The sequence below is a fragment of the Nelumbo nucifera genome, chromosome 2 (genome assembly GCF_055504915.1).
Source record: "Nelumbo nucifera cultivar China Antique chromosome 2, China Antique-T2T, whole genome shotgun sequence".
Taxonomy (NCBI): domain Eukaryota; kingdom Viridiplantae; phylum Streptophyta; class Magnoliopsida; order Proteales; family Nelumbonaceae; genus Nelumbo; species Nelumbo nucifera.
Genome location: NC_142650.1, coordinates 5,998,634 through 6,062,994, shown reverse-complemented (window position 1 = coordinate 6,062,994; position 64,361 = coordinate 5,998,634). Strand labels below are relative to the sequence as shown.

Genomic DNA, 64,361 nt, shown 5'->3' with positions numbered 1-64,361 from the left:
CAAACCTCTCTCCACTCCTATGTTTGCCTCTGCTCGTCTCACCAAGTCAGAAGGTGAACCGCTTACTGATCCCACTTTCTTTCGTAGCATTGTTGGTGTTCTTTAGTACGTTACTATTACTCATCCAGAAATTGCCTTTGCTGTAAATAAGGTATGCCAGTTCATGCAATCTCCTACTATGGTCCACTAGGCAAGCTGCAAAAGGATTCTTCGCTATCTGAAAGGTATAATCACTTATGGCTTACTTCTTCAACCATGTCGTACCTTCTCTCTTGTTGCTTACTTTGATGCTGATTAGGGAAGCTGTCTTATGGATCGACACTCTCAGAGTGGATATTGTGTATTTCTTGGTCCTAACTTAATTTCCTGGAGTTCTAAAAAGCAACCTATAATGGCACGATCCAGCACTGAATCAGAATATTGCAGCTTAGCTTTATGGCTTCACATGCTCCTCCAAGAATTAGGTGTCTCCCTCTCTACGACTCCTTTGATATGGTGTGACAACATGGGAGCTAAATTTCTTTCTAACAACCTTGCACTTCATTCTCGCTTCAAACATATCGAGTTGGATATTCACTTCATTTGGGAGAAAGTTGCGGTTAAACTCCTTGATGTACGATACATACCCTCGGCGGATGAGATCGCAAATATTCTCACTAAACCTCTTGGTCTTCCACAATTTGAGATCCTCCGTCACAAGTTCACTGTGGCTCCCCCAACTGTACTTGAGGGGGGGGGGTGTAAACGATAATGCGCATATGCGCATGCACGTATGGTGTCTACGAGTGGAACTCCTTCTCCCCTATCATATTGTAGACTCCCTCTCCAACTCACATTGTAATTACCTCTTCTATTGTACTTCTCCCTTATAGATAATCCTCATCTCTGTAGATTACCTTTGTAAAGGATAAACTTATCATAGTGAGATAAGCTCTATCCTAGTTAGGTTTCATCTAACCCATCCTAAGCAAGGACTTGCTTATCTTTGTAACTCTATAAATATCATTAATCAAAGTCGAATAGATCAATTCGACCATTATTCTCATACAACTGTTGAAAGACAATTCTCCAAATGACTTCTTAATTTAGTGATGAATGTATATACAGTGGAGATCATCTCTAGGAAACTAAGACAAATGTTAAAAGTTGACAAGTGCGTTTAGACGTTTAACCAAAAGACCATTTAACACTATTGAACACGATTATTCTGTAACCAAAAAATAAGATTGAAATACTTCAGCTATTATTCTTGTGTCTTGAAAGTGTTGTTTTTCTGCCCTTCTAATTTGTTAGGAAAACGAAGTCCTCATCATATATAAACCAAACGTTTCATCATAATAAAATGTTTCTGTTCATTTTACATTGAAACAATAGTAAAGTAGAAAGAAATGGGGACTGTCATTTATTAACTCTTTAGAAGTTCAAAAAGAGAAAAGGGCTTTCTAAATGTAGGTTAAGAAGGCAAAGGACACAAAGAAACCTATAATAGTATGGATTAAGATTCTTAAAAAATATTTGGGCTGATCCCGAAAGAAGAGAAAAAGATGAACATAATATAGTAATGGGGTGATGAAGCAATGGCCATTGGATGACAAGGCAGAAGGCTTTCGTTTGTCCGAGAAGTAGCAGAAAAACAACACGAATTCATAATTTTGATATGAATCTCTTCCGTTCTTTTATTTTTTTGAATTTTGCTTTTATGGTGAAAAATCTGATGAATTCATTCAAATCACGAATTCATAATTTTACATAATACAGACAAGGTTTAAAATATCGGTATCACAAAAAGTATGTATACACATGTAGATATGGTAAAAAAGATTTGGATGTATATTAGGAAAAATTTTATAAATGCCACAAACCTAAGGCTACAATTGGGGTTGGGTTAATCCCAAGCCAACCCGAAAAAGCCAAATTGGGTTGGGTCGAATTGAAGTTCGGTTTAGGATGAGGGTTGAAAAATATGAACTTAACATTAGATTGGTTTAGGGTTGAGGCCTTGGCCAACCCAACCCCGACTGCTTCGTATTTGTATGTATAAAAATTCTGTAAGCATTTAGTAAAGTAATTATGTAATATTTGTATGTATGCATGTCACATACATGTATATATTTATGTATTATTGTATGTATACCAACAATTTTAAGTTTTAAAGGCAAAACTTTTCAAAAGGTTCAACCATGATACCAAACAGACATGATACCGGAAAAGCTTACAGCCAATCACCCGGTATCATAAAAGAGGTAATGAATCATGTGATCTTCATCAAAATTCATAGGAGTGCTTTGATTGGTCAAAGGTCTTTTGGTATCACGTCTTCTTGGTATCATAGATTTTCCCCTTTTCAATTGCTATGCCATTTTACATATAATAATAATAAAATTGAATTGACCTCAATCCATGAGTACATGAAATAAGAACATTTAGAATAAGAAAGAAGTTGGGCCAACCCGGCCCGTTGACCTGATTGTCAGGTCTAATTGTGACTATTTATGTATTGTTACTTTGTTAGAAGTTTCCACTCTTTGATCTTTACAATTTAGTCTTTATTGTTTACTCTTTTATTTGTTAAATTTTCAAGTTTTTTATTTTATTTTTGGAATTTTAAGGTTAATTCTTTTAGTTTTAGCATTTTTTATGTATTTTTCTTTATTTTTTAAAATGTCATTTTTTTGGGGGGGATGGCCTGAATTGACTCATGGGTCAACCCTAACCCAAACATTTAGGGTTAAGGTCTAGTATTTGTCAACCCAACCCAAAGTGTCTTGACCCAACTCAAACCCAACCCACCAACCCAAGTCTACTTAATACCCCTCCATAAAAAAAAAGGTAAAAGATTTAAACATATCCTAAATTTTCATAAATTGACTCAAACATACTCATTTTTTCTCCTCTTTTAAAAATCCAATTTTACCCTTTGAAAATAAAAGACTTTTAAACAATATACTCTATTTTGGCAACTACTAGTCTTCACAATACATAGCATAGAGGAAAGAAGGTATACATCTTAAATCTTTGTCATGTAGATGTGGGCAATTGGTTCAAGATGTAGAAACTAGAGCTTTCTATTAAGCTTGCGTGGATCAACTTCGGTGTTGTAGAATAACAATCATATACAACTGGATCAAGTGGGGCCAGCGGTTGATATGGTGTAGCAGAAAGAAGAAAAAACATTGGATGGATTTGAATTAAAATTGAGGGCCGGTGGATGAATAGCATAGTAGAGAGGGAGAGGCAGTTTAAGATAAGGGACAGGTGGTTGAGGGTAATAGCAGAATGCAGTTGGGTGATGATGGCAAATTGTAGGTTGAAGGAACAAACAGAAAAGAAGACAGATGGGCGAAGAGGAAGGAGAGGTGGAGAGAGAGAGAGGTGATCAGCTGTTTTCATTGCTGAAGGAGATGATATTTTGGACAAATTAATCTGTTCACCGTGTGAATTAACTAGTATTCAAATGGTGATGTTTTGGACATGATGAATGATGTTTTTGTTAGTTTTAAAAATTTAAAGAATGATGAAGGGTAAAAATAAAATAGGTCTTTTATGAGCATAAGGTATTGTTAAGTCTATTTGAAAAACTCGGTATATTCATGTCTATTTATGAAAACTGAGGGCATATTTTAAGTCTTTTACCCAAAATATAAGAAGAGTAATATGGATTAACCGTAAGAGTTAAATAGGAAATAACTGAAGACAACGATGAGCATTAAATAGGGATTCAATATCGTATTGTATACAAATATACAATGCATGCATTGGCCGATACATGGGGTACAGGTGAAATGGCACTACATTGGGCGCGTACCAAAAACTTTTACAACTTGAATGATGACTGAATAGTAACATCCTTAACAAACTTGCATATACATGTATATACACGAAAGATAATACAAAAAGTCTCCTTAGAGTCGGTGTGGGTTAGAAGAATCATACACACTAACCCCCCCCATTCAAATTTCACTCACTGAAACTGTCAAAGAACTTCCTCTGCTAGTACAAAAGCCCTCACCCAAAGAAAAAGGAAAAATACTACCATCATCATGTAGGGTGAAAAACACAAATCTACTGAGGGTGGGGGGTTTCTTCCAAATGGCAAATATCAAATTTGACCTTACCAATTTGGTAAACCTCAAGTAGTTCACTTTCTTCTGCCATAATATAGGCCTCCACCTCCTGAATGGTAATGCTGCCGCTGCCGCACTCCAGCTGACCTTCCACCAGTTCCATCAGATGTGCCGCCACGGGTGGAAGTCCTGCTTCCCCCTGTCTGCATCCAATTCATCGTCTGGGACCCCACACCATTAAGCTCCTCCTCTTCCCTGTCATTATACTCTAATATCAACCTCTTGATGTCCTGTTTCTCTTCAAGCTCTGCCGCCTCCTTCTGTTTCGTACTCTGCACCAGTGAGCAACCCTTGGGAATGAACATCTGCTTTGTTTGTTGCTTGTTCCCTCGTTTCACAAGCACTTTTACAAGTATATCCTTATTGTTCCCTCCACCACCCTCTTCATCCATTGTCTCATCCCCACTCTCCCCCTCGACACTTCTTCCATGATGATCCCTAGTAGACCCCTCAAACACATTCATGGGTATCATCATATTCAAGGTTGGCCTGGCACGTATCTCCAGTTTGCGTGACTCCAAGCTCTCCTGCATTATAGACCTAAGTTCCCGATCAAAGTCAGCTTCTTCCTGTGGATCAACTGCAACCATTTTCTGTCTGACTTGGACTTCATCATCTTCATCAGAAGCACCTGGTGCACCACCATCATCATCATCCTCATCACTATCACATCCATCATCCTGAACCTCTGATTTATCCTCATAAAGCTCTTCTTCGTCATCATGACCCTCTCGGTCAATGCTGTCACTTCCTGAGTCACTCTCACTGTCTCCTGCATCTACATGACCTCTACCATTTTCTTCAATTTCATTTGTAGGGCTTTGCCCATTTTCTGAGATGGTATTGGAGCCTGTGTGACCCGGTGCCTTCCGATTCTCAGTGTCCGAGTGCTTCTCACTGTTGGCCTTGTCAGTCGGGACTGCACGCTCATGCTCCTCAAGTTCTACAAGAGCTGCATTAACTTCTTCAATAGATGAATATCGGGTCATGTTTGGGCGTAAATCTGCAAAAAGATCCTGCAAATTTCCAATGTGTCCGTTAGATCCATGTTATAAATAGGATTTCCATAAATGGAACTTCAGAGATGGACCCCTAACAGTTACAAGAGAAAATGAGAAGCTAATACCCAAATGATAAAATTGAAGCTACTAACAACAAGCAATAATAAAAGCATTTGAAACACATCTCCAAGAGTGGCCTACTATGTGCATAAATTTTAAATGCTGCTGTTTTCCTAAATTGGGTGCACCAGTTAGCCTAGCTCAGCTCTCCCAAAATGTAGTCTAGCTGCAAGAGAACACGATTCTATAAAAGGAACATATAGAAGAACTAGTAATAACAAAGTAGCACCTCTAACCTGAAGGTCAAACTCAATATCAAGAGGTATTGAACCTTTGCTGAGAATGTATCTTTGGAAATATATCAAGAATTTGTCAAGTTTCCTTTTGGAAGAACCTCTGTCAAAGTAGTGCCCACATGTCTGCAGAAGCGTAATGACCATCCTGATGCGGAAACAATCTTCTGGTGGATCGAGCACATCTTGCTTTAGAATAGGAAAAAAGGAAAAATAGCAATTATCCATCAGATCACACATAATAGGCAAATTATTAGTTGAGTAAACAACATGATGGGAGAAGACTTAGAAAGCTATTAGGGAAGCAGTACCCAGGGGAAAAAAAACAAGTTTGAATGCTCAGACTTTACCATAAATTGCACTTTTGTACACCAAATGATGAGACACAAACACTTGCACTGACATCAATCATTCCTAAATGAAGCAGACAATACATGTACTACTTACAAAGCATGGTATTTTGCCAATGCATTGACCCATAGGCATAATATCTACATGAATGGTTTTTTAAATGTGTCAAACATCAAATTCTCCACCTTGTCCTACATCTAACATCTAAATGTGCAAGAGTATATCCGCATATGCATGCATTCAGATAGAATCCCATCAAATTCTCCACCTTGTCCTAAGTTGTGGGATCCGATCGAAGTGCAAGCATCTTATGCAAATCAAGACTATTGCTTAATCCAATCATGCATTTCTAATAAATTTGAAGATATCAAACGTTGAACCGGAAGATGATATAACAATCTTTAAATTAATACTGATTTTTAATGTGTTTAGTGGTTCCAAAAATCTTACTTGGGCTTTAATCACCAAAAAATTTCTCTTATGCATGTTGGAAGTGATTTGGTGAGGGTCATTGCTTGGTGCAATTGTAAAATCTCTAACAATTGTGAAAATACAGGTTCAAGTCTGAGAGTGGCCACTTTGTGTAAAAAATGCCAAAGATCAGGTTCATATCTAGTCCACCCCTCCCAAGACCCTTGTTATCAGGAAACAACATTGGGTGATACCCTCTACATTGAAGGATTTGGGAGCTATTTGCCTGCAATGTAATCAGTATTGACGACTCCACTTATTTGTGACCATATGCTGCACTGCAAGTAATTTGGGCACATCCCATTTTTTACAAACAGAGCACATCCCTAATCATTATATTTTTTCTATCATAACCAATTGTAGTTTCTTTTTCTTTTTACTAGGGATGTGCCTCATTTATCAAAAATTGGATATGCTCAAATTACTCCCCTTTAATTACTTCTTGATACAATCAATCATTCAATACCTCGCCTCTTTTTTCAGTATGAAAGTGGGCCAGAAAGCAAATATTAACTGGCATTTTCGTGTATACAGATTCAAGTTCCCATCATTTTGTAGTTCTGTTTTGCTTGTTTTTCTGGTTACGAAGACATCATACTTGCATTGCATTTAGGCTTTAGCACAGCTGTTTTTGTAGTAAATTAATAGTAGATAAATGGATTTGATTAATTCAAAAAAGTGAATGAACATGAAGCATAAGCATTATACATCTTTTAAAACATATTTTTGGTAATAAAAATTTTTCATTAAAAGTAAAAAGAAGGTACAAGAAAGGTTGACCAGAAATCACCAGAGGGAAGAAAATAAAGACCTTACACCAAACCCTCAATTTTACCATCAAAGAAGCATTCCAAAACACCTCTCCTACCCATAAAAAAAAGACCACTGATTACATCCAAACAACCACTGACACCCATCCATCCTACAGCAACTTCAACCTCCAGATAAACCTCTTGACCCAATCCTCATAATTCTTGACCCCATCACAGCACAAGATAAAACTACTTAATTACTTAGCTTCTCCTCCAGCTTGAACCGAAATTTCTTTGCTTTTCTTGGAAATCTTGTTTTTTCACCCTCTTGAAGGCCCAATCCCAAACAAACTCCCCTTTGGTCTGGCAAAAACTTTTGAGACCTGAACAGTTTAATGATTCTTCGGACCTCTAAAACGTCTTACTGCAGTAGGAGTCTTCTAACGCTCCTTTGGCTCCTTAGAAGTTCCATTAAGCCTCTCTAACTTGAAGACTGCATTCTTCTCAACTATCTGATTTGCAACCACCTTTGCACCCTCTTTGTCATCATCCTCAACTCTAGAAAATTTCAGTCTTTCTTGTAACTCCTTGAAAGTCAAACCCTAAATAGAACCCAGCCACTTCATTATTCAATCCATCTTTTTTCCAATCTTTCACCTCCAATTCTTTAAATACCTTTCTTGACTCTTTTTTTGAGCAAAGTTAACTTTTATTAAGAAGAGACTAAAAAAGGGTACATGAGATGATGTACAGCAGCCTGAAGATGCTGAGGTAGAATTACAAAGGCAAATAACTGTCAGTAAACAAATTTTCTCTAAAAGCCCCTCACTTTGCTAGGCTATCAGTAACAGTGTTTAGCTCCCTTGGGTCTGAATTGGGCCTTTTGGCTTTCATAGAGGATTAAGGGAGGAAGAGTGTGCTGCTGTGACCGAGCTCTTGCTTTCTCTTCATAATATCTGTTTGGATCCCCTTTCTCCAGACGTGTGGTCTCCTAACCCTAAGGGATTCTTGTCGTGTGCTTCCTTCTTCAAGTTTCTTTGTCAATCCCCTGACCCTCAAGCGTTTCCCATCAAGGAAGTTTGGTGTAGGTCTTTTTTTTTTTGAGAAAAGGTTAACTTTATTCGAAATAAGAAAGGTACATGAGGACATGTACACAGAAATCAGACACTCAAAGAGTTAGTTTGGTGTAGGTCTATTCCCCTAAAGTTAATGCTCTTTGTTGGGAAGTTTTCTATGGGAAGGTAAACACCTTGGATAATCTGCAAAACCGAAGACCCAATCAATGCTTATCCCCTTGTTGGTGCACTCTCTGCAAATCTAATGGAGAAGATTGCTTTCACCTATCTATTTCCTGCTCTTTTGTTGCTGAATTGTGGGATTAGTTGCTCTCTTTGTTTGCGTGCAGGTGGAATCTCCCTTCAGAGTTACGTTTGTTATTTGAACCATTTACCTTTGTGTGGGCCAGAAAAGGAGGAAGGATAATGTGGAGGCTTACAAGAGCAGCTTTGATTTGGTCTCTTTGGGAAGAGAGAAATGCAAGAATTTTTCAGGAAAAGGAAAGAAGCGTACAAGAATTCAAGGTGTGTGAAGTGCAGGGTGATACATTGGTAAAAAATTGTGGACTGTTTTCATCAGTTTTCCTTTGTCAATCTTTGAAGAAACTGGAAGGAGATAGCAAATAGCAGTTCTCAGAAGGTTAGGTGTAGGTGGGGTTGTGAGAAACAAGGTTGGGAACATCTTGACACTTTACTCGGGACCGGTGGGGGAAGGAGATTCTACTAGGGCGGAACTGCTTGCTGCATTACAAGTAATTCAGATTGCTCACCAGCTTAGCCTAGTAAATTTGATAATAGGAGATTCCAAGGTGGTGGTGGGATGACTACAAATTCTGTTCCCTGATTTTACAGGAACGAAATCAAGAAAATTAAATGGTATACAAGGGACATGAATGTAAGAGTACACTGGGACAATAGGGATACTTTACTGGGCTCAGCTGTAATTTGCTTTAATCTGTTTCTTTTGTTCTAAATTTGGGGGAGGTTGCAACTCACACCTCTTAAAGGGATGCTTAATCATTTATCAAAAAAAAAAAAGTGCTTAGCTCCCCATAGGAATTCAAACCAGCTTCACATTCATTGAGTCCAAGACATCTCTGGCTTCAGCCAGCAAGTGTGCTAGCCTCCAAGGCCCTCTTTCCTTCTTCCTTAAACCATGCTATAGTATTTGTAGAATCACCTTCAATGGTTAGAGAGGACAAGTCTAACCATTTGGCAAACCAAATTCCTGTCAGCGCAGCCAAGACCTCTGCCTTTGTAGAGTCTGCCCTCCCAATCGAACCACTGAAAGCCCAACAGATATTCGCCCTTTCCCCTTGGATTACACCCCCAATACCTGCTCGACCTATAGATCCTTGGGCACTACCATCAAAGTTTAGTGACATCACTCCTTCCTCTCTAGTATAACATCTATTGGTTGTATCAGTCCTTGGGGAGGAGTATAGGACTCCTATATTTCTTTGAAGATCATTTAAGGAAAAGCCTTTGATAACTCCTGAATTAACCACCCTAAGGTTACATAAAAAATAATGTAGGAAATTAGGATTAGATCTTTTTCCTAATCCTTTGCCTTTCCATTGCCACAAGAGGTCCACCACCTACTCCAGAAACACCCAGCTGTATCCCACTAAGTTGAGGAAATAACACCCCACCTTCCTCATGACAGGTAGGGGTGGCCACAAGCCGAGCCTTCTACGAGCTATATAATTTTTATTTTAAAAAAAAAGCTTGGCTTATAGTCGAGCTGAACTCAAACTTGTGAGCTATGAACTGAGCCGAGCTCAAGCTCAAGCTCAAGCTTGATACTAATCCGGCGAGTTGAGCTCAAATAGCCCAAGTATTCGGCTCGGCTTGGCTGGGCTGGGCTGGGCTCGAATCCACCCCTAGTGACAGGACAATGAAGGAGAAGGTGTTCAGCTGTCTCTCTGTTACTGAGGCAAAGAGGGCAAACATAGTGGAAAAGGTGAGCCCTGATCTTCCGACACTAGAGCCTTGAAGTAGTTGTTAGTGGAGAACTTGCTAGCATGATTAAGTTTCCAAATCCTTTGGTCAGGGATAGCAAGAGAGATGTAGATCTCACCAAGAGAGTAGCAAGTTTGTTATTTCAGCAATCTCTACCCCTCTTAAGGCCTTCTGAGGTTTAGGTTCCAATTGGTTCCCGAGGGTGAGGAGCGAAGGCTCAAGGCCATCATGGCTTGTTGGGTTTGGGAGAGATTAAAAATTCTAGGGTAAAACTCCCCCCCCCCCCCCCCAAAAGAACAAACCCATTATTTTATTCACTTCCACTTCTCTATTCACAATTTCCTCTAACTAAAATGCCTTTGAATTGTATTTTTTTTCACTCTCTTCTCCAACTCTTAAAGGTCTAGTTTATATTTACTTTTTCTTCTATATACTTTTACATGTACCTCATCTCTTCCTTCAGGCTTATACAACATGAACTTCAGTGATGCATTGCCCATATTATCCATCAGACATGCAGAATGAAGTTCTAAAAGACAAAGCTACACTAGTGAAGTCTTCTATGAATGAACATTGTTAAATTTTGGAGGTTTAGTTTTAGGAGGCATTCTAAATGAACTTCAAGTTGTGATTACAAACAAGGATATAAGCCCATACCTCTGGTGTCCCATGGCCAAAGACAAGAATCAAATAAAGAGTTTCAAAAATAACAGATGAATCTATGTGTTCATAGTTGTATAGCTCTCCTAAGAAACGCATGTGAGCTATGCGCTTTTGCTGCATCCCGTAGTCATTTAATTCCAACCCCAACCTGATCTCCTCCAGAACCTAAAATAGTCAAGGCAGGTGATTGTAACAATGTCAGTAAAAAATATTGACTATTTTAACCCAAAAACAAAACACATCATCATCACATTTTGAGCCTTATTGCAATATTTTGCTTAAGCTGCATGAATCCTTAAGTGTTAAAAATAAACACATGCACACATATATCCCCAAAACAAAGCATACTATCATATTATGATTTATGAGAAACAAAGGCAAGCCAACTTACATATAAAAATTAGTATACCTGGTAGAAATATAACTTAGATAAAAGTGACAAAGAGGAAATAGTGAATGTCATGCTCTAGGTACAAGAATTCAAAGCATTTTCATCTTGGGCTACTGATGTAGGTCCAATAGCTTTGACACCAATTGATGTTGGACTCATATGATACAAGGCTGGAGTGGTAATAAATTTAATGGAAACTGAAAAGAATTGATGTTACTAAGATTTCAAATCTAGGGTTTAGGTCTGTAGAGCTAGAGGCAGATTATCTAGGGTTATAGGGCTGTATGGTTTGATTAAGAAGATAATTTGGGATTGAAATTGCAGCAATATGCAGAAATTTTTTGAGGCAAAAACAAAATAAATAAATAAATATTTGGTACCGAATCTATTCAAACTGTTTTAAAGGAGTATGTACTGTGGTAACTAAAGAATGGGATTGAATTAAGAAGAGTTCTCAGATTGGTTTGGCACAAAAGGATGCGAGTTCTTGAAATGATATAATTTGAAAACTAAGAGTTTCAAAGGGATGAAAACAGACCTAAAATACAGTGGATGGCTGAACCAAAATTGCTTTGCTCCAAGGTTTGATAAAGATGATTTAGAGAGAGAAGTTTGTGTCCAGAGGAACTGTGTAAGAGTTGACAATTTAAGGAAATTGAGAAAACACTTATCTTGGGAGGGAGGGGGTCTATGAAAATCCTCAAATTTCTAGAATCACTCTAGGTCTTTGGGGATCACTTATTAAATGTCACACAAGTAGAAAATAATCTCCAATTCACTAGCTTACATCTAGGGTCATCAAATCTCCTTTTTTTTGTTGGTAATGTTTACATTTTTAATGGAGAAATGAATAGAATTTGCAATGATTTATGTAGAAGTGTCTTCTTCCTTTTCAGGACTGATAATCGCCTGCTTCCTTCTATCACGGTTTACATCTATTACAACCAATTTCCATTTGTAACCCCCCAATACATCCCCCCCCCTCTTGCCCCTTGTATTGCAAGTGAATCAACCATGCAGTTTGTTGATCTAGGTGTCCAGCCAATTGAGGCTGTAACTTGTCATGCTTTGCTCTTGATTTCTCTCAAGGTCTGCCAGTATTGCCAAGTTCCTTCACCTACATTTCTAAGCCAGCCCACTAATTGTACAAGAGTCACCTTGCACCATATAGGACTGCTAACAGCTTTACTCTTGGAGAGTCCCCAAACCTAATAGGTCCTGTGAAAAATGCTACCACCCCATGGCTATCACCAAAGACCTCACCAATCCCAGAAATAGATGGATTACCCAAGATGCACCCATTCAATTTTAACTTGAGTTGATTTGGAGGTGGCAGACTCCAAACCCTTGATTATCTCTTACTTGACAGTGCCAACTGAGACACAACCTGCAAACCTATAATGGGGCAAGACATCCAATACACCACTCAAAAGGGTCAGATAAACTACTTAAAAAATCTAAGAAAACTTGAAATTACAATTCTGAAAATTCCAAACTACTTAACCAGTGGAACTGTTTAAATATAAGCAAACTATAAGTAGACAAAACAAAAAAATAGGTTGGACCCCCACATACAATATAAAAAAGGGGTAAAATGCCCCCCTATTGTCTACAAATACATAAAACAAAAATCTGATTTTGACCCCCCCTCCAACAGCTATATTCTTGAAATCATTTTTAATATATGGTAAATTTGCACCAACAAACTATTAGATTGCTGCAACCAGAAGAAACGACTTAGGTGTTAAACAGTTTGCATGGAGCATGGAAAAGAATCACTTGATAAGCACAAAAATAATTCATTTCTCCTAATAAGAATCATGTTCATAGAGGGCATGCTATGATGTCAATACAATTCAAGGAGGAAAAGAGTGAACCTCATCAACAACTGCCACTGCAAATTCATCATGATAGCGACTCAGACCAGCAGTAAGTGAAGCAATCAGGTGAACTTGACTATACTTTCCCTTGTGGACCTTCATAAAGCATTTCAGAAGATAGTCTTCACATTCACTCCAGGGAAGCTTGCGCAACTGCCTCAGCACATGCTCAATAGTGGACTTATCAAGGTCTGTGAAAAGTAGTTTTCTGATATACTGCAGGATACAACATAAATGGGAATGAATAATCTAATTCAAAATATAATATATGCATAGGTCCATTATACCACAGGATACAATATACTCGAAGAAATGAATAATCAAACATAAACACATTACTTGAAAGTGATATATACCTGATGCAAAGGTGGACGAACTTTAGAAACTCGAGCTGATCGTTCAGGTGGTTTGCACAGATAATAAGCATTTTCTACGAGGGTGCTATGGCGAGGATCTAAATTTTTTACATTTTTCAAGCGCATCAGTATCTCCAACATATTTGCCATGCGCACTGTTGTCTCAGGAGATCGATACAGAAAACGTCCACATGTCTCAAGAAGATTGCAAGCAACATCAATGTTGTGATGAGTGAAATCATCTAAACATGCCTGATAAAAAAAGTTACCCTCCTGTAAGCAAATGCTATCTGCACTCTTAAAGTTTAAACTAAATATTGAATTCTTTCTTATTAAATGACACATCACAAAGACATTGCATTCCCGTAAGCAAGTGTTGCGTAGTAGGGGTGCAACTTTGGCTGGGCCAGCCCAACCTAAAGAAAACAGGGTTAGGTTGGATTGGGCAATCCAAACGTGATGTATTATGCTTATAATTATTTATTAGTGTACATTATGTATGATACATATATTGATTTATACACATAAGTATGTTTATTTGAGCGGCAAGGAGAGAGGATGATAATAAAGGGCGGTTTAGTGTAAAATATTACTATAATATGATGTCTACATATCATTTTTATATGTAATCTGTTGGTGTATGAATATGATAGTGGGTATTTATGCATGTCTTTGTAAATTCAGTAGGTAAGCTTCCAATCCAACCAGTGATTTATAGGCAGGGAAAAGAAAACGGAGTTTGAGCAGCAGTCAACATGGAGGAAGTTTTTGAAGGCTGAAGCAAAGAATCTGATTTTTGAAAAGACTAGAGTGGCAATGAGGGTTTGGAGATAATTTTAAGACTATATGTAGAGAACGAATAGGTTAAAGGGTCTCAGGACATAATTGCAACAATTGCATATTTGTCCCGAAATTGTAGAAGGTTTTGATTTGAGGAAATAGGAGTAGGAATTTTGCAATGAAATCTAGCTTGTGAATCTGTCCTAGATGGACGTAAAGTACAACCAAGTTTGGTGTGTTTCAGAGTATGTCTAGCACAAAAGAATGAATATTTTGGTGTTTAAAGAAAACTTGAAAATTATGAAATTTAGCATTCCAGATGGAGTTTTAAGATGAGATTTGGTGGACCAAAATGTTATGAATATCTATAGGGGCGTCCAAAAATTGGAGCAATTGGAGATAGTTTGGAACAAAACAACAAAAATAGCAAAAAAAAATCAAGTTTTGGTTTAAATTGAAGAATAAATTTACTTAAATCAATTTTTAGTCCATAATGATGCTGTTTGAACCCATTTGATGAAGAACTTATGGCCTGTTGATGGCTGTTTACAGATTAAAGAGAAGATAGAGAAACAAGGTAGAACCTGGAACCAATCAATAGGCGCCTAGAATCACTTTAGGGTTCAAGGGAATCACTCACCATAAGCACAACATGTAGAAAAGTCAGTGAAATATCATTACAAATATCAGTCTCTTGTTTTTTACTCTAAAGTAGCATATATAGAGACTACAGGGGTGTAAATCCTACTAGAACTAGGAAAAATAAAAATTATAGAATTGCCACTAATCATAAGAAAACAACATAACTCATAATTGACTTGACCAGTGACACCAAAACTTTAAACACAAACTATAACTAAAAATCGAACTACTAGGCCAGACCACAGACAAGTAAAATGACCAAAATATCTTGCTTCCTAGAATTAGAAGAATACAAAAAAAAAATCCAATTGTAACTCTTTGGTTCATGCATTGTTCTCCCTCGGTTCACAATTGAGTTTGAAAGAATTTGAGCATTAAGTCTTGCTCAATCTAATGGTAGAATGAACCATAATCATGAAAATTCCTAAAGCAGCTTCAACAAGCTTGGATTCTAGTGTGGATCTCCTGTATATGACTCAAAGAACCTTCAGAGCAATGCATGTCTGAAATGATATCACCCATAGATTTCTTCACTAAATCATTAGAAAAGAACCTTTTGATTCTTCCATTTGTTCCTTTACATAATCCTTTGAATGTGAAATTTCAATTGCAACATATGAAACTTTGCCTTTAATATTCAGCATAGGAATCACCATCTCACTGTACAAAATTGGCACTGGCTCTGGCTGAACTTATGTAGTAAAATTTGATGCGCTTCCTTAAGTTTTTTTTTTTTGATAAGTCACTTCCATAATAATCTCTTCTGCCATATCCAACACATTTGTACCTTGTGCTTTAACTTCTTCACCTTGTTCAACTACCATAACCTTCTCATAGTCCTGGACTTCCCTTTCCTGCTAAAGAAGTGTGGGGGAAACCGATTCCACCTAGGGTTGGGGCACTTTGCTGGGAAATAGCTTTGAAAAGAATTAACACTTGCAATCAAATTCAAAGAAAGAAGCCTTTTTGGTGCTTGTCTCCTAACTGGTGTACTCTGCAAAGTCAATGGTGAATCTTGTTACCACTTATTAATCTCCTGCCCCATTGTTTATTCTATTTGGGTTGGTTTCTCTGTTCGGTTGCAGGTGGACTCACCCATCAAGCATACAACACCTCTTCAACTATTTTGTCGGTAGCTGGACTAAGAAGAGGGGAAGATTCCTGAGGGGGTGTACTAGAGCAGTGGCTTGTTGGACAATTTGGGAAGATAGGTAACAAAGAATATTTGCTGAAAAGGAGAAAAGTTGAGAGGAAATCATAGAAGTGATTACTTTTAGGGTGGCCCATTGGATAAAAACAGTGAAGATGTTTGTTGACATTCCCACAGAGACCATTTTGAATAATTGGCAGGAAGTAGCAGCTTCAGCTCCAAGCAGAAGCATTGCTCAAACTTCTTGGTCTCCACCTTGCACAGGCTTTATCGAACTCAATTTTGATGGCAGCAGTGAAGGTAATCCAGGGCCTTGAGGGGCTGTTGGTTGTTACAGACTGTATAATTAAAATAGGAAGATGTTACAGACTGTATAATTAAAATAGGAAGTAAATACTAGGGAGATATGATGTTACAGACTGTATAACTAAAATAGGAAGTAAATACTAGGGAGATATGATTTACCTTGATTGTAGGACAGATTTGTAGGAATTTGATTAGTCTTCTTTCCTAATATATTCTTTCCTAACATAGAATTTGTAACTTGTATATATACATACGAGATTGATGAATAATATAACAAATTCTTCTTCTTCCTCTGTTTACTCTTATTTTACATGGTATCAGAGCATCTAGTCTCTGCCTGCCCTTTTGTTATAAGTAAACAGTAGGTAGAGGAAAATTTCTGGGTGTTTCGGTTCACCTCCTTGGAGCAGTCAGAGCATCTAGTCTCTGCAAAGTCCGCAGTCAGCAGCCTTGCGCGTGTGTCTCACGCACTGCCTGAAGATTCTGCCACAGTCACGCGCGCCGGCACGTGGAGGCACATCTGTCACCGGAAAATTTTTTTCGGTCGTTGTCTTTTGGCTCGCCTCGTCTTGTATAGCACATATTTGTCCTTTGTTACGTGCATATCCATTCCGGTGTTTTCAACAGGTGTGCTCCGTTGATTTTCGGTGTTCAAAATATTCTGTTTATTTGAATTTTGAGATTATGGCAAACAAGAAATCAATAGTTATGTCGGATGTTATTCCAGTGAAGTAAAAAATAACTGAGCATAAGCTTAATGGCTCTAATTATCAGGATTGGAGTAAAATTGTTCAACTATATTTGCTGAGTATTGCTATGGATAACCATTTGACTGATGACCCTCCTAATGATGACTTGAGAAAGTCTTGGTTGAGGGAGGATGCCCATTTGTTCTTGCAGATACGCAACTCCATTGAAAGTGAGGTGGTTGGTTTAGTCACTCACTGTGGATTTGTTAAGGAATTAATGAACTATCTAGAGTTCTTGTACTCCAGAAAGGGGAATATTTTCCGCAATTATGATGTGTGCAAAGCCTTTTACAGGGCAGACAAAGGCGATAGATTTCTTACAAGCTATTTCATGGATTTCAAGAAAACATATGAAGAACTTAATATGTTGCTTCCGTTAAGTACTGATGTGACTGTTCAACAAGCTCAGCGAGAAAAGATGGCTGTTATGAGTTTTTTAGCTGGCCTACCTTCTGAATTTGAGACTGCTAAATCTCAGATTCTTTCCAGTTCAGAGATCTCTTCTCTACAAGATACTTTCAGTAGGGTCCTTCGTACAGAATGTTCACATGTTCAGCCTAGTAGTGCCCTTGTCAGCCGCAATAATACATCTGAATCAGGGAGACAACAAAACAGGAGTGGTAGTGGTAGGTCAAGTAACTATGACAGGAATACTAATACTCGTGGACAGGAGTTAGGAGAGATAGTGTGTCATTACTGTCATAAGCCAGGACATATGAAGCGGGATTGCAGGAAGTTGCAGAATAAGAAAACTCAGTCAGCCCATATTGCATCCACCACGGATACTTCTGAGAAGTCTGTTATGATATCTGCAAATGAATATGTCAAATTTGCTCAGTACCAAGAATCATTGAAACCTCAATCTACTCCTGTTACTGCCATCGTCGAGTCAGGTAAACCCAATACATGTCTTGTTTCCTCCTCTTCAAAATGGGTCATTGATTCTGGAGCTACAAATCATATGACAGGTAATTCAAGTCTGTTTTCTACCTTTCAGTCACATAAATCTACCTCTCCTGTTACTTTAGCAGATGGGTCAACATCTTGTGTTATTGGGTCTGGCACAATTAGTCCAACACCATCACTTCCTTTGTCATATGTTCTTAGTTTACCTCAATTATCATTTAATTTAATTTCTGTTAGCAAACTCACTCATACCCTTAATTGTTGTGTCTCATTTTTTCCTGACTATTGTTTATTTCAGGATCTTACGACGAAGAAGATTATTGGTAAGGGACATGAGTCTGGAGGTCTCTACATCCTTGATACACAAGTTCCAAGATCCATAGCCTGTTCTGGAGTTGTAACCCCTTTTGAAGCACATTGTCGGTTGGGTCACCCCTCTCTCCATGTGTTAAAGCAAATTTGTCCTCAATTTCAGAATTTGTCGTCATTAAATTGTGAATCTTGTCAGTTTGCTAAACACCATCGTCTTAGTTCGAGTCCTAGAGTCAATAAACGAGCTAATGCTCCTTTTGAATTAGTCCATTCAAATGTTTGGGGTCCGTGTCCAGTTGAGTCCAAAACTGGGTTTAAGTATTTTGTTACTTTTGTTGATGATTACTCTCGTATGACATGGTTATATTTAATGAAAAATCGTTCTGAGGTGTTTTCTCATTTTTCTGCTTTCTGTGCTGAAGTTAAAACTCAATTTAATGTTTATGTACAAATATTGAGAAGTGATAATGCTAAGAAGTACTTGTCAGAATCCTTTCAAACTTACATGCTTCAGCATGGCATTCTTCATCAAACTTCTTGTGTAGATACACCATCTCAAAATGGGGTTGCTGAACGGAAAAATAGACACCTTCTTGAAACTGCAAGAGCTTTGTTATTTCAAATGAAGGTTCCTAAACCTTTCTGGGCTGATGCAGTTTCCACAACATGTTTTTTGATTAACCATATGTCTTCATCTGTCCTTCAGGGTAAGACTCCTTATCATGTTCTATTTCCAAATAAAACACTGTTTCCTATTGAGCCTAGGGTATTTGGGTGTACATGCTTTGTTCGGGATGTTCGTCCTTAGGTTACCAAACTAGAACCAAAATCTTTGAAGTGTGTTTTTCTTGGGTATTCTCATGTTCAAAAAGGGTATAGATGTTATTGTCCTACTCTTCACAGATATCTTGTGTCAGGTGATGTTAATTTCCTAGAAGATACACCTTTCTTTCCATCTACTCCTCATTCAAGTCAAGGGGAGGATGATGATTTGTTAATCTATACTGTCACATCATCTGGTTCACATCCTATTGAATCTGCTCCTGCCAAGCCTAAGCCACCTACAGTACAGGTTTATTCTCGGCGACCAACCCCTCTAGATCCATGTCCTGCACCAGCTCCTTCGTTGGCAGATCCAGTCTCAATTGATCTTGTTCCTTCGTCATCAGAACCAGTCTCTAATGATGATCTTCCTATTGCTCTTCGTAAAGGTAAGCGTAAGTGTACTTATCCAGTATCTTCATTTGTGTCTTATAATCATTTGTCGTCCTCTTCTTGTTCTTTTATTGCATCTCTTGATTCTATCTCTGTTCCTAAGACTGTTAAAGAAGCCCTTTCTCACCCTGGATGGCGTAATGCTATGATTGAGGAGATGAACGCTTTAGAGGACAATGGTACTTGGACCTTGGTAAATTTACCTGCAAATAAGAAGGCTATTGGGTGTAAATGGGTGTTTACAGTTAAAGTCAATCTTGATGGGTGCATTGCCCAAATGAAAGCCCGTCTTGTTGCTAAAGGATATGCTCAAACTTATGGAGTGGATTATTTTGATACCTTTTCTCCTGTTGCTAAACTTACTTCTGTCAGGTTGTTTATTTCTATGGCAGCTACATATAATTGGCCCCTTCATCAGTTAGACATCAAGAATGCTTTAATTCATGGGGATCTTCAAGAAGAAGTTTATATGGAGCAACCGCCTGACTTTGTTGCTCAGGGGGAGTATGGGAAAGTTTGCTATCTTCATAAGTCTCTGTACGGGTTGAAGCAGAGTCCTCGCGCCTGGTTTGGAAAGTTTAGTCAGGCAGTCGAGAATTTTAGTATGAAGAAAAGCAAGTCCGATCATTCTGTTTTCTTCAAGCACTCTGCTGCTGGCATCATTTTGTTAGTTGTGTATGTGGATGATATTGCCATTACAGGGAGTGATACTACAGGGATTTCATCCCTTAAATCCTTTCTCCACACTCAGTTTCATACGAAAGATTTGGGAATGTTGAAATACTTCTTGGGTGTTGAGGTAATAAGAAACAAGAAGGGAATATTCTTATCTCAAAGGAAATATGTACTCGACTTGTTGTCTGAGACGGGAAAGTTGGGAGCTAAGCCATGTAGCACTCCAATGATTCCTAACTTGCAGCTCACAAAAGATGGTGAATTATTTGAAGATCCTGAGAGATATTGAAGATTGGTTGGAAAGTTGAATTATTTTACTGTAACTCGTCCAGATATTGTGTATTCAGTTAGTGTGGTGAGTCAGTACATGTCCTCTCCAATAGTTAATCACTAGACAACTGTAGAACAAATTTTGTGCTACTTAAAAGGAGCACCTGGGCGAGGAATTTTGTATAGCAATCATGGTCATACTAGAATTGAATGTTTTTCAAATGCTGATTGGGCAGGATCCAAGGAAGATCGAAGGTCTACTTCAGGCTATTGTGTATTTGTTGGAGGGAATCTAGTTTCATGGAAAAGTAAGAAGCAAAATGTTGTCTCACGTTCGAGTGCAGAATCGGAATATAGAGCTATGGCCAAGTTTGTGTGTGAAATAATGTGGATATATCAGCTTCTGATTGAAGTAGGTCTTAAAACTTCAGTACCAGCCAAGTTGTGGTGTGATAACCAAGCTGCTCTTCACATTGCATCTAATCCTGTTTTTCATGAACGAACATAGCATATCGAGATTGATTGATGTTTCTACTGTAGCTACAATAGTCCGAACCAGTAAGGAGAAGAAGAAAGAGAAGGAGAAGAAGAAGAAGAAGAGAAGAAAGAAGAAGATGAAAGAACTGTTGAACCTGATAGCTAAACCCTATCAGTCGACCTCTTAATAGTGATTAGGCTTCTAATTAAATGAACAAGGACTAAATTGCCCCTACTTAAGTATGGGACAGAGAACCTCTAATAAGACTGCCACATAAGCTCATAACTTAACCAAGGTGAGTTGACTAATCTACCCTTATTCGGCTAACTCTAACACTCCCCCTCAAGCTGGAGAATATATGTCATATAATCCCAGCTTGTTACATATATAGTTCACTCTCCCTGAGCTTAAGGCTTTTGTAAACAAATCTGCCCACTGATCACCTGAGCTTACATGTTCTGTGCTTATCTCTCCAGTAAGAACCTTCTCCCTTACAAAGTGGCAATCAATCCCTATGTGCTTTGTTCTCTCATGAAAAACAGGGTTGGATGAGATATGGAGCACAGCTTGATTGTCACAGTACAACTTCATAGGTTTATCCATGTGGAACCCGATTTCTTGTAGGAGATTCCTCAACCACACTAATTCACATGTAGTGTGTGCCAAGGCTCTGTACTCGGCTTCAACACTGCTTCTAGCCACAACCGTCTGCTTTTTACTCTTCCACATCACAAGATTTCCTCTAAGAAATGTGCAGTAACCTGTAGTAGATCTTCTATCAGACACAGAGCCTGCCCAATCTGCATCTGTGTACCCAACTACTTCAAGTTTTCCTCCTGGTTTATACAATAGCCCACGGCCCGGAGCTCCCTTCAAATATCTTACAATTCTAAGAACTGCATCCCAGTGAGATATACGAGGGTTCTACATAAATTGGCTCACCACACTGACTGCAAAGGAGATATCTGGTCTCGTGATAATCAAATAGTTCAGCTTCCCCACTAGTCGTCTATACCTTCCAGGATCATCAAATATTTCCCCTGTATCATTGCTCAACTTAACATTTGGTTCCATAGGAGTCTCAGCCGGTTTTGCACCTAACAGTCCTGTTTCGTCCAATAGATCGAGAACATATTTTCTTTGGCACAAGTTTACACCTTGTCTTGATCTAGCAACTTCTATACCTAAGAAATACTTCAATGTCCCAAGGTCTTTTGTTTGAAAATGATTTTGTAGAAAGACCTTGAGTTTGTCGATCCCCAATTTGTCACTGCCAGTTATGACAATATCATCCACATAGACCACTAATAAAATCTTTCCAGCTTCTGAGTCATAGCTGAACACTGAGTGATCAACCTGGCATTGTTTCATTCCAAAATTCTTCACCAATTCACTAAACTTCCCGAACCAAGCACGAGGCGATTGTTTCAACCCATAAATTGCCTTTTTCAGTCTACACACCTTACCAGCCTCCCCCTAAGCAACAAACCCAGGTGGTTGCTCCATATATACCTCCTCTATAAGGTCACCATGAAGTAAGGCATTTTTTATGTCAAGTTGAAATAAGGGCCAATCATACATAACTGCTAGGGAAATTAACACACGGACAGAGCTAATCTTAGCCACTGGAGAGAAGGTCTCCATATAGTCCACTCCATACAACTGTGAATACCCTTTAGCAACAAGTCTGGCTTTCAGACGCTCCACACTACCATCTGGCAAGTATTTAACAGTATACGCCCATTTACAACCCACAACATGCTTACCAGGAGGAAGAGTAGTGAGCTCCCACGTGTGAGTATGCTGAAGAGCAGAGAGTTCCTCCTCCATTGCCTGCCTCCACCCAAGTGAACTAAGAGCCTCTTGGACATTGTTAGGTATGGAAATAGATGACAATAGTGAAACAAATTGGCGATGTGAGGCGGAAAGGCGAGATACTGAAACAAAACTAGAAATGGGATGGAGAGTAGAACTACGTTTACCTTTACGTAAGGCAATGGGTAGGTCAAGTCTTGAAGGTTCAGCAACAGGAGCAACGACAGGATCTGCGGACAAGGTAGAAGCTGGAGGAGGGGCCGGTGTCGTTCGACGTGTATACACTTGCCGAATTGGTGGTCGTTCAGTAGGGATCTGCACTGGATGAGGTGACGAGTCAACTCCAACAGGAACACCCGAAACGGGATCACTGACCGAAAGAGGAAGAGGAAGTAAAGGTGGAGACGAAGATGCTTCAGTTCCTGAGAAGAAGGGAACTGACTCAAAAAAGGTGACATCAGGACAAACATAGCACTTCCGAGTAATGGGATTGTAACACTTGTACCCTTTTTGAGTCCGAGAGTAGCCAAGAAAGACACTTAATGGAGCGTGCATCCAACTTGTCTATTCCATGACTCAGATTGTGAACAAAGCACACACAGCCAAAGATACGAGGTGTTAATGGAAAGGGAGACAAGGTGGGGAACAAGGTAGAGAAGGGAGACCAACCATGAAGAATAAAAGAGGGCATCCGATTAATGAGGAAACACGCAGTAAGTACAGCATCACTCCAAAACCATTTAGGAACACTCATATGATGAAGAATAGACTGAGCTGTTTCAAGGAGATGACGGTTCTTCCGTTCAGCCACCCCATTTTGTTGAGGAGTGGATGCACAAGAAGTTTGATGAATGATGCCATGCTGTTCTAAATACTGTTGAAAGGAAGTTAGAAAATATTCACGACCATTATCTGAACGAAGAACTTTGATTGGAACACCAAATTGTGTACGTATTTCAGCATGGAATTTTTGAAAAATGGAAAATAATTCACTCCTTTCTTTCATTAAATAAATCCATGTCATTCTTGAACAATCATCAATAAAAGTGACAAAATACTTGTAACTATTATAAGACTATTTTGATCGGGCCCCAAACATCTGAATGAACCAAAGCAAAAGGACTCAACATACGACTTTCAACTCTAGGACTGAAGGAAACACGACGATGTTTCCCAAACTGACACGACTCACACTGTAACACTGACAAATGACTCAAAGACGGAACTAGTATCTTGAGTGCCTTGAGAGAAGGATGTCCCAGTCGACAATGCCACTGTAGAGGAGTGAGTGAAGTCTGAAGTGCAACTGACGATCCACCACTGTCAAGGTAATACAATCCACCAGCTTCATGCCCCCCACCAATCTTCTTCCCCGTCCTGAGATCCTAAAAAACACAAGAGGAAGGGAAAAAAGTAACAGAGCAGTTAAGAGTCTTGGTTAATTTACTAACAGACATAAGATTGAATGGAAACTTAGGGACATATAGAACAGATGATAAAGAAAGAGAAGCCATGTCAACATTGCCAACACCACAGATGGGAGAGGAGGAACCATTGGCAAGGGTAACAGTTTGAGATGTGGAAGTTTTAGAGAGAGAAGAGAACACACCTGGAGTCCTGGTCATGTGATCAGAGGCTCCAGAGTCAATAATCCAATGAGAGGTTTTAGATGACAGGCAAGCTATACCTGAGTGGGCAAGAGTAGCAGTAATGTGCTGTGAAGTGGACTGAAGGAACCGCTCATACTCATCACGCGGTACACTCACCATCTCCCTTCCGGAAACAGATGTAGATGTGGAAGGAGTTAGGTCTGCCTGTTGATTATCACTGACATCAACCCCACCAGCAATAGCATGATTGGCCCATTTAGAGGGAGGGCGGCCATGAAGATCATAACAGAAATTTACAGAATGTCCTTCCCTGCCACAGTGGGTACACTTCCTTGTAGAGCTGCCTTTTTCTTTGCCACGGCCTCCCCCTGAGTCACGACCACCACCACAGCCAAATATGGAACCACCACGACCTCCTCGGGAGGCATGTCCTCCCCCTTTCGTACCACGTCCACCTCCTCTGGCTGTCACAAAAGCTAATCTATCAGACTGTGTGGGATAATCTGTCTGTCCCAAAGAAATCCTGCGAAGCCGAGCACACACTTCCTCAAGTGTAGGAAGGGTAGAGCCCCCCAATATTTGGGCCCTAACTGATTCATACTCTGATTTCAACCCCACTAAGAACCTTGTGACATCTAGTTGTTCCCTCTATTGTTTTTGAACCTTAACATCTGGAGTGAGAGGATGATAGACATTGAGTTCATTTCTGAGGTTCTTCATACTGGCATAGTACTCTTCTAGGGTTTTATTTCCTTGTTGCAGACCAAAGTACTCTTGATAGAGCTGATATACCCTTGTAGTATTATCTTGCCCAGAATACAGCTTCTTGGCATGTTCCCATATGTCCTTAGCTGTATCTAAGAACATGAAGTTGGCACTTATTTTGGGTTCCATACTGTTCCATAGCCATGTCATGATTTGAGCATCCTCCTGTTCCCAATCATCAAACCCTAGAGAGTCAGCCGGTGATTTATCTTCTTTCACATGCTTCACTTTTCTCTTTGCCTTGAGAAAAACTTCCACCGACTTGGCCCATGGAACATAGTTCTCACCATTCAGTTTAATTGAGGTCATCTGTACACCTAGATAGTCAAAGGAAACCACCACACTAGGTTTCTGATCACTACAGCCATCTCCCATTGCTGCCATGATACTCTTTCAATGCTGCCTCTAATCTGAATTCCCAATCACTAACTAAGTGCTGCTGTCAAGAGTTTGATGTTCTAGAACCTACAGCAGTCCCTAAACACAATGATAGATACACACACCTTTGTTCTTATCCACCACTACTGATTTCACAAAAAAAAATACAGACTACACCGACATTAATTCAGCACTTACTAACCACATGCAAGCTCTCTTACAACTACTCAACAGAGTTTATGCATCACAAGCACCACCACACAGCCATAGCTGTCACACACAATACAGACCTGCTTTAACGCTTTTAAGAGGGCACCACAAGACCAACAAAAACTCAACTAGTACCATTGCATTACACCTTGCACCATTCGGCCACCTACAGTAGCAGCCCTTACACCATTTGGTCACTGTAAACACAGCCTGTTCCTGGAATTTTTCCAAGAACCAGGGCAACAACCAACCTAGTTCTCTAGGTTCTGATCAGTCCTCTCAAGTTCTTGAAGATTTTCAACCCAGAAATACCAACAGCACACAGAGGAGAGATAACCAACCTTCGTTTGAGAGCTTCAGCCAACCATTCACTGCTGAAGTTGTTTTCTTAGGAAAGGAGGTTCTGTGCACCAGAAAAAAGAAGAGCTGTGATGTTTCAGGCCTGGGACGAACCACTTTTCTCCATTGACAGCCCAGAGAAGAAAAGGAGAGAACTGAAGCACGAACTGAAGTTGTCACGAACTGAAACAGGTCACAAACTGAAGTTGTCACGCTCTGATACCATGTTTCTACTGTAGCTACAGTAGTCCGAACCAGTAAGGAGAAGAAGAAAGAGAAGGAGAAGAAGAAAGAGAAGAAGAAGAAGAAGAAGATGAAAGAACTGTGAACCTGATAGCTAAACCCTATCAGTCGACCTCTTAATAGTGATTTACCTTGATTGTAGGACAGATTTGTAGGAATTTGATTATTCTTCTTTCCTAACATAGAATTTGTAACTTGTATATATACATACGAGATTGATGAATAATATAACAAATTCTTCTTCTTCCTCTGTTTACTCTTATTTTACACTGGTGTTTTTAGGTTGGAGGAAGGTTCTGTTTAGCTCTGTTTTCAGATCCAATTGGTATTGGAGATTCACTGAGAGCAGAAATTTTGGTCTTGAAAAAGGCCAAGGAACTAACAGGCTGATCATCTAAGGAGATTCAAAAGTGGTAATAGGATGGTTAGGGAAAGAAGATGATGGGCTATGGACATATATCCATGAATGAAAACAATTCAAGTGTCTAACTCAGGTAACAGAAGTGCAACTGCAGTGGGTTAAAAGATGTGCCAATTCATTTGCAGACACTTTCCTATCAAAGGGTGGGAAGAAATTATTTGTTTTGAGCTACATTGTAATTTTCTCTTTGGGGGAGAGTTAAGAGAGTTTACCTCCCCCCACCATTGTATTTAAGTCTTATCTTTTTATTCATTAATGAAATCCTCGTGTTATTGATCAAAAAAAGAAAAAGTTGATCATAAATATTAGGACATTTCTTTTCAGCATCTTTTTGGAGAGAAGGGTAAAGTATTTCATTAAATAAACAAAACATGTATACAGATCTTGCACAGTAAGGTACTGGACAAGGCAAGATTAACTTTGTACATCCCAAAAAACAATTATTCATAAATTCATACAAAAAGATTTCTATTTTTTTTATTGGAATACAAAAAAGATTTCTATGATAAAAAAGAGCTATAAGGTATATTCTTGAATAACTTGTGTATCGCCACCCATGAGTACATCCTACCCCAACTGCCTTTTAAAACTATATCTTCTGAATTGAACTTGTCTTCAAAAAGCCTCCTGTTTCTTTCCTTCCAAATTGACCACAGCATTGCTGCTGGCACTACCCTCCATACAATCCTTCCTTTCCTTGCAAACCACCCACATTCCAGCTACTTAGCAACACCATCAAGTCCATCAGGAAACACAGCTGAGCTCCAAACACCCTCAGAGATTTCATCCATATCTCCCAAGTGAATCTATAATGCAAGAAAAGATGCTCCACCTCCTCCAAATTATTGCTACATAGCACACATCCACTGAGTTCCATCACCAAACCTCTCTTTGATAAGTTGTCAACTGTTAAGCACTTGCCCAATACTGCCACCCATAAAAAGAAAGAGACTTTGAGGGGAGAAACCGATCTGCAGACCCTATCATCAGGGAAAGAATCCTCTTCATCACTGCACAGGTGACCTTCAATTTCAACATGAACCTGACCTGCAACTTCTTGATTTTCAGTGTCTAATGGTTATTGTAGATTGGACCTTGGATTCTTTGGTTTCACTCCCATCTTTAAGATCAGTGTAGCCGTGCTGAAAATGTAATAATCATCCGGAACCTCAAAAGTCATCACTCATCACCTATGGCATCTTCAATTTGCTCAAAATCCTGTTCCACCTCAAGGACTAACAGAAACATCAGCCAATCTTTGCCTGATGCTAGATTATATCACAATGAATGGCTAGTTATCCAAATATATCCATATACTCTGTAGACATTTCTTGATAGGTAGATTTTCTTTTCTGATAAATGAATGGTATTTTATTCAAAGAAAACAAAGTGATGTTACAATACAGACTGCCCGAGGAGAGGCACGAGCTGGTACCTCTCCTCAACAACAACAAAGTACTACATCAGGCTCAGAAATGAAAGTTTACAGAGCTGCCCAGAATAAATGTTCCCTTGATACCCCTTGCTTAGCTAACCCCTCCACTATGGCATTAGCTGTTCTACCCACCCACTGAGAAATAACAGTCGTGTTCCTTGAAAACAAATTAACTTTCCTCATAATGTCCCTGTAGCACCAAATAACTGAATCTGGATTTTTTAACCAACCCACAACAACTTTGGAATCTCCTTCAATAAGTAATTTCTGAACTCCTAACTGATCTGCAATCCGAATACCTTGTACCACCGCTAGAAGCTCAGCTCTAATAGAGTCTCCAAAACCCACGGAGCCTGAGAATAAAGCTAAGATATTGCTGTCTTTATCTCTCAGCACCCCTCCTATCCCTGAAGGACCTGGACTTCCTTGGCTGCTACCATCAAAATTCAGCTTTGTCCAGCCTTCAGAAGGAGGCACCCACACAGATGGTACCCTGCTCTTCCTAGTACTGCTACTAGCCACAACTATACAATTCCAATGATCTGAGCCAATGGATTGCCCAAGTCAAAATGCAAACCTTTATGTTCTGAATATTTCTCTCATTCTCTTGGAAAATCCTCGCATTTCTTTCCTCCCAAATTGTCCACAAAGCAGCAGCTCTAATGCATCTCCACATTGTTTTACCAATTTTTGTGGGCTACACAAAGAAGGAAGGGTCAAAGAGCTGATCTACAGTTGTAGTCAAATTCCACCTGCACCCAAACAAGGCAAAGATCCAGCTCCAAATAACATCAAAAAAGGAACAGGTTAAAAGTAAGTGAAAGCAATCCTCACCATTAGCCCTGCAAAGTACACACCAGTTAGGAGACAAACACATGGAAGGCCTTCTCTTCTGCAATAGGTCTGAAGTGTTGATTTTCCTATAGAACACCTCCTACCAGAAAATAATAATTTTAGGAGGTACAGCTCTAGACCAGATCTCCTTAGCTGGAAGGACGCACACGTGAAGTAACCTTTTGGATTAGGGGACCAAAGTCTTACATCAGATCTGAGAGGGTCCAGAAAGACACTTCCAAGTAGAGACAAAAGGTCTGAAACACAAGAGAGCTCATGATCCCTCAAGCCCCGACGACACCCGAAGTCCCAATTCAGAGAGGAAGGATAAACAGATGTTGGAAGAAAGTGTGAGATTGCTTTATTCTTGTAATAAGAAAGGGAATAAAGAGAAGGGAAACTGTCCTTAAAGGCAGAATTGCCCACCCAGATGTTTTCCCAAAATAAAACAGAAATACCAGAATTGGCATCATACCTGATAAAGTTGAGGAAAAAAGGAAGGATACTCTAAATTGCTTTCCAAGGAGTTGCCAACATGGATACACCAGCATCCCACCCATTTCCCGAACTGCCATGTATACTCTCTATCACCTCATGCCATAGCCCTTGTTCTAAGGGCCACCTTCACAACCATTTACCTAAGAGAGCTTTATTCTTCAAAACTAAGTTCCCTAATCCCAACCCACCCTCCTCTTTCCTCCTACATACTATTCCCTAGTTTATTAAATGGTCCTTTTTTTCCTCCCTTGGCTCCCAAAGAAAATTTCTCATTAATCTCTCCAACTTCTTAACCTCCCTAATGGGAATCCTGAACATAGAGAAGTAATATATCAGCAGATTTGCTAAGGAAGCTTTCAGTAAAGTTACTCTACCCCCTAACGAAATATAGTTCCTTTTCCACGAGGCTAACCTTTTCTCAAACTTTTCCAAAACCGGGGCCCAAAAGGTGCTCCTTAGGGTTGACTCCTAGAGGTAGACCTAAATACTATAAGGGCCAGGAGGAAATGGGACAACCTAGACACTCAGCCACAGACTCAATAGCCCTCTCATCCAAATTCACACCCACCACGCAACTCTTATCCTTGTTTATTTTCAGATTTGATACTCTCTCAAAGTGTTTTATCAGAGACTTAAGGTGCCTTACTGTTCTCCTATCATCCCCTTCACAAAAGATTATTAGGTTATCAGCAAACTGTAAGTGGGTCACCTTGATTCCGTTCCTTCCTATCTTCCAACCTCTCACTACTCCTTCCAAGTCTGCCTTAGAAATCAAACCGCTGAACACATCTACAACTAGGGTGAAAATGAAAGCAAAAAGAGGGTCACCTTGCCTTAATCCTCTAAAAGCTGGGAAAAAATCCTTGACTACCCCATTAACCAAGACCAAAAAATGGCAAGAACTTATGCAACCCTTTATCCAATTACACCCTCTAGCTCCAAACCCACAACACCCTAGGACCTCTAACAAAAAAACTCCAATCCACCAAATCATAGGCCTTTTCTAAATCCATCTTGCAAACAAAACCTTGATTTCCAGACTTTCTCATATCCTCCACACACTCATTAGCTATTAGGATCTGATATGTTATTTGTCTCCCTTGCACGAATGCTCCTTGGGCTTGACTAATGATGGAGGGTAGCACTACTTTAATCCTCAAAGATAACACTTTAGCCAAGATTTTGTAAATGCTAGTCACCAAGCTGATTGGCCTAAAATCTTTAGGATTTTTTGCTTCTTTCTTCTTAGGGATTAGAAGAAAGATCTAGTTTAATCCCAAGCTTACTTTGTTATTGTCATCAAATTCCTTAAACACAGCACAAAGGTCTTCTTTTACCACATTCCAACAGTCTTGATAAAAAGCCATGGTGAATCCATCTGGCCTAGAAGCTTTGGATCTGTCCATAGAAAACACTGCTTGCCTAATTTTCTTCATCTCCTCCCAAGTAACAATATGTTGCCAGCTTGTGCATCTAATAAGATCATCCATGCTTTTACCCTTTATTGGCATTAGCCACCAACTTACTATGTGCAATTTCAACTCTCTATTTTTTTGATCAATTAATTTCAACTCTCTATTCATTAGACATATCATACTAATCAGCATATTCTTCCAATAAAACTAACCAATCAAAGAATACTTGTGCATGATTATCTCCCCCAAATTTTGGTATTCCTTTCCTTGCATTTTTGGAAACATTGCTCATGTAGACATTATCAGATCTAAATTCTTCCACGATCTTCTCAAATAAGACCACAAAAGATCCTTGGTCAGAAAATTGATTGTCATTAATTCCAAACCAATAAGAATGATTTCTACCAAACCCATATCCATACAACTGAATATGAGATACCCCAGGCCTACTGGATGGGCCACTTCATGAGAACAAAGTGATAAATCATGAGTTTGCATACAATCAAATGTATAACTACATGCTTTGGTACCAATTAGTGTAGGACTGGAATGAATAAATAATGAATCTAGGAGCGTTAAAATGGATTAGGGGTGGCCAATCATATTAAAAACTAGGAAAATATCCATAGAATTACCATTCTTATAGGAAAACAAAATAATCACTGAACAACTTAACGAATGACTGAAATTTTGAACACTATAAATAGAAAAATTGAGCTGCTGGTCAAACCCACAGAAGTATGTAAAATGATCAAAATACCCCTTTCTGTTTAAAATTTCTAATTTAGACTCTTTGGCATAAGAAGGGATGAGGTAATCAACAACAATGATGATAATAATAATAAAAACAATAACAAAAACAAAAACAGCAATAACAAGGCAATAGACAATCCCATAACATCAGTACCTCAATGTAACTCATTCCTAACGATCCTACCTTTAGTTGGTCAATCCGCTATGGAATTTGCAGACCCAGAAAGGCAGAAACCCATCTGAACAATATTTTAGTGTTAACAATCTCCATCTGAACAAGATGTTGAAACTTGAAACTAGAAGCCAAGGCACCTAGCTCTCTAAATATGATGCATCAAACACCATAGGCCAAATGAATATCTCATATCCAGTCAATTACAACCAAGATGCCATGACTATACCAGTTCCAAAACATAGAGCAAATAAGTTAAATATTTTAAAGCAGAAGATTCTGTAGTCAGAATCTCATTATGCCTCCAACAGTTGTTATTCAACAGGTGAAAAGAAACACATAGTTTTGGTTTAAACAACTATATATAACCTCAAATCTCATTATACCTCGAACAGAAAAAAAAAATGCAGTATGAACCAGTTTTCCAGAACAAGAACAATTTGTTCTCTCAAGTTGAATTGATTATCAAGCAAACATTATCTTACCTTCAAACAACCAAATACAAGGCCTCCTGGTGCAATTCTAAACTTGCATAGTTCTCCAACAAACCTTATGTTCCTGATCTTTGTCTCTATGTTCATTTGATCCTGAAGCATGTCATAATCATAACCATGATAATAAAAACAAGAACATGAATGGAAAGAAATATGGAAGATGAATCATGAATAAATGAAAAGATTAGACTGATTGCATCACATGTTGAACCAGTGACTTAAAAGGCGCGCCTTAGGCGCACAGGCGGGGCGCATTTAGCGGGTATGCGCCTTGCCCAAGTCCTAGGCGCACCCCTTTCAAAAGGCACGCGCCTGGTGCACCTAGGCATGCGCCTAATGCGCCTTGCGCCTCAGCCCAGGCGTGTGCCTTTTTAAAATTTTGCGCTTTTTGTTTTTTTTAATCTAACGGCTGGGCCGGGGGCTCCGCCCCCGGACCCCTGACCACGCCCCTCAAGGCAAGCCCAAGCAAGTCTATCTTCTTAAAAAGGCAATGAAAGTTATAAAATCATTATTTTTTATGTGAGAAATAAGAATTTCAGACCCTAACGTATACTTGTTCGGGCTTGCCTCGGGGGGCGTGATACAAAGGCGACTCATAGAATCAAGAATGCAATATGTTTTACATCACATTAACTACTTGAAGCAATGCAATTAAGGAAAAAAAGAGATCGTGGGTTTTACATGCTTGAAAATGCTTTATATGTTTGCTTTTATTTTTAAATTTTCATTTGAATACACTTTACATGTTATGTTTATCTATTTTAATTTTGGATAATAAGTTTTTTAAATCATTTATTTTAAAATTTAAGTTTACATTTTTTATTAACATTATGTTTAATATTTTTTGCAATTTAAAAAAAAAATGGCATTTTTTTTAATTTTCTGACTTTTTTTATTTTTTAGCTTTTTTTTGTAATTTTGTGCCTTTCTTAAAAAGGCGCGCGCCTCGCCTTGCGCTTTTAAAACATTGTGTTGAACAGATGAAGTAACAATAATCAAAATGTTGCATATTGAAATACAAAAGAGACCTTCTTATTTATCAGGAAATTAAACTCTTCATCCAACATCTGGAGGAGCATAGAAGAAACATCCTTCATGCATGTCGACAGTGTAGCCACCATCCGAGAATAATATGGAAGTAATTCCAAAGAAGTTCTGGGGACATTGAATAATGCACGAACAAGTCTTTTTCGATTAGATTTTGAGTTTAGATAACAGAACTCCACCTGCAAAGAAAGATCATGGTGAAGATGCTGCAGGATTCATAGAAAGCAAATAATAAATATAGCACAGGAACCCAATAAAGCACAGGCTGTGATTACAGTCAACTGATCTATAAGGTCACGGCTCACACAACCAGGAAGCCTCTGCAATAGAGCATCCAAATTTGTCCCTTCAAGTCCTTTAATTTTCTCCTTCTCAGTTTCTCCTTTTCTTTCAGAATCCTTTTCTTTTCCCTTGTCTTTATCTGAATCTTTAGTCTTTTCCTTATCTCTTTCCTCTTTACCCTTCACTTTTTCATCAGATTTCCCATCTTGCGAAGGTCCAGAATCTACACAAGCTTCTGCTCCATCTTGTGCCACATGACCTTGGTCAGCCTCAGATGTTGAGTCCTTTGCACCATAATTCAATACAGTCAATATATATATATATATAACTCTAACAGGGTATAAACAAGCAAGGTATATGATACAGAAATGAAATAATAATATCATAACATTTATTCTCGGAGTCAGAACCATATCTATCTATTTATCTACTATATATATGTATATATATATATAGAGAGAGAGAGAGAGATGGATTTACAAGAAGCAAATATCATTGCAGAGAAAATAAAGGACAAAACAATAGAAAATTAGACAAAATAGCCCAGGCTCAAAAAAAAAAGCAAGCATACAACAGGAGCAAACTGCTCTTGAGAAGAAAACTCAAAAACAGACTATAGAGTATAAACCAAAAACCAACTACACTGGGAAAAATGCACCAAAGAACAAATCATCCCCAGCAATTTCTCTCCAAGAGCTCATCCACCAAAGAATTGGTCAATAGGAGGAAGTATCCAATCCTGTTGTAAATGCATGGGGCTCTGCGGTACAATGGAAATAACATGCAAAGCACTCTATATGCATGCTTCTATTTATAACCATAACTAAATTGCCCTCCATGATATCTCCCTAAGCACCAGGAGAGTAGACAAGTCTGAGACCCAGTAACAAGGCAAGGACCTAAGCTCTAATAGCAATACAAACGGACCTAAATTTGAGCCATCCTTCTCAGTGTTTTAGGCATGCCTGGGTGCGCATTTTAAGGCATGTGCCCCACTTGAACCCATGCCTATATCTTTTCAAAGGGTGTACGACTGGTATGCCTAGGCCCACCTGGGCTGAGGCGCAAAGCAATCCATGTGCATACCTTTTATAAATGTTAAATGTTCTTTTTACATGGTTTTGTGTTTTAAACCTTTAAAATAGTTATTAGCTTCTAAATAACCTTTTTGTTGGTACGTGTGCACCAGTAATTATCTATTAACTTTTAAAAAACAATGACCTTGTGAATACCTGAAGCCCTAGTGGTTGCACATAGAATCTCAGGTAGCAAACTTTCCACACTAAACAAGCAATAAAAATATAACTAATCTCTAATGCCTGACACTAAATAGAATGAACTGCAACCAAATTGCTGAAATCACAAAACAAACTACTTTATACGTAGGCAAAATCTACAGTGCAGAAACTGCACTAAGCAAAAAAAAAAAAAAAAAGAAAAAGTGAACCAATGAGAAAGTGAGACATCACAGGTGACATCTTTAACGTGATTGGTTATTTTTTTGGTTAATTATTCAGTTTCTGCACCGTGGTTGGACTCATTTATATATGCCAAAATTCACATCCGAGGTATTGCCCATTTGCACCCAAACCATCAAGCCATCAGCCTTCTGCCTCCATAAAGGCCCCAACCTCCTAGAATCTGGAAGGCAAGGTGTTTGATATCACACTAGTTGCTTGAATTGATGCTAGGAGATAGACAAACACGTTGAGAAAAACATTTAATTTCTTGATTTTTTGGTATGATCCATATTTATTTGCTTTCACTTTGAATTTGAATTTGTTTTATATGTTATATTATGTATTTTAATAAAACATTTAGTTTCTTTTAAAGTTCAAATTTGCATTTTTGTATTAAAGTTTGTTTGTCTTTTGAATTTTTCAAAACTTTGCACCTTGCTTCATTCAAGCGCCCACCTTGTCTTGTGCTTTGTGCCTCTTGCTTTCAAAACACTATTCCTGGCTGACCCCACCGATATCAAATGGACAAAGGATATCAATCTGGCAGCTACTCGAGTTGAGCTTAAATTATCTGGTTCTGGAGGGGTCCCCATTACCAGCCACCAGAAGAGCCTAGCCTTATCTCTGAAACAATCCACATTAGCATCTCTAAAGCCCCTCAACACCACTTTGGTCCATCAAAATTTGCAGCATTGAGAGATCCTTAAAAAAAAAGCCAAAATTCTTGCTTCACTGATACTCCTAAAGTAGTTAACATTAAACATATGCATGGGCCCTTCTCCTCCTTTCAAAGGACACCATATGCCAAATCAGAAGAAGATTAAAAAATCAAAAGAGAAGAGTCTCAAGGAAGCTCTCAAAATATGGAGACAAAGGAGCAATAGCTTGCTAATCTAGGAGTCTGAAAATCATAATCCTATTGTAAATTGTAAATTGTAAAAAAAAAAAGTTGAACCAAATCGTATCATAAATTGTAAGATTATTTTTATTTTTAAAAACTTGACGAAAAATTAAATATAGATATGCTAAAAGGCAAAATAGAAACAGAAAACTGATTCTATTAAATCCAAATCTATCAACCATGCATGTACCTAAAACAACAGAACTTACCATTTGTACAATAGAAGTCTGAAATAACATAAATAAATCAATTTCTAGTAAGGTCCTTCAAACAAATTGCCCTTGACAAAATATAAACAAAACAAAATGATAAAGTAGAAAACTAATTCTTAATTGAATTGACTTGAATCACAGTGAATCACAAGAATGGCATAAACCGTAGGATTTACGAATCAAATCGTAGGATTCAACAAAAATTGTAAGATTTTTAAAGAAAAGGATTCAGACATAAGGCTCGAATCAAAACCCTTGGGATTCATGATTCAAATCGTGAATTGTATCGTAAATCGTAAGATTTTGACAGCTTTACAGGTAGATTCTCTTTATCTTTTTTTTTTATAGTCAAAAGAAAATACTATTGAAAAATGAAAACAAACTGTAAAAAATTACAAAGAGCAACCTGGGCAGCCAAAGAAAGAACAAGCCCCACCCCAAGACAAAACAAGATTGAAACTCCTCCACAGCTCCACCCCCAATCAATCAAGATTAAAAAGAGTCAAAACCTGATAACACAACTGACACCAGACTCCCATAATCAGAAAATTGCTTGAAATATGTCTGCAACAGCATTACAGCAGTTGATTTTTACCCTTCCCACCTCTTCCTCTCACCTTAATGCTATTGGAATTGCTCCTCATATTCCTTGAGTTCAATTTTGCAACATTTTAGCATCTAAACTCTTTTTTTATCTCTTCCTTTCTCTCTATGCTGGTGTGCCCACCTAATGACCTCACAGTCATTTGTTTTTCTTTAATGCCTCATGGTTCCTATGTTCTTCCCCTTCAACCATCTAGCCCCCTTTTCTTCTTTCATTCTCCTCCAAGTGTCTGAAAATGGCTTCTGCTACCATCTCTTAGGGGTGATGATCATGGTCCGATCATCCAGGCTAGGTTGAGGCTAGGCTGGGCTTTGGGCCTATGCCTTTAAATACATTATATTTAATATGCACAATATTTTATATAATATAACATATAGTATAGGTAGAAAATATATGTTATAATTTATATAAATATAAATATCATATACAATATATTACATGTGTCATTTTATAATATTTGGATATGTAATACATAAATATATTGCAGGCCAGGCCAGCCTAGAAATGACCACCCCCACCTTCTCCCCTTCCAGGAAAAAAAACCCACTTTCTGGCTACCCACATCTGATGCTCCTCTGCCATTTTCACCAAGATTTTCCTACCTACCTCATGGACTCCATCAACCAGAACCTGGTCATCTTCCCTGCTGAATAAACTTGGCGTCAAGTTCTCACCTATCTCCTTAGCTTTTTCTTCAAAACCAACAATCCCTCAACAGCTACCTATTATAAAGACTTAGTCACAGAGCAACTAATCCACTGTTACCCACAAACAAGATATTGATCAAAGGAAGAGTTTATGATTGGAGTCTTTTTACTGGCATTGGTGAAAGATCAAATGGTTACAGATCAGGTGAAAGGGGTTTGGGGGAATCCAGTTCCTCATAGAGTGGAACCCTTTGCTTGGTTGGTCACTTTGCACAGCATATTAGCTGCAGATCAGTTAAAGATAAGAAGCTTTAGCTCAGCCAACTACTGTTTTTATGTAGTTCGGATGAAGAGACAGTTCTCCATCCGTACTACACCTGTAAGGTTGCAAACATTATTTAGAATTTCTATTCTTCACTGCTAGGAGTCGGAGTATTTCAGCCAAGATCAACAGCTGAACTCTTCTCAGCCCTGGCCAAGTATCAGAGGCAGGACGAAAGTAAAGATAATATGGATCTGCATCCCTTTTGCTGTTTGCTGGGCCCTCTGGAATGACAGAAATAGAAGATTTGAAGAAAGTCTAGGATTATTAAATCATGGCTGGTTGAGAAACTAGTGGCGATTTGAACTTCAGTGCTCCCAGAATTTGCCCAAATTAGTAAATCAGATATGGGGGGAAATTTTTGGGATGTTCATGAAATTCATATGTAGTTCCTTTCAGTTTTCATTGCTGTAGTTTTTAAAGTTGTTGACTTGTTGTCTATGGTGAGGTGCCATCTTGTCACCTCTTGGATTGTATTTCTTTCTTTTGTTTAATGAAATGCCTCTTTTTACTCTTCAATAAAAAAAGATTCTGCACTGATAAAAAAAAAAAAAAGATTCTGATTGAGCTTCCTCTCCCTCCCTCCAGTCCACTGGACGACGATTCTGATTGAACCTCCTCTGCCTCCCTCCAATCCACTGGACAAATCTCCCACACCCTACTACCAATTTCTTGTAACTGTTGCTCGGCCAATATCAAAGTCATCTCCTCAACACATCTAGTTGTACCAACCACCTCTCTCCAAACCCTAAAGTCAACAATGAGAAGAATGCCCTATTCCTTCTGCCTCCATCAGTCGTTATTAAACAATCCCTAACATGGTTCAGTCATTTGTAAAGAAGACCATCTACAACACCAGTTAGAAGAAATGATCTATTACAAGCTGAAGGGTCTAGAAGAACTGGAGGCAGACTAAAGAGTAAAGACTAAAGACATAGGTTGAAGTAGTCAAAAATGACTTAAGAGCCCACAAGTTAACAATCGATGTGGCACTGAACATAGTGTAATGGCAGAACATGGTTCATGTAGCTGGCCACATATAGTTGGGACAATGCTTAGCTAATTCAGATTTTATCCCCTATTCTGCATAGTAATACAATATATTATATAAACAGTTGTTATAAGAAAAAACAAAAGAATGCTATTAACAGGTTCTTGCTGTCTTACAGTTGGTTGCTCTTGTGTCTTGGAAGATTGTTCAGCGATCTTAGACTCAGCTTCTCCCAGCAATACAGCAGGAACAAAAGCTCTGGATAGAATATAAGATCTAAGACAATCTGACCAACAGGAACATGCCATAACAGCTAAAATTTAAGACTATCAGTTGACAAGCCTGATCCGACCAAAACAAACCTGAGATCCGGTAGGCATTCATAGAAGGCCCTCGTATCTTCATCATCCCACAATGGCTCAAGAACTGAAGATTCTTTTCCAGCAGCAGGAGATGATGCATCCTCTCCAGTTGTTACCCGAGTTGTGTGACTATCCTCTGGCATTACAGGAGGTTGCATATCCAGTGCTTCTGCTAAACTGAAAAGAAGATCTCATGAGAATATGGAGTGTATAGATATTATTCAGAAGCTACAAAAATGCAGACACAGACACACAAAAAAAAAGAGAAAAAAAAGAACAGGCACACGCACAATTCACAGTTGCGAGCACACACACAGATAAGATAGACTCATGAATAAGATAAACATGCAATATCCTAAAATTTCTCCAACAGTCAAGCCAATTGTGTGTAAATTTTGGTCTTTAGAAATGAAGTACACTAAGAGATTATTTTTCCTATCTTTTGACAAGGGTAAGATAAATTGCATTAATCTTGAGTATTAAAGAAAAGTACAAGCATAGCCTGTCTATGGTAACTAGCAATACAGAGGTATTCAGCATCTCAGCCCTGCAAAAAGAATAAAACAGAAAACTATAAAGGACTTATCTTTGTGCAAAAAAGTGTATATCAAATGAGAAGTATCAGGAACATCCTCTAAAGTTGTTATGCACAGATAGACAACAATGAGCCTTCACTGTAGCCTTCCTTAGCACCTCAGCCTCCGAGGACATATTCTTGAAAATTCTTCCATCTTTTAGTTATATCATCCAAATGGTTTATAAGGAGAGGAGGCTTCAAACTGTTTGAAGGGTTAGGATCCATCATGTGGATGGCTGAACCATGCTAGATGGCTGGGCGAAATTTCAAAAAATTTCCTAATCCTTCTGGGAATCAAATTCCCTATGTTTTGAAAAACTGCATTTTTCAGGATCGGTCTTGCACTAAACCGAACCAGATTTGAAACCAAACAAAGAGGGAGATGTGCACCGGATATAGATACCACAAACGCAGATCCCAAGGTGGAAAGTTCATGTCCAAATCAATCCTAAAATCAGCCTCCACTGAAGATGGTGCAATGTTATAGGTGAAGACGATTCAGCAAAACTGCAACCTAATTGCTTGGATCGAACTAGGGAAGGTGAGCCTGAAATTCCTCTGAATTTTTCTTGCAAAAAACAGAAGAAAATTGATCTCTATCAGTCCTTGAAAGCCTAAGTCGTGATAGGGTTTCTTGGAAGACAAAAGAGAAGAAGAGAGAACAAAAGAGAGTGGTTTCCTAGTCTGGTTCGCTCTCTTCTTCTTTTATCTCCTTATGGAGCACTCTCCTAATCAAATTAGGAGATTATCCAAATCTAATTTGGATCTAGACTCTATTAAGAAAAGCCTTATCCTCTTAACAGGATGGATGCTCCACACCCATTTCCAAACCCAGATTTGACCCAGAGCACATGACAACTTAAGTTTATAGTTGTCAAGGCAACGCCTAGGTGATAAGGCACCCTTTGAGGCTCGACTCACCTAATCGCCAAACAGTTTTGTACTATGTATTATAAAATACTTTTTTATTCTTTATTTTTTGACATTATAATTATAAAATAAGCACTATTAAACTAAAATGTTCATTTTGTGTTTATATACTAATTTCTTTTTATTATTTTCTTTTTTGTTAGGGTTTTATTTAATCAATATAAACATTGCTAAATGCTGTATTGAACCCCCAAAGACTTTAAAACCTGAACCAATAAGGAAGAACTTAAAATATTGTCTAATCAACACATTTTCTACTACTACTACACATTTTCTAATCAACACATTTTCTTCTTTTCCCATAACAAAAATAAGGGTTCAGCCCCTATATTTTTTGAATTTTCTTTTCCTTCTTCTTTTTCTTCTCATGAATATGTTGATTTTCTATACTTTAACATGAACTCTCTACTTTTCTTATGAAAATTATGAATAATTAATAAGGAAATATGGTTATGGTACCTAGGGAACTACCCTAGGATATATGTTTTCTACATAAAAAAAACCCATCGCCTAGGCGACAAGGCGCCCCCCCTGTCGCCTAGCCTCGCCTTGGCGCTTTGAAAACTATGCTTAAGTTGTCATGTGACAGTTTAATCTTATTAATTATGGGCCTTAGGTCCAAGTCCTTCAAATGCTCACGACCCAAGATGTTGCATGGCCAACTTAGGCCTGATTTGTATGGCGTGCAACCCCACAATGACCTCACATAAGTCCCACATGGGTTCGGTCCAGCCTCTATGAAAAGGCTTAGCCGAATTTACTGCTAAACACAGTGAACCCCTAAGCACATCACTATGGGGTCAATGGGCCCAACATTAACAATAAATGATCCTTGAATTTAGCCATCTTATGAAGACCCAAGGATAAAGGACTTAAGTAAGATAAATCCCATTAGGTAATCAACCCTGTAATGGTCTCTTACACTTAATTTCTTGGCCCATAATGATAACAACACTGCCCGACACAAAATGACCTTTCCCCTGGATGCAATGTACAATGTCACACTCTCAAATTGAATGGATCCCGGGAATTAAAACCTTTTGCAAACATTTTCCATAAAACATTAATATATAATATATATCATATAAATATATTTTGCAAAACCAAATCTCAAACACTTTGTCCGACAAAGAGGTCGATATTATCACTATGATCACCTACTTAGGTGAATTCTTAGACTGCCCCAACATACCCAGGTTTTAACACTTGATGGATCTCACTGGTTGGCATATCAAAGACAGCCCAATCCAACACCTAGTGTAGTACCATAATCAAGTCTAGGGGTTATGTGTAACTTTCCAATTTTGCCCATCAATCTCCAAGGTCCAGGGCATAATTAGAAAATGGTCTTGATTCAATGTTTCATCCAAACACACATTACATGTGCTTTGAGTCTAACCCTAGCAATTGAGACAAGCTGCCCCAACTTCTTTGGCAGCACATCAGTGTCAACCTTGGCAGGATAAACTCCCCAAGTCTATCCAGTGGTTGAGAACATTCTAAACTAACACGAGTCTCATAAGTGCTAGTTTAAGGGGTAATTTCACATAAACATACCAATATCAACATAAAACAATAATGTACTTTTATTCATTTACAATAAATGTATCTGTACATCAATCTGATTGGAGCTAAGGGCATACACTATCTAACACAAACCACATTTCCCCTTTTGTTTAGACCTTTAATCCACCCATAGTGATAGAGCATCCATGATGGTTTTTGGGAAGCACTAGCTGATTTGGGAGAAATTTACTAAAATAGTGTATTCGAAAGGCAATGGTGAAACAGATTGCCATCTTTATGTGATTGAAACTTGTTTAATTTATTATATTAATTGAATTTATCATATCATTTTTCTCTGGAATACTTCCTTTTTGTATTCCCTATTTGGAAGTTATCCATTGAGAAATGTCTCATATTCTTTTTGCGGGTGAAACTTGTTTGTTCTTGAGTGCCACATTTCCTAGCTATGGGACTGCCTTGGGATTTATTTACTACATTCTCACATGCACCATGTCTCCTATTCCAGATGGCCCCAAATTACCAATACTGCTTCCATCAAAGTTCAGCTTCAACCACCATATTTTTTTTTCTTTTTTAATGATGGTAAAGAAAAGGATAATTGGAAAAATATAAAGGCAGATACATTTATGGGAAGCATGTATCAAAGAATTCGGAGGTTTCTTCACCTTGGGGCTGAGGAGGATTATACACGATGATTCTTTTTGTACAGCCTTGTTTTTCTGCATATGGTTCTTAACTTATGACTATTGTATAGTTGCAGAAGGGCCTTCGGACTATTTTTAATCTATTAATACATATTATTCCAACCCATTGAGGGTAAAAACAATGCTTACATAAAACCTTCTCAATTTCAACAAATCATTTTGACTTATAGGGGAGCAGAGGTCATAACTTTGACCTAAAAAAGATGATAGAAGCTCATGTCAGTTCATCACAAGACCATCTAGAGGGAAAAGTTATTTGAAGGACTGATGATGACAAATTTGGAAACCAACAGCTAGAACTAAGCACTTCAATAGCATATCTTTGGATTTCGGGATCATACTATTTTGTTGCTCAAGAAGTTTGTTGCCATGCATGAATTTGTATAAGAAAATAAGACGACTATACTGAGATTTGAATTAAACCAAGATTTTTTTTTTTTGAAGATAAAAAGAAATTTCAGAATAGGACACTAAGTCATTTAGGATCTGGATTTTTTAAGTTTAAGTCATCTAGAGTCGGATATGCTTGATACTGTCCAACGAAGCAGAAATATTCTAGAGCATCCCATAAACAAAATCAAATAACATAATATATGTGCACACACCCACACCCACTAGTAGAAGTTGTGTGGAGAACAAACTTCTAGTTCATAAAAAAACAAATTGTCAAAAATTCAGAATTTACTAGCTCATATAGAGTATTCAATCCAACTGGCTGTCCAAGTTCAAATAAGATATATAATATATTATTCATATAGACTCAAGAACAAGCATCAGCAGGGGGGAACCTACGACGAGACACCACGGAATAATTGATCATAAGATTTTCTCAGCTTTTCATATGAAGTCACATTTTCATCACTGAGCTCCCCTTTAGCATTTAAGATCTTTGAATTTTCGTTCTCCATCTGACGAAGAGACTGTTTAGAAAAGAACAACAGTTGATAAATTGCAAAACACAAGTATAAAGACAGGAAGAAGAAACAAAAGTAGGATCAGGGATCCAAATAAGGGAGGGAAGAATAAATGAACAAAGGAAAAAAGCAATAAAAAAAGAAAAAGCAAAGAAGAAAAGTAAAGCAACTAGAACAATCAAGTGCAATATCAATGGCCTAAAGTTCTTACCGTGTGCTCAGACTGAAGAAGTTCCGCAGCAGCATCATAGTATGTGTAGAATGCCTTCTTGAATATTTTCTTTTGGTCTGCTGTGATATTAAGACCCTTAAAAAACTGCAAAAAAGGTCATAGAAAATTAAAGATAGAAATATACTGCAGCATACTTTTAAATTCAATGACCACAAGATGTTTAAAAGCAGGTGTAAGACAAAGGGTAGGGTGTTGAGCAGAGTGTTGGGCAATCAAGAAACAGAATGTCCACAAAATGAGTGAGGCATTTAGATGGATGTGTAGAAAAGCTAGAAAGAACAGTGTCAGAAATTTACTCATTCAAAGGGAACCTAGGAGTAGCTCCAGTAAGTGATAAAATGAGGAGAAGTAGACCAAGATAGGGTGGTCACATGCAAAGAAGACCATCTACAGCACCTATAGGACGAAGTGATCTGATAAAAGTTGAAAGAGATAAAGAGAGAGGGGTACACCAAAAAGAACATAGGTTGAAGTAGTAGAAATTATTCAAGGGCTCATAATTTAAAAATGGATATGGCACTGAACAGAATGAAATGGTAAAACAGAAGTTATATGGCTGACCCCATACAGTTGGGGCAAGGCTTAGATGATGATGTTGATGATGAACCCTGAAGAGAATATCAAAACACAAACAGCAAATGACAGTGCACTTATTAGTGAAAAACAATTATTTATGGTGTTTCCAATAAAAAAAAAAAGGAAAAGAAAAAAAAAACTCATAAAGTGTCTTTCATTCTGATGATCAGACTACTTTTCAAACTTGGAAGTTCTTAGCATATGCTATAAACCAACAATGAGAGCATATATTAATTACAAAAAAATAAAAGTGTACCTCTTCATGAATTTCTTGTCCTGACTGAGGAAGCCCAAGGAAAATTCTACCTTGTCGAGCAAAACTAAGAAGAAGAGATAAATTCATCTGAGTTGTATCTCGGTCCTTTAAGTGCTCTAAGCTTGTAAGATCCTTAATAATATTGATGAAAATGCTGGCATCTTCTATAACTCCAACAAAGTAAAGTTCCATGAGAAGTTTTAGAGTGCTGCGTTTTTTCATGGCTTTCAAGCTCCTATCCACATCCAAGTCATCCCCAGATTTTCCAGGAAAGAAGACTTTCAAGAGACCCTGAATCAGGCTAGGCGAGAAATCCTTGTACCTCTGATGAAGCAAGGAACAAATCTACACAATAGAGGTAGAGGCATATAATAATTAGAAGCAAACACAAGTATAACTCACAGATTAAATAAAAATACCCCGTTATCCACCTTTCTTCTCCTTGCTATAGACCCCTCCTCTTCTTTAACTGCTACTAATTGTTTTATAAGTAACTACAAATAAATTTTCACTAAACATTTAAAATATGTAAATATGTAACACTTATAAACATATAGACTGGTAATTTTAATTCAACAATACAATAACAAAACATTGGATAATGATCCATTGAGGGGAAAAAAAGGTTAGGTGCATATCCAGTCTACCCCTCCCAAGACCCCAGATAGTTGGGACCAACATTGGGCAATGGCCTAATAAATAAATAAATAGAACATAAAATATACATACATCAGTGTTGCATGGATGCAAACACAGGAATCATAATCCAATGCATGAACTATTAAAATAGTCCAATTATTTTTTTGAATTCTAACATTGTATACCTATAAAAAAATGCCTAGAACTTTATATTTTTATCTTAATAATGGTTTCTGAAAATGGCACCTATTGTGTGTATAATATATATGACACATATAACACATTATATAGTTTACGTTTTATATTTAAAATCATATGCCCAGAAGCCTGGCCTGGCCCATGATCACACCTACCACTTAGGAGAGTCCATGGAGCACTGATGTATGTATATAGATCGACAGATAGATAGAAGCAAGTTATTGATCAAATCTCCACTCTTGTTGCATAAGATTCACATGAAGGCAACCTTTGAAGAATCAGATCTTGATTTTCGTACATCCCAGCTAATATCTAGAGGGGGATTAGCTGGAATAGGCCCAAACCAAACAACATGGGAAAACATAAGGATTGAAAGCATCAAAGTCTAAAGCCCAAAAAAGTTATCAAAAAAAGGTCTAGAGCCCAAAAAAGTAAAAACAAGAGTAAACACCCAAGGAGAGTGTTAAGTTAGAGGGGCAGCCTTTGCAGATCTCGCTTCAGTGCGATGGAGAACGAAGAACACGATTGAGGCGAAGAAACAGATTCTAGAAGAAGAAAAAGGCAGGGACCAAGTAGTTCTGAAACTAAGAGAGGGAAGAGCAACTATTTTCTTAACTGGAGAAGCTACACAGTGGTTGAAAGGTTTCATCGATGGAGTGATTTTTTCAATGAAGACCAATGGTTGGGAGAGCTCTTTGAAAGTCCACGCAGAAAGTATCAAGCGATTTTGAGATCCAATCAGAAAGGATGGTTTGTAGCTATGACAGGTATTTGGCAAAAATAGAAAACAATCAGTTTGCCTACCTGAAGAAAAGCAGGGGTCGGGCTGGAGATTGGTTGCTCAGAATCTTCAAGACTTTCTGTGGATGAGAGCTGAAGATCTGGCCTAAGGTTAAAACTTCAAGGTTTTACCAAACAGAGAGATTGAACAGGGAGTAATCGTGGGTAGCACCACCAAAGTGCAAAATTTGATGGTGGAAGGAAACAGAGGGGGATGAGAGAGAATATTGGTTTTGATTCTTTTGAAAGCAGAAAGGGACGTCAAGGACTGGGGTATTATTTTGTTTGGATTAAAGAAAAAATTGCAAGTAGTTTCAGGAGCTTCAATTTTCCACTTTGACAGAAGACAAGCTGTTCTGGTAGTTGAAAAAAAAAATTATAGATTTTGATAGCTCCGAGACTGATTCAGGCATTATCTGGCTCCAGAGATGGACAGTATCCTCCAGCAGCAAGGAGCTCCACAATGGGGCCTTCATTATCAGATTGTTTGGGCTCCCTTTCAATCCTTGGGAGACAACAGTTTTGGAGAAGGTTGCAACGGCGATTGGAGGTTCTTTCATTTCTTGTGACACCTCAAAGCTCAGTTCTGCAATGGTTGCTGTTGCTGGAGTGAAGCTGGAGGTTCCTCATGCCCTTGATGTTTTCTCGAATGGGGCCTGGACGAAGGTATGGATTACGACGGAACATGAAGTGTCTCTCTGGGGGAAGGTCAAGAGGTGGAAGGTGAAGCTGATGTGGCAGCCTGGCAGGGTGGAGGCCTGTGGAAGCAAAGGAATGAAAGGTCAGTCAAAAGATGATTCCAGTATGGGTTTCAGCATGGAAGAAGAAAGGTCAGGAGCAAAAAAGAATACTAATTGCATTTTGGAAAAAAACAGATACTTTATTTGGCTTTGGAAGGTTGAAGAGTAAGCTCAAGAAATGAAAGGTCATCGAAGATCCAAATCCTTTTGATAGGTTAAACTCGAGCGGATTGGGCGATAAAGTAGGTGAAGAGAGAGGGTCAGGGGTCGAGGGAGTTTGCACCAAACTAGGTATAATTCAAAGGGACTTTAGCAACTTGTCAGATTGTCCCGATGAGTTCATTGTTAAAAGGGACGCTCGAGAGTTCAATGTTGAGTTTAATAGCTCTCGGTCGGATGCAAATCAGGGATTTCGCCCAAAAGACTCTTCTCACTCATTAGGAAGGTCGAGAGATGACCAAGTTTTCAAAACTGACTTGCTTTTGGGCAGGAAGGAAAATCGTTTCAGGGACAGGAATAATGGCAAGAGACGGTGCTTAGGGCTTGTAAAGCTAATGTTGAAGAGAAACAAAGCAACAAAGAGGGTCACGATTGAGGCTAGAAAAGGAAAGGTAGAGAGGTGGGTTTGGCTAATAGCCAGGTTTGACAAAAGTGGTAAAAAGAGGATCATTAGTGGTCCAAGAAAGCTACTCGACCACGATCCATCTTCTGTGGTTGGTGAAGTTGGCCGTCTTTCACTGGTCAGTAGGGAGCCTGACGGGAAATATGTATCCCCAGAGTTCGAAGGAACAAGTAAGACACTTTTTGAGACTAGTTACGATTCTAGAAGCCCAGTTTTGATGCATCCAGAGGTTGTGGCCTCTGTTGGATCAATAAGGCTGGAAAGGGGAGGAAAAGGCTCAAGAAAGGATTGTTCACACTGGTGTTGACATGGAAATTGAGGGCGAGATTGAGGGAAAGGAAATTTATTGTGGTGATGAGCCCATTGAAGGAGAGGTTGAAAGGAAAGTTGAAGAAGGTTGGCATTATGAGGAGGTTGAGATCGGAAGGTTGGGTGTTGAGTTGGGCTGAAGAAGCAATCTTGAAGAGGATGCGGAGGATCATACTAACAGGATAATTAACAAGAAAATGCGCAACTTGAGATCTCATAATATTGTTCATGTACATAAGAAAAAAAATTCAAATGCGTGTACATAAGAAAAAAGATGAAGAATAGAACCTGCCCCCCCCCCTCCCCTGCTAGTGTTGTTCTCCCCCATCTTGAATGTTGAAGATGGGGTTTTAGGGTGGTGCTGCAGGTGGAGGCAGGCCTGCTTCCAAGAAGTAGGGTTCAGAGAGCTGGTATCGAAGGAAGGATTCCAGAGGTAGGGTCAGCTTTGAGAGCGGGGGCTTGGTCGGAGTTAGGGCAAGCGTTTTTTAAGCGGGTGGGTGGTAGGAAGGTGATTTATACAGAGGTGGAGGAGGTGGAGGCCAGAAGACAATTCCTATACAATTGCTTGGTGGGTCGCTTTCCTAAGGGGGCAGATGTGAGGCGGGTGGACATCTGGGCTAATAGAGCTTGGAGATAAGTGGGGGGTGTGAGAGTGAAAAAACTCGCAGATGGCTTGTTCCTCTTCATTTTCTTGTCCAAATATGAGGCTGAGTGGGTGATCCAGAATAGTCCCTGGCGATTGGAAGGATCCAACGTGTTACTTGATTGGTGGGGGAAGAGTGTTGGATGCTTCTATTCAAAGGCGTAGGACCAATAGGAACCACCGGTGGAGCAAACCTGGATTAGGATTTATAGCCTCCCTCAATTGCTCTAGTGTCCAAATGTGATAAGAGTTGTGGGGGATGCCTGTAGAGGGTTCATTCAAACCAACGATTCTCTTAGTGAACTGGTGACCTGTGAATGGTTTCGGGTAAAGATTAGAGATGGTAGCAACATCCTTGAAAAAGTGGACATTGTGGTTGGCGAGGTGATCTTCACTATTCGTGTTTGGTCGGAGACCCTTCCAGTGGCGCATAGGTGGAAGCCAAGTTCTAAGGGTGGGGAGATTGTCCATCAAAGGCGGAAATAGTTGTCGGAAATTTCTAAAACAGTCGTTCTTTGTGAGGAGGGGGACAAAAGTTTCTCTTGCAGAGGCGGTCAAGAGAAGGGGTCGATGACCTCCCCACCTTCTTGAGTTCAGCAGGGGGTGGAATCTATGGTCGTGGGTGGTGGAACAGAGTTGGGAGGTGAGTGAGGAAGGTTAGACAGGGGCAGTCCGATCGTTGCTTCGTTGGACGATCAGGATGAGCGGGTAGGGGGGCAGAGGGAAGGGAGGGAGTTTCAATTTTTGAATTCTAAAAGGGGAACATATTAACTGTCGACTCCCTAAAACATTTGATTAAGGAACGCCTGATTGAATTCCATGTGGCATTTGGGGGGAAGGGATGTAGTCAGGAGAGGGTAAACCCGAAAAGGGGAGTTTCTTTGGGGTTGAGGAAGATGTAGGCTCTTCGTAGAGAAGCAAAAGCCCTTTCACTCCACACCCGAATCTTAAAGTGGGTCCTAGTGGGGGCCAGACCTTGAAAGCAGCCAGCAAACCAAGCCACTGCAATAGACCTCCGGTCTTAGTTGTTTCGAACTAGTTAACCCAACCGACTAAGGGTCCCAAGGAAGCCCAGCCCAGTTCGCCACCAAACTTTGTGTATGGTAGGAACTTTCCTACCGAAGCTATTGGAAGTGGAAGAAGCCCGACTGCGGCACCAGATCAAGACAAGTCTGCGAGTTCGTTGGCAAGTGTGTTGTCGTCGAGAGAGCCTCCCCAACTCCCCATCGTGTGTGATTGGATGACAACTTGGTTGAAGCTACTCCATTAGCGGTTGTAGCTGTCGAGGGGAACACGAATGTTCACTCTGGGTCCAGGTTAGGAGAAGAAGTCATCCGCTCACCTGACCTTCTGCAACAAGTTGGTACCTCCTCGGTGGTGAAGGAAAAATCAGGTATGAAATTTGTTGAGGCCCCAAAAACAAGTAGGTCAGCTAGCAAGACATTGCCTTCCCCATCTACTTGGGTTAATTCAAAACTGTTGGAGTTGGGAAGCTTTCTAGGGTGTCAATGGAGGGGGTGGAGGAGGAAACAATAAAATATCTAGAGGCAGTAGAATAGAGGGTGTTAATGGAGAGGGTAAACTAGTGGCAAAAAAGGGGGAAACTCCACAAAGAAAAATCGGGAGATGTTGAGACTAACTTGGGGCCTAATTGACAAAGCAGGGAGTTGTGATGGGGTGTTGAGGAGAGGAAAGAAGTATTAAGAAGGGGGTTGTCGGTGCTCTTCTTACTGTTTTTTACTTAGTTTTGTTGATGGAGTTGAATTTTTTATCATGGAATGTTAGGGGGTTGGGGTCGGCTAAGAGGAGATTGGTGGTTTGTGATGTTCTCAAAAACTCAAAGTCCCAGGTGGTTCTCATTCAAGAATCGAAGCTTGAGTTTCTGGATGCGTCCATTATTCTAAGTACTTGGGGGGCCAGGCAGATTAAATGGCTTGCCAAACCTTCAGTAGAGAGTGCGGAAGGCTGTGACTATGTGGAATCCAATGATGTTCTTTAATTGCCCACTCGATTGGAAACTTCTCAATAACGGTGACTTTGGAGATGGTTGGGGGAGGTGTATGCCGAGTCACAAATGTCTATGGTCCCACTGAATCTAGCCAAAGAAATGAATTTTGGAAGGAGTTTGATAGGATCAGAGGGTTGTCTCTTCATCCTTGAGTGATCGGAGGTGATTTCAATGTGATTTTGTCAGCTGAAGAAAAAAAACTATGGTGGGAGAAGATCAAGAGCAATGGGTCTCTTTGCAGATTTCATTAACAGATTTGATTTGATGGATCTGCCTCTTCAAGGGGCTAAGTTTACTTGGACGAATAACCAAGATTCCCCGACTCTGGTAAGGTTGGATAGATTCTTTGTTTCTTCAGACTGGGATGAGCTTTTCCCTTCTTTCAAACAGCTAGCTCTGTCTAGACCTGTTTCTGATCATTGTCCCATCCAACTATTGTGTGGCCATCATAGTAGAAGCAAAACTCCTTTTTTTAAGTGTGAGAATGCTTGGTTTGAGGAAGAGAGCATTATCTCTATGCTGGCTAAGGTGTGGGGGGATTGTCATGTTAATGGTTCCAGCTCATTCATCTTAGCAAAGAAGTTGAAGGCAGCTAAAGAGAAAACCAAATTATGGAGGTTGGAGAATAGTTTGGCTTTGGAAACAGAACAAAGGGCATGTCTGAGTGTAAATGATGAAATTGATAAAGCTGAAGAAGTTGGTCCCTTAACCCAAGATCAAAGAGCGAAAAGGTGCCAGGCCAAATCAACCTTTGACAAGCTAGCAATGAAAGATGAAATTAGATGGAGACAAAGAGCCAAAACAACTTGACTGAAAGTGGAGGATAAAAACACTAGTTTCTTTCATAAGATGGCAAATGCCCGTAACAGAGTTAAAGAAATTAGTAAGTTGGAGTGGAAGGGAATGATCGGAGAGTCAGTTGCTGAAATCAAACTTATTGCTTCTTCTTTTTATAAGCAGCTCTATGAAGAACCTTGGGCTAATAGACCCCTTCCTCTCAATACCCCCTTTAAAAGTCTCACTGAAGATCAGAAAGCTCTTCTTGAAATTCCTTTCACTAAGGAGCAAGGAAAGGAGGTGATCGTTCATTTGGAAAATGAGAAATCTCCCAGACCAGATGGGTGGACAAATTTGTATCACTTAAAATGTTTTTTTTATAAATGTTGGGACTTTATAAAGCAGGATATCATGAAGGCTTTCCAGTCCCTTCACAGTAGTGCATCTCTTCAAAGAAGCCTAAACTCCACTTTTATTACTCTCATCACTAAAATAGTTGGGCTGTTCATAAAATATTTCAGGCCTATTAGCCTCTCAACAGCTTCTATAAAATTCTGGCAAAAGTTTCGGCAGAGAGGTTGAAAAAGGTCTTGCCTTCTGTTATTTCTGAGAACCAAGGTGCCTTTGTTCCTGGGAGGCAGATGTTAGACAGTGTCTTGACTGCAAATGAGCTAATTGACTCCAGAAAGAGGGATGGTAGGTCGGGTTTGGTTGGTAAGTTGGATATTGAGAAAGCTTATGACCACGTGAACAAGAAATGTCTGGACTTTGTCCTTAGAAAAATGAATTTTGGCCGTAAATGGAGGAATTGGATGAAAGTGTGTGTCTTCTCCTAAACTTTCAGTCTTAATCAGTGAGCAAGTGTCGGAGTTTTTTGAGAGTTCTAGGGGGATCAGGCAAGGGGAACTTCTCTCCCCCCTTGCTTTTCATCTGCCTTATGGAGGTCTTTACTCAGTTCAGTAAGCTGGCTGTGGAAGGATGCATGTGGGATGGTTTTGAGATCTCTCCAGGAGGGGAGAAGGTTCATCTTCTCCAATTTGCAGAAGACACTTTATGTTTTACTGATTCCTCAGCTCAGCAGTTTGAATCTATGTTGGGCATTCTTTGCTGGTTTGAGGTTGTGACTGGGCTCAAAGTTAACCTTTTTTTCTGATAATTGAATAAATTTTATTAGATACCAAAGGTAAGAAGTACAAGCATCCCAAGGAGAGGCACGAGATGCTACCTCTCCAAAATATTCAGATACAGCTTTCCCTACTTACTAGAATAAGTTACAAAGATGCCAAAAAAAAGCCTTCCCTGGATACCCCTTGCTTGGCCAAAGAATCAGCCATAGTGTTTGCCAACCTGCTTACCCATTTAACATCCACTCTCATAGTTCTAGTCAGCCACTTCACTCTTTTGAGGAGATCTCTATATCCCCATATGGCAGTTTTCGGATTTAACAGCCACCCTACTACCACCTGAGAATCTCCTTCAATTAGAAGATATTCCACACCAAGCTGGTTAGCAACCTGAATCCCTTGAACAGCAGCGAGTAACTCAGCTCTTGCAGAGTCTCCCACTCCCACCAGTCCTGAGAATAATGAGATAATGTTGCTGTCCTTATTCCTTAGCACACCCCCTACTCCCAAAGGCCCACGATTACCTTGGCTGCTCCCGTCAAAGTTCAATTTAATGACACCTTTTGGGGAAGGTTCCACTCTACCACACTTATATTCTTTCTAGTGGAAGTGTTAGCCACTTCTAGCCAGTTTCTCCAAAGATCATCGAAAGAGAATTCAGCAAACAGGCACAAGGTCCTCAATTAATGGATTACTCTAGTTAAGATACAGTCCTTCACTGCAGCCAAGCTTCTTTCCTTCTCTAGGAAGGTTCTAGCATTCCTTTCCTCCCAAACAGTCCACAATATAGCTGCCCTGATACACTTCCACATGATTTTACCTCTTCTTGTGTGCCACCCAAAGATAGATGGATTAAACAACATACTTGCATCAAATGGCGGGTTCCACCTACACCCAAATAAACTAAAGCTCCAACTCCATAAGGTTGTAGCAAAGGAGCAAGAAATCAGTAGATGGAAACAGTTCTCATTCTGGGCCTTGCATAGGAAACACCAATTAAGGGAAATGCATAGAGAAGGTCTCTTCTTTTGCAAGTTTTCCAAAGTATTGATTTTCCCGTAGAAAACTTCCCAACAGAAAGCAACCATCTTGGGGGGAATAGGTCTTATCCAAACTTCTTTAACAGGGTTAGGGTTGGCCAAGAGGGAACTTAGAAAGGAAGCACAAGTGAAGATTCCTTTTGGAAAGAATCCAAAATCTTTGATCAGATTTAGTGGGGTCCAAACAAACTGATTTGAGTAAAAGAAGCAACTCAGAAACACAAACCAGTTCACCATCCCTTAATCCCCTATGAAAGCCAAAGTCCCAACTTAAAGACAAAGGAAGTATTGGACTAGGGAGAAACTTGGAAATTGGCTCATTTTTGTAAAGAGAGAGAGAGAGAGAATAGAGAGGGAAAGAGATCCTTGAGAGGTTGGGTACCCACCCAAGCAACCTCCCAGAAACGAACAGAAATGCCAGAGCAAGCTTCATACCTGATAAACCTGAGGAAGCGAGGGAGAATACCATGTATAGCCTTCCAAGGTGTTTTGAGAGTCGCCCGACAAGATATCCCGGCATCCCAACCATTCTATGAGTAGCCACATATGCTTGACAGCACTTCATGCCATAATCTCTCTCTTCAGAGGCCCATCTCCATAGCCACTTCCCTAAAAGAGCTTCATTCTTCTGAACTATGTTCTCTATCCCCAAGCCCCCTTCTTCTTTGCTTCTATTGACTATCTCCCATCTGATTAGATGATCCTTCTTCACCTCTCCTGGTTCCCACATTAGTTTTTCCAATTTCTTAGCCTCCATTGGGGGAATCCTAAAGACTGAGAGGAAGTAGGTTGGAAGGTTAGCAAGTGTTTCCCTAATCAAGGTTACCCTACCCCCTATAGAGATGTAATTCTTTTTCTAGGCCGCCAAACATTTGCCAAATTTCTCCACAATAAGGGACCAGAAACTACTCTCTTTAGGGTGCACCTAAGGGAAGCCTTAAGTGGGTTAAAGGCCAAGAAGAGGTAGCACAACCTAAGCACACTGCAATAGACTCTACCACCCCATCCTCCAAGTTTATTCCAGCTACACAATTTTTATCCAAGTTTATCCTCAAATTTGATGCATTCTCAAAATCCCTTATTAGATTCTTAAGATTGTCCACCTTCCTTAAGTCACTCCCCTCACAAAAAATGATAATATCATCAACAAACTAAAGGTGGGTCACCAAAACGCTTCTTCTACCTAGTCTCCAACCCTTTATTAGCTCTTGCCCATCTACTTTTGAGATCAATCTACTAAACACATCAGCAACAAGTGTGAAAAGGAAGGGAGAGAGCGGATCACCTTGTCTTAGGCCTCTACTAGATGGGAAGAAGTCCTTAACCACTCCATTCACTAGGATTGAATAATGACAGGAAGTTTGGCATCCACTTATCCAATTACACCATTTGTCCCCAAAGCCTCGCCTTCTTAACACCTCCAATAAAAAACTCCAATCCACTAAATCGTAAGCCTTTTCTAAGTCCAGTTTGCACACAAAACCTTGATTGCCTTATCTCCTCATTTCCTCCACACTTTCATTTGCTATGAGAATCTGATCTATAATTTGTCTATCATGTACAAAAGCTCCTTGTGCTTAACTAATGAGTGTAAGTAGAACTGCCTTGATCCTCCTTGAGAGCACTTTTGCCAATATCTTATAGATACTAGTCACCAAGCTAATCGGCCTAAAATCTTTGGAATGTTTAGCACCAATCTTTTTGGGAACAAGATCTAGGAATGTAGCATTTACTCCAGGACTCACCACATGTTTTTTCTCAAATTCTCTTATGACCCCTATCAAATCTTCTTTGAGTATACCCCAACAATCTTGATAGAATGCCATTGTAAATCCATCTGATCCTAGAGCCTTAGCTCTATCCATAGAGAAGACAGCCTATCTAGTCTCTTCTTCCTCAATAGTTCTTACCAGCCATCCCCTATCCATCTCATTTAAGATTGGCCAATCCTCATGCTCCACTCTCACCCGATTCTCCAAAAGGTCTTTGAAAGATTGATTTGAAGTGAGCCACAAAGCAACTAGCAATCCCCTCTTGTGATGTTATGTCTGCTCCATCAACCTCAAGATTTACTATCAAGTTTTTCCTTCTTCTCCCATTGGCCATAGCATGAAAAAATTTGGTATTCCCATCCCCTTTCTTGATCCACTTATGCCTAGACTTTTGTCTCTATAATATCTCCTCCCTCAACAGGACCTCTTCTAATTCCTTTTTCAATTTCCATCTCACTTCTCGATCCTGCCCACTCATCAATCTTTGGGACTCTTTTGCATCTAAATTCTCAGTCTGAGTCATTAATGTAGCTTTTGTTTCCTCCACTCTACCAAATTGGTCCCTATTCCACTCTTTTATTTTGGATATCAATCTTTTTAACTTTTTATGAAATCTAACCCCTTTCCATTTCACCCCCCCCCCTCATCTCTTCACTCCACCATTCCTTCACCCTTTTTTTTTTATCAATAACACTTTCATTAATTCATTAGTAGAAAAATTTACAAGTGGAAGACAAACACACTTATCTTCCAAGAGTCACAAAGAGCTTCAAGAAAGGAAAAAAGAAAATACAAAGACACTAACGTTACAGCTTAGCCCAAAACAATGAATCCCTTTCTGCCCCTTGTTTAGCTAAATCGTCAGCTAGGGAATTAGCAAATCTTTTAATCCAACATGTCTTAACTTCCATCTCCCGCACCAGCCACTTGAATTTCCTCTTCTCATTATTATACTTCCATAAATCATTGTTATCTTTTAGTCAGCCACCCTATCACCACCTCAGAATCCCCTTCAACTATAAGTTTCTTGATGTTCAAATCCTTAGCTTTCCGGACTCCTTCCATAACTGCACAGATCTCAGCTCTAAGGGAGTCACCCACTCCAACTGGGCTTGAGAACATAGCAGAGATGACCCCATTTTCATCCCTAAAAACACCCCCGATCCCCGATTGTCCCGGGTTTCCCCTACTACATCCATCAAAGTTTAATTTCAAGAATCCACTAGGTGGGGGGGGGGGGGTCCAAGCCACACTCATTACTGACTTGGTCTGCGTGCAATTTGCAATTTCACCCCACTTCCTCAGCATGTCATCCACAGTGTAATTTGTGAATATTTCCAAAGATTTCAGCCACTGTACCGCCCTAAAATGTATGATAGCCCTCAGATCTGCTGTTCCTCTCTGAGTTTCTGAGAATATCCTGGAGTTTCTTTCTTCCCACAGTGTCCAACATACTGCAACCCTTAGTCCTCTCCACATTGTCCTTCCCCTTTTTAACCGCCACCTGAAAAAGGAAGGGGAGAAAAGGCCCTGCATGTCTAAAGGGGGATTCCAGGTGCATCCAAATAAGGAGAAAGCCCAATCCCACAATGACCTCGCAAAGTGGCAAGACACCATTAGGTGAAAACCAGTCTCCCCATCTGCTTTACATAGAACACACCATTAAGGTGACAAGCAAGTATTGGGTCTCTTCTTTTGGAGTAGATCACCAGTGTTGATTCTTTCCAGATATACTTCCCAACAAAAACTACCAACCCTAGGAGGTATAGCTCTGCACCAAACCTCACCAACAGGGAAAGGGGACAAGGTAGGAGTGGTGGACTGACTTAAGACTTTGAAGAACGAAGCACAAGAGAAAATGCCATTGGGAGTAGGTGTCCAAATTCTAGAATCCACCCTAGTAGGGTCTAAGACAACGTTATCAAGAAGTGCAAGAAGGCTCGAAATACAGTCGAAATCTGAGTCCCTCAAATCCCTTCTTAGACCCAAGTTCCACCCAATCCCAGAAGTGGAAGAGGATGGGGTGGTGAAAGACGAGATCGGCTCATTTTTCAAATCAGAAAGAGCATACAAAGACGGAAACTGATCCTTTAGAGGGGCGCTCCCCACCCAGGTTTGTTCCCAAAATTTTATGGAGTTACTGGAATTCAAGTCATACCTGATATTAGGGAAGAAAACTGGTAGCAGGTCATGAATGGCTTTCCAAGGAGAATTGCTTGTGATCCTAGCTCTGATTCCAGCGTCCCATCCATTGTGCTCCAACCCATGTATATTTGCCACTATTCTAGTCCATAGCTTCTCCTTCTCCATAGGAAACCTCCACAACCACTTCCCCAACAGAGTCATATTCCTTCTCCTAATACTCCCAAGCCCCAAACCACCACACGACTTACTCCTACACACTATTTCCCAGCTAACTCTATGATCCCTCTTCTCCTCTCCCGGCTCCCACAGGAAATCTCTCATTATCTTCTCTAATTTGTTAGCAATCTTCACTAGGATTTTAAACACCGACATGAAAAAGATGGGTAAGTTAGCAAGCGTGGCCTTAATTAGTGTAATTCTCCCACCAAGAGAGAGGTAGTTCTTTTTCCAGGATACCAATCTTTTTTCAAACCTTTCCATCACCAGGTTCCAAAAACTCTCTCTCTTGGGATTATCACCTAATGGTAATCCTAAGTAGTTCAAAGGCCACCCCGAAACTTCACACCCCAGCACTTCAGCACTCTCCCTGATCTCTCCCTCCTCCAAATTCACCCCCACTACACAGCTTTTCCCAAGGTTAACCTTCAAATTGGACATTTGCTCAAACAGTTGTATCACTGACTTTAACTTCCTGATAAACCTCACATCACCGCCTTCACAAAATAGAATCGTGTCATCAGCAAACTGTAAATGAGGGGGGTTTCCACCCTCCCAACCCTCCAGCCTCTAATGAGCCCCCTAGAATCTGCTCTATGAATCAGTTTCCCCAAAACCTCCGCAATTAAAATGAACAAAAAAGGAGAAAGGGGGTCTCCTTGTCTTATACCCCTACTGGCTGGAAAGAAATCTACCACTGTCCCATTCACTAGCATTGAATAATGACAATTCCGGACACAGCCCATGATCCACTTACACCATCTAGCCCCAAACCCGAATTTAGTTAAGACTTTCCTCGAGAACTCCCAGTCCACCAAGTCATAAGCCTTTTCCAAGTCCAGCTTACAGACCACTCCCTTCTTCTTATCCCTCTTAAAGTTCTCCACACTCTCATTAGCAATTAAAATCTAATCTGTAATTTGTCTTCCACTCACAAAAGCTCCTTGATAGTGTGCAATGATATCTGGCAATACCTTCTTCAGCCTCAGAGACAACACTTTTGCAATGATCTTATACAAGCTATTAACTAAGCTTATTGGCCTAAAATCCTTCGGGTGGGATGCATCTTTCTTTTTTGGAATTAAGGCTATAAATGTAGAGTTCACACCCAGATTGACAATTCCTCTCCTGAAAAACTCCTCAAACACCCGCAAGAGATCATCTTTCAAGATATCCCAACAATCCTGATAAAAAGCCATTGTAAACCCATCCGACCCTAGAGCTGTTGTTCTATCTAGAAAACACAGCCTCCTTGATCTCTTCTAGATTAAAGCTTCTTTCCATCCTTCTCCTGTTCTCCACCCCTACATCTGGCAATCCAAACCTTCTACCCACACCCTTCTACTCACAGGCCTTCTTAGAATAGATTTGAAGTGCTCCACACGGGCCCTGGCAATCTCCTCTTGCTGTACTAACTCAACTCCATCCACTTCCAATTTGGAGATAAAGTTCTTCCTTCTCCTGCCATCTGCTAGAGAGTGGAAATACCTAGTGTTTCTATCTCCCTCTTGCAACCATTTACACCGAGATTTTTGCCTCCAGCTAATTTCCTCCTTGTGTAGGCAGTCCTCTAACTGTCTTCTCAATTCTCTCCTGAGGTCATTGTCTTCCTTTCCAAATTCTCCCCTTTCCTCTTTAAAGTCAAGGCTTTCAATCTTCTTCATCAAGTCTCCCTTTCTTTCTTCTATCCTCCCGAACTCCATCAAATTCCACTCCTTGATTCTTGCTTTCAAGAATTGTAGTTTCTTATGGAATCTCATCCCCTCCCACTCCACCAGCGGGTTACACTCATGCCACCACTCCCTCACTTTGTTAGGAAACCCTGGATGAAGTAACCACATATTTTCAAATCTAAAGGGGGTAGGACCTCCACACCTTCTTTCCTCCTCACATAACACTATGGGCCAGTGATCCGAGGTCACCCTTGGGAGAGCTCTAGAAGCCAAGGTTCCCCAATGTTCTTCCCAATTCAAAGAGAACAAGAATCTATCCAGCTTAGGGCAAATGGGTCTAGATTGGAGATTTGACCATGTAAATGCCTTATGTGCTAGGGAATCTCTTTAAGCTCAAAGGCATCCACAAAACTGTTAAACTTCCTCATGCTTTTTGTCACCCTCTGGTTAACCTTATTGGATTCCTCCGAGAATCTAACCACATTGAAATCCCCACCCATGCACCAAGGCCCATCCCACAACCCTCTAACATCAGCCAGTTCCTCCCACAGCTCCTTTCTCTCTCTATAGTCATTCGGTCCGTAAACATTTGTGAGCACCCACATATAATCATCCTCTTGCTGCTTAAACTTCATGGAAACCGAGTACTTTCCGATCAACTCCTCCAGACCTTCAACCACATCCCTCTTCCACATTGTTACAATCCCCCCGGAAGCACCCCATGATGGAGCCGCTACCCAGCCAATCCCCCTGGCTTTCCATACACTCCTTGCCCACTTGTCATTAAACTCCATTCTCTTAGACTCTTGCAACAGCACAATGTCTGGGTCATACCGTCTTATTACCTCTTTTATTGTTGCTCTCTTCTTCGCACTCCCAATTCCCCTCACATTCCAACTAAGAATCTTCATTCCGCTTCTTTTTAAAAACCCCTTGCCACCTACCCACTACTTTCCCCCTTTCCTTCTATCTCCTTTTACCTCGAGCTTCTTGTCTCCTTCTACGTTACATCAAAGAGTAAAACTGACCAAACAATTGGGGCTACAGCAGATTGAGATAGAGGGGGACTCCAAATTGGTAATTGGGTGGATGCGATCAAGGCAGCTGGGAATTTGGCAATATAGATAGCTGATAAGGAAAATACTTAGCATAACAAGGGAGGTGGGTGTTTGTTTCAAGTGGGTAAGGAGATCAGCAAATAGTTATGTTGATGCCTTAGCAAAACAAGGGACTGTAAGAGAGTGACTTTACTGGGCAGTGCTGTAATGTATGATGTCTATTGGATCAACCTCTTCTAATAGGGGTTGACTTCTGTATTTCAGTTTTAAATTATCTTTAATGAAGTTACCATTTCTGATATTAAAAAAAAAAAAAAAGTCATCTTTTCTTGGCTATGTTGTAAACTGACTTTCTTGGGGAGAATTATGATAGCTTATCTCGCCCTTCTCTGATTGTATTGTATATTTTCCTTTTTTTTATCAGCTGTATTGTACATTTTCTTTATTAACCTTTAATGATATTTCAGTTATAGATCCAAAAATAATAATAATGGTTTTTTCCTCCCTTTCTAGATAAGCTAGGAGCAAACAGGGTGTGATTCAAAATGTCAAACTATCTGAGCATCCATTATAGGTTCAACCATTTATGTAACAGGCAACTATGACTGACATAATAGAGTTTCATTATAGAATATCAACAGCAAAAAATAAACTCAATGGAAAGTAAGATCTATATACCTGAGTTTTAGTGTTAGAATGGATACCAAATTAAGTATTAATTCCCACTAAGAAAGAAATATTGAGGTTTGCAATGAATAAACGCAAAAGCTAAAAACTGAACTAAGAGACAATATAAACAGGAAATCAAGTTCATAGCCACAAAAAATACCTGCACAGCTGCTTGTATGTCTGATGTTCTAAGCTTTGCGTCACAGATAGCAGTGACAGCTTCACTAACAAATTTGCTTAGGTTGACACTACGCAACTCATCCATCATGCTTTCTCGCTGCTCTTCATTTATCTGCTTAAGCTTCTTAATAACTGCTGTATTGCGCTTGATACTAGAATCTAATGTCCTAAGAAAACCTGAGTCTGAAATGTAATTACATTTTATTTAGTTTCTGTATTTTGTATAAAAATAACCCATAAAGTTCCTACACAGAAAAACTTGGTGCTAAATTTGGTCAAATGCAGAAAACTGGTTTTTCAGGCTTTATATGATCAATTAACATTAAAAAAAAAAAAGAACGAAGAAATACAAGAGATGAGCAGATAAGTCAGTATGAGATATTCCACAAAAATTTTCCAGCATTTTTTAATAATGTCATAATATATTATAAGACTTTTAAAAACATTGAACCACATTAAAGGTCTTCTTGGATAATTTGCATAAAATAGGCCAAGCATTCAAAGCCCCTTTATCTCAGAATAGCAGTTTATATTCTGATTCTGAACCCAAACTCCAACATCTTCATTGTTTTAAAAAAAAAAAAACATGTGCAACTTTGGAAATTAAAGTACACATAACTCATCAAAAAAATCAAAGCATACATAAACTTTACAGCGAAAAGCTTTCAAAATCATAATTATGATAGAAAGAAAATCTAATGAATTGATATATTTCCAATATGCCAGTAAGGCAATAGCCTAACAACCAATTTATTGCATCTTTGTTACAAGAAACTATCAGTACCACGAGCACAATCAATTACAATGTTTACTAACCAGGCCTTTCAGGATTCAAATTACTCTGACGTAGAGCAATTTTTGCTTCCATTGACTTTTTAAATTCATCTAGACGAGCAGCAGTTTCCTGCAACATAAAATGGTATTTAACAGCAATACTACTTAAACATGACATCTGTGAAACTTGAAATGTGCTAGATAATGAACAAAATTCACTCAAGATGTTCATGTACAGAGAAAGGGATCATTGTTTTGATGCTTCATTGATTGCATACATAACGTATCTCTCAACTCTTTCCAAAACCATTTTTATATCTCTAATTAACCTTAATTCCCCACAAACCCAGTGAATCGAACTCGCTTAGGAAATTAAGACAATTTATGGCATTTTCTTGGTGCCAGCAAAAGAAACTGTTGTTATCTATAACTTAAGATTAAAGTGTGAACAAGGTAACCACGTTTGCAAATAAATAAATAGTAAAAAATAGTAATTAAATAAACGAGACTCACCTCGTCGTCCTGTTTACCATGGTGTTCACCCCCAACGCGACATTCATCTTCCGGATGATCCATCTCTCTAACAAGGAAAAGCAACCAAATCATCGACCAACGTAAAACAGACTCTATTTTGAAGGAATGGACGTGGAAATTTTCGAAAGAAAACCAGATTTGAAATTCTTAAAAGTTTAAAATAGAGTAATTCTGACTTAAATTAAGCTACATCATTCAAATGAAATTCAATTATACATCGATCGAAGGGCAAGAGTGCATCGAATAAAGCATACATTCTCGAGGAAAGAGGAACTAATCTCTTTAATTTCTCTAACAATTAAAATATGGAAATTTTGACAATGAACAAATGTTACAAGGTAAACGATTGGATAGGCATTTGGTGATGTACCTTGTGAATATTCTTCTTGCGCAAACCTTTTCTGAAGCTGATTAAGCAGATGGTCGGTCGTCCTTTGTCGCTGTCGTGAAAAAGACCGACGAGTCCCCGCCGTTTGATCCTCTCCGGCGTTCAAGCGTTTCCGTGTGCTTTAGTTTTGTAAATTGCCAATGTTCAGGCGTTGGATTCCACCGGATGAAATGGGAAAGTGAGAATTATAGTGCAGGTAGTTACTGGTTAGGGTTTGAACTGTGGAGAAATAAAAAGAAGAGTATATTAGAGAAAGAGCAAGAGGGGAGACCGGGAAGGACATTGCTTCCCGTGGGCTTAATGGGCCCATTGGCCCAGATAATTTTCTGGCTCGCCGAAGTTGCGAGTGGGGTTTAGACTTTGGACCGGACCTGAACCTCCATACCATCCACGGTAAACCAGCATTTTTTAAAAATCGTTGACCCGGGCGGTCAAACCATTTAATTCGGCAACCAGTCACCGAAAGGTTCCTTTTTCCACCTAACCCTTTCTAAAAAAAACATTGATTCATTTGGACCAGATGGTTTTGGGGTCAATTTTATATTTAATTAATTTTTTAATATTTATCGCAATATGTTGATTCATTTGGACCAGATAGGTGAACCGGTGGTCAAAATGATTCCATTTCTGATTCATTGTTTACAATTTTAACGAGATATTTTCATATGAAATCGGCCTCATGTGACTATTACTAAGGTTGTGTTTGGAAATGTTGTAAATATGTAAAGTGTAAAACGATCCATATAATTGCAAAGTTGGGTTAGTTTTGCATTGACAAATTTACCTTCTTACAAAACAGACTTTTAGCTGTAATGAATGCAAACACAAATTCAAATAAAACACATGCCTTTTTTATCAAAAGTCCACTTTAATGCAAATTTACTTCTTTTTTATTGATGCTTATTATCAATGTAAATATGCATTGGAAAATGTGTTTTGTGTCATTTGTCAATACATAAATATAATGTTTCCAAACAGAGGCAAAAGTGAACCATAGTGCAAATTTACCATGAACCGGGATTTACACTCCATTTGCATCATTTCCAAACGCAGCCTAACAGTTTGTACCTAAAATTAACAATAGTCAACTTTTTTTTGCAAGCCAACTAGTTATTTATTTATTTATAATGTTCTATTGTGTATAAAATTCTGTAATTTACTGCCTTTTCTTTTTTTTAGGCTCGATTTGAAAGGAGTACAAATTTGTAGAGTGCACAACCTTATATTTTGCATTATTTTGTATATATTTGCACAATACATATTTGCATTTTTACTCTTTCCAAACGCAGCCTTTTATATTTAAC

At 39.2% G+C, this 64,361-nt stretch overlaps 1 protein-coding gene across 3 annotated transcripts; it reads right to left on the bottom strand.

Annotated features, from left to right (window-relative positions):
* Positions 1 to 3,821: 3,821 nt before the first annotated feature.
* Positions 3,822 to 63,306, bottom strand: LOC104594732 (regulator of nonsense transcripts UPF2). 3 transcript variants are annotated; one of them, XM_010255173.3, is made up of 17 exons: positions 63,040 to 63,306; positions 62,649 to 62,715; positions 62,178 to 62,265; positions 61,342 to 61,544; positions 44,769 to 45,113; positions 43,916 to 44,020; positions 43,583 to 43,710; positions 39,053 to 39,229; positions 38,867 to 38,948; positions 33,547 to 33,837; positions 33,253 to 33,450; positions 32,216 to 32,317; positions 13,360 to 13,611; positions 13,001 to 13,219; positions 10,727 to 10,897; positions 5,482 to 5,667; positions 3,822 to 5,140 (listed from the first exon to the last, which is right to left on the bottom strand). In XM_010255173.3, the coding sequence occupies exons 2-17, from the start codon at positions 62,709 to 62,711 to the stop codon at positions 4,139 to 4,141; spliced, it is 3,612 nt and encodes a 1,203-aa protein (XP_010253475.1). In that variant the 5' UTR covers positions 62,712 to 62,715; positions 63,040 to 63,306; the 3' UTR covers positions 3,822 to 4,138. The 3 variants fall into 3 exon arrangements, with proteins under 3 accessions (XP_010253475.1, XP_010253476.1, XP_088754168.1); XM_010255174.3 differs by having other exon boundaries at positions 33,577 to 33,837; XM_088898042.1 differs by lacking the exon at positions 33,547 to 33,837.
* Between the last annotated feature and the right edge of the window lie 1,055 nt (positions 63,307 to 64,361).

Excerpts from the sequence above, each read along its gene's own strand:
- LOC104594732 (XM_010255173.3), bottom strand. The coding sequence starts at position 62,711 with ATGGATCATCCGGAAGATGAATGTCGCGTTGGGGGTGAACACCATGGT. Across the intron at positions 44,021-44,768 it reads GACAAGAAATTCATGAAGAG|TTTTTTAAGGGTCTTAATAT; the intron begins GTACACTTTTAT and ends CCTTTTTTGCAG. Across the intron at positions 13,612-32,215 it reads TTGTATTTGGTTGTTTGAAG|GCATGTTTAGATGATTTCAC; the intron begins GTAAGATAATGT and ends TTTTTTTATCAG.